This window comes from Xiphophorus couchianus, chromosome 5, assembly GCF_001444195.1.
Source record: "Xiphophorus couchianus chromosome 5, X_couchianus-1.0, whole genome shotgun sequence".
NCBI lineage: Eukaryota > Metazoa > Chordata > Actinopteri > Cyprinodontiformes > Poeciliidae > Xiphophorus > Xiphophorus couchianus.
The window spans coordinates 15,903,747-15,975,536 of NC_040232.1; the positions used below are offsets into that span (position 1 = coordinate 15,903,747).

A 71,790-nucleotide genomic window follows, 5' to 3' on the forward strand; every position below is an offset into this window, starting at 1 on the left:
GACTGTGTCTCCAGCCTCTGTCTCGTCTTTTAATCCCACAAAGATTTAACAGTTTGGAAATGACGGATGTGTGTGGGCCGTACCATCTGCTCCTCTTGTTTCTCTTGTGGTGGAAGAGTCATTAGGAATCTGGCTGCATGTTTAGAATAATTTACTTGAATAAGCTGGGAACCAAGCAGATGCCTCACTGATGCCCTTCTTTAGGTTATAATCTTAATGGAGAAAGTGAATTATAACATTAAGGAGAATTATACGTTACCACAGGCCTCAGTGTGTTTAACTGGGATTTTATCTAATAGTCCAACATAAGGTAGTACATAATTATAATGTGAAAGCAAAATGAAACATGCTTATTATGTTTTATGAATGATTATTCATGATGGTTGGGGACCACAGCCGCACACGAGTTGGTAAAATCAGCAAATACCTTTGATAAATGCCTATTTCAATAATTCAACAACAAATACCTAATATGCATTAATACACACAGTTCAAATTGTCTTTGTACTACTGCAGAAGCTTATTGTTTACAGTATTCCTTATTTCCACTCTTGTGAAAACAGCCAATCAGCACCAGTGAAAACAAATGGCCTGGATTGGCTGCTTTGCAAGCGGTACATAATAAAGGTCCAAGTACCATAGCATCCACTTATTGCAGCTTCCCAAGCTGCATTTTCTTTAAAATATTTGCGCAACAAAAAAATCCATAAACAGGTGAATTTTCTGGAATAATTTGGAGTTACGTTCCACAGAAAATTCCATGAATAGATGAATCTGTTAATACTAAATCACAAGTTGGTGAGGGTACACTGTAATGTGGTTTGAGTATGAAAGCTGAGGAAGGGGCAAAAGTCAGTGTGAGCTGAAGGTGAGTGGATCTGGAAAGCAAAGAAACCCAGAGTAGCAAGGAAATATTTAAAGCATAACAAAGATGGTAAGTTTGTTTGCTGCTCCATAAAACCATGAGAACCGGTACTAATGAGACACTGTTGGTGTCCTTTGAAAGGAGAGTGGCTGATGAGCTCAGTGGCAGCAGCTGGGAATGAAGCGCACATCCAGAGCAGCCACACCCTCAGTCAATTAGCTGCACAGGAGAGGAGGAAAAACAGACAACACACACAGAAAAGCCCAACATGATTAGTTATATGGGCTGGTCACAGCATTCCAATTTCAAAAGATGAGGCTTGTGGTTGCATAGTGATAAGATGTGCAAAAGTAAGTAACTTTCCAAGGCATAGAAGGATTCCTATAATTTTTTGCTTTTATCTTTTTGATTTCTATCTTTTAGATAATGTTGTATTTATTTACACTTATCCCTAAAATGATCAAATAAAAATGCAGACTTTCCTAAATTGTGCAGGAACCCTAAAGTAAGTTTAAAAACCAAAGTGTTTTACAATATCCTGAAAAATATTTATGTATGAGTTATGTTATAAAAGTATCATAAGTTATATTTCCCTAGAATGCATGTTTGTTTTTTACATATCACTAAATATAGACAAAAACCTCCCATTCATTCACCATTAAAGGTTAACCTCTAAGCTAATAAAGTGCTACCTTTTCTTTGCCTGCTGTATTTTCTCCAGACTGACACAAAGAACAGGTAATCTGTTAAACTAGCTGTTACGGCCCCTGGCCTCTTGAGGCTGTGCAGGCTCCTTTTTTTTTGTTATGCAGGTTCAGCTGTGAGGGCACACCTTCCTGATTGGCTGCCTGGAGACTGCAGGAGAGCAGCCACCCCATTGGACTAGCAGAGAATTGCAAGCCAATCAGATGTTGATGAGCCTAACCTGCTCCCTATAAAAGGCTCTTGAAATCATTCCTCCAGTGGGGCAGCTAGTAGGAAGAGGTTTTGTTAAGCTGTCCCCACAATTGGTGTTTAGAAGTGCTTTGGGCAGTTTGAACTATTTTGTTCGGCTAAGTAGTTTGAATCTGCTTTAGATTGACTTTATACAAGTTAGAAGCTCATGTTTGGGAGGTTTGGTGCTCCCTTTTTGTCCTTTCTTTTGGGTTGTTTTGAGTTTACTTTAGACTGACTTGTTTGAACATTTTGTAATTTAATTTGCACTTAACCATTCTTGAATTTGTTAGCCCTTTTGTTTTAATTGGGTTAAGTTGTATTGGGTTTTGGTTTTGTGAAACCATCTTTTGTAATAAAAACCTTTACATTATACTTATTTTGTCTGGACACATTTTTATGTTGCCACCCCAGAACCCTTAGAGCTTGGGGGCGTAACACTAGCTTACCTAATGAGCCCCACAAACACAACTAAACTTTAAAGAGGAACATACGATGGAGCAAAAATGCTCCACTTGTAAGAAAGCTCAATAATTCACGGCTAACCTAAATGAGTAAACTGCAATCTTGCCAAGAGGTTGTCATTATTTAATGCGAACAAGACAAGATGTCTTCAAAACACCCAGCACTTCCCTTTCAGGATTCAGCGAGCCACATTTCTCTCTTGGCTAAGTTGTTATGCAAGTGTGCAGCTCATGAGCTCGCTCATTCACAATTCATGCTCACTGCTTGTAACCCCACAAACCAAAAATCCCTCCATGAGCTGAGCTGCCTCCTGTTTTTTTGCCTCCCCTGATCCCCCTAAAAGTGTCATTTCTAGTCCCACAACACAAAATATGTCTTTATTGTTCCATGTTGCACTCTGCCTGCTGGTATGTGTGAAGTTCCTTGTCACTTTCAGAGCAGGAAGTGATTTATAAAACAGAAGACATTTGCATTGCTCCTCAAACACATTTTCCTTGTTAATATCACCTGAACACTGTTCGTGAAACAGATTGCGTAAAGCATAACCCGATTGTTGCAGGGCTGATATGTAGTGGCAGCAGTTATCTAATTAAAATACTGCTCTCTTGTCACTTTTAGATTGTGCTCATATTGTCTGAGGCTCCTGCAGGGAGTTATGAAGAACACAGCAGGTACAATTTGAATGCCATTATCTAGATGTGGGCACCAAGCATGGCAGCAGAGGTATTGTTAATAATGTTCCCATCCAATGTCAGCATTTCAGTCACCAGCAGTAAACACACTGCGCAGGAAAAATATGACAAACTCCTCACGCAGCAAGAAGCAAATTAAAGCACAATGTGCGTGGTAGCCAGTCCTCCTAATTAGCCCATTTTGTACAACACGCCAGAAAACAACGCTCGCACTTTATTTTTGTTGTGTAAATGCAACATTTCAGAAGTGGAAAATCTAAATTAATTCAACACCTGGCTGGACACACTGGGTCAAACCTGTTGTTACTTCAGACGGGATGAAATAAAAAGAAAAAGTGAAAACAAAACCCAGGACAAAAAAGGAAACTCAGAGACCCAGAAATACCCCTCTGGGAATAGGAGTCATCTTTTGATGTCAGTGTTAAAATGTGTGGAGATAATCATCCACTTTGGGACTCGGGCGCAGCTATGCATTTTCTCTGGCATCATTATGTTAATATAGGTGCCAGGTGATGGGCAGAGCGGGAGGGGAAAAAACATGTTGTTTATGTTGTGTGGTTTGCAGCTCACTGAAAAAGATAATAAAAGCAGTGATTTATTCCGCCGTGAATGCGGAATGATTTGTCTCTAACAAGACAGGAAGAAACATTTAGGAATGATGAATATAGAAAGTTATGCTGAGTATTTCTGAGTTCAAATCACGTGACAATAAATCACAACTACTCATTTGCAAAGGAATCTCTTTCCGGTTTTGCACTGTGGAAACTACTGGGCAACCAAAGCATCTGATGTATGCAATCTGCAGTTTTTTTGCAAGGCATCACAAGTAGTTTGGAGGCGTAAAATAAACCAGCTAACTGTAAACTACAGTTAAAAAAAAAACTAAATGGAATCCTAAAAGGAGGTAGTTAAAGACAATGCTCACAGACAGAACTTAGAACTCCTGGTACCAGGGTGAAAGTGATTTATCAGAACACTAGTTTATCTAAGAGCTGCCTTTCGCAGAAAGATATTAAAAATAAAAATCTTACAGTCACACAAGAAGAAAGAAAACGGATCTAAAAATGTTTATGGCACAAAGACCCTTCATTGTACAACTAATACATCTACATTCACCAACTTCCGCTGTATTAAGACTAAAATCCATTCCTAGTGGCCTTCTCAATCCATTCACACATGGCTGGATGACGTCAAATTTCATTCTAAAAATAACAATAACTCTCCATTAGTCATGATGCTGCTAGTAGGAGTCATAGCACTCTACTTGCCATGTACGTTCTTGCAGCTTTTCAGGAGATGCAGTCGTTTTGTCTTCACCAAGCTGTAAATGTGGCCAACATGTTTCTGTGATGGTCTTATCCAATATGACAGCAATCATACAGCATTCCAGCCACAGCTTGGCAGAATTTGATTTATTTGTGTCAATAGGTGCTAGATGATTCTTTAATATTAACACAGGGCTGCTGCCTTGCACAACCTGCTCTTCATGTTTCCCTGGGATGTCACAATCCTTATCATTTCCCCAAATACGTGATATTATCATAAGCATTCATTCACCCATCAAAATCATTAAATTCAGTTATTACAATCACTATGCAATAAGTCCAGCCATTCAGTTTTCTTGGACTAAATACAGTATTTCACAGTGAACAGTTTATTGTAACAGAAAGTTACACAGATGAGATCAGCAAATGTTGAAGTGCAATTTGTGTCAAGGTCGCCAACTTTCTGTAGACTTAAAAGTAATCTATTTTGATGCTGGGAAAAAGATAATTATTTCCATCACAGCAACATACACTACCTGGCAAAAAGTCACCACCTGGATTTAACTAATCAAATAGGTTTGAGCCTCTTATTGGATTGTTACTGCATGAACAACTGTCGTCCAGATAAGATGTTTAACCCCAGCTGGTGCAATGAGTAGCTTCATATTTCTTAAACAACCATGTGAAAATATGTGGTCAGGGAAAAGACCTTAGTCTGTTTAAGAAGGGTCAAATGGTTGGAAACAGGCAGAGAAAGGACATTACCGAAACTGCACTTTATTATAAAGGGGCAGGAAAGTGGGGAACCATCATGTCTGAGGAAGAAATGTAGACAGAGAAATTTCCTGAATGACCAAGACAGGTGATCACTTAAACGTTTGGTGACATTGAATCAAAGAAAAAGCAACAGTAGAACTCAGAGTTATGTTTAAAAATTAAAATAAGAGCATTTCCACACACACAACCCGAAGGGAAGTCAAGGTATTGAAACTAAGCAGCTGTGTAGTCTTAAAAAATATACTAATCAGTGAGACAAACTGGGGAAATAGGCTACAATTTGCAAGGAAGCATAAAGATTGGACTCTGAATCAATGGAAGAAGATCATGTGATCTGAAGAGTCCAGATTTACCCTCTTCCAGAGAGATGGGTGCATCAGGATAGGAAAAGAAGCAGATGAACTGATCATGCCCTGTACAAGACTATTGGGGCAGCGCTATGATCTGGGGTTGTTACAGTTGGTCAGGTCAAAGTTCAACAGCATTATGAATACCTGAATACACTGAATGACCAGGTTATTCCATCAATGGATTGTTTCTTCCATGATGACGAGGGATAATTCAGAAAGACAATGCCAGGATCTAACATTGTAGGTCAGAGAGCAGGACATATCATTTTCACACATGGACCGGCTACCACAAAGTCCAGAACTCAACCCCATCAAGAACCTTTGTGCTGAAGAAGGCTTTGCACACTGGCCGGGCGCTCCCATTTCAATACAAGACTGTGGTGGTGAAAAATTAATGCAACACTGAAGGGAAATATTTGTGACATTGCAGAAGCTTATCGAAACAATGAAAGAGCGAATGTGTGCCGCATTTAAAGCTAAAAAGTGTGACTTTTTTTTCCTTTGGTTTCAACTTTGTTTTGCTAATGAGAGTTATTTTATTGAAAAAAGGATTATACAGGTAAAAGCCAGTAAATTAGAATATTTTGAAAAACTTGATTTATTTCAGTAATTGCATTCAAAAGGTGTAACTTGTACATTATATTTAGTCATTGCACACAGACTGATGCATTCAAATGTTTATTTCATTTAATTTTGATGATTTGAAGTGGCAACAAATGAAAATCCAAAATTCCGTGTGTCACAAAATTAGAATATTGTGTAAGGGTTAAATTTTGAAGACACCTGGTGCCACAAACTAATCAACTGATTAACTCAAAACACCTGCAAAGGGCTTTAAATGGTCTCTCAGTCCAGTACTGAAGCCTACACAAACATGGGGAAGACTTCAGATTTGACAGCTGTCCAAAAGGCGACCATCGACACATTGCACAAGGAGGGAAAGACACAAAAGGTTATTGCTGAAGAGGCTGGCTGTTCTCAGAGCTCTGTGTCCAAACACATTAATAGAGAGGCAAAGGGAAGGAAAAACTGTGGTCAGAAAAAGTGTACAAGCGATTGGGATCACCGCGCCCTAGTCAAGATTGTGAAAAAAAAAAACATTCAAAAATGTGGGGGAGATTCACAAGGAGTGGACAGCTGCTGGAGGCAGTGCTTCAAGATCCACCACCAAGAGACGCTTGAAAGACATGGGTTTCAACTGCCGCATACCTCGTGTCAAGCCACTGTTGACCAAGAAACAGCGCGAAAAGCGTCTCACCTGGGCTAAGGAAAAAAAGAGCTGGACTGCTGCTGAGTGGTCCAAAGTCATGTTTTCTGACGAAAGCAAATTTTGCATTTCCTTTGGAAATCGAGGTCCCAGAGTCTGGAGGAAGACAGGAGAGGCACAGGATCCACGTTGCCTGAAGTCTAGTGTAAAGTTTCCACCATCAGTGATGGTTTGGGGTGCCATGTCATCTGCTGGTGTCGGTCCACTCTGTTTCCTGAGATCCAGGGTCAACGCAGCCGTCTACCAGCAAGTTTTAGAGCACTTCATGCTTCCTGCTGCTGACCTGCTCTATGGAGATGGAGATTTCAGGTTCCAACAGGACTTGGCGCCTGCACACAGCGCAAAATCTACCCGTGCCTGGTTTACGGACCATGGTATTTCTGTTCTAAATTGGCCAGCCAACTCCCCTGACCTTAGCCCCATAGAAAATCTGTGGGGTATTGTGAAAAGGAAGATGCAGAATGCCAGACCCAAAAACGCAGAAGAGTTGAAGGCCACTATCAGAGCAACCTGGGCTCTCATAACACCTGAGCAGTGCCAGAAACTCATCGACTCCATGCCACGCCGCATTAATGCAGTAATTGAGGCAAAAGGAGCTCCAACCAAGTATTGAGTATTGTACATGCTCATATTTTTCATTTTCATACTTTTCAGTTGGCCAACATTTCTAAAAAATCCCTTTTTTGTATTAGCCTTAAGTAATATTCTAATTTTGTGACACACGGAATTTTGGATTTTCATTTGTTGCCACTTCAAATCATCAAAATTAAATGAAATAAACATTTGAATGCATCAGTCTGTGTGCAATGAATGAATATAATGTACAAGTTACACCTTTTGAATGCAATTACTGTAATAAATCAAGTTTTTCAAAATATTCTAATTTACTGGCTTTTACCTGTATCTGCTGTTTTGGTAACTTACTGTAGTTTCTTGAGGACTGTCAAATTTGAAATTCCCTCCAAAGTTATTTTCTGCTTCAATAAACAACAATCATCACTACATATATTACAGGCAAAAATAGACTGAATGCATGGTACTTAATGTGTTTTTGTGATGTTGGAAAACTTTTCTATAGTTGTGGCTACAAAAAAATGTGGATTCTAAATTTTCACTAACATAGTAACATATCGTTGGATGTTTTGTTACACTTCTAAATGATGTCTGTACTATATATTTGGAAATGTGCTAATAAACATTCTCCACCTGGTGTTCAATACCACTTATGTTAAAACATATCCACACAGACATCTGCTTACATGGAAAAAGCTTCGATGCGTCTCGCTCTTTTGTTCAACCCTCACATATGCATTCAACAGTTCCAGCAGAGTCTCAGAGTAGCAAAGGCCCTATTGACTGATCCCCAGGCTACGACCTTTAAGTCATTCCTTTAGCACTAATTAATGCAATACATTCAGAAGCTGAACCAACCATGAGGCAGCCCTCAGCGTCGTCTTTGATGAATACATTTCCCAAAGACAGAGTGTGCTTAAGCCCTGCGCACATATTCCAACAGCAAAAGGATGAATGCAATACTCCCTAAGCTGGGAGCTTTAAGGAGAAGTTGTGAACTGATAATAAAGATTTGAATAAATGTTGAGGAGAACCTGAGCTATATCTCGGGGACATAATATCTCCGGGAACACTTGGCACAGAAATTCATGAGACAAATATTTGCACCAAAAGATAAAAGTAAAGTGCCGGGGATTTGAGTCCCACACCTCACTGAGCACTGCTGGTTTGGTATTCATTTCCCAGCAGGATGGAGACAGAATTTAGTAGATACATGGATAATTCATCTGCAGATCGAGCACAAGCACTTACAGCCTCATATCTCAACAACAGAGCCGAATGTGAAACTGACAAGCTTGGTGATTGATGAAGAGTGAGAGATGTTTATGAGGCAAATGCGCTGTCCTAAAATATGACAACATATCCACTGCGAAAGAGAGCGTGTATCCCCCCTCCTAACTGCAATCGATAAACACGGGCTGGTTGAAGAGACGAGCTGCTCTGTCTCCTCTTTCAGACATGAAGAGGTCAGGAAGGCTCGCGGAATTAATACATTTTGAAAGCTCAACTTGACTTCTTTTCACCCTTTTATACTTGTAGAGGAAAACTGGCGGGTGCAAAACACCACCACTCCATTCCATTTTTGATGTAATCTGGGAATTCTTAAGTGAGTCTGAGTGATAGACTTGAAACATAGATGAGTGACCGATGGCTGGAAAAAAGCTGAAAATGAAACGAAAAGCCCGGAGCCTGCATCACTGCCCCACTCCCACTTGTTGTCATCTCTGCTTTGAAATGCAGTGAAACCATTCCCCGCGAGTTACCATAGAGATGATTATTGCAGAAGGAGAGTGAAAATTTAGGCCCACCACCTTGGGGACTGTACAGCATGGAAGATATGCATAGCACAGGAAAACAATGAATAAACAGGCATGCTTCAGAAAGACTATGTGGAGGTCAAGAACTTCAAGAACAAGAAGTTTACCCTCAACAAGAATTTAAAATTATACTAATGTTAATTATTCCTTCTACTCTTTGCCAAGCAGAATATATATTCTCCTTCCCTCCAGTATTTATGTTTATCCGTTTCATAAAAAATCTGCATCAACAAAAGTAAACAGATAAAGGTCAAGCCTTGAAGGACTTGCCACCAATTTTAACTCGGTGCCCTTAGCGAAGACACTTACCCTGGACTGCTCCTCTGGTGCTAAGTGGTCAACGGCTGAAGAAAATTTTTGCGAATGTATCATGAATGTTAAGTAGGGCAAAGCTGCAAAGAACAATTCCTCAACCCTCCCTTCAACGCAAATAAAAAAGAAAAGAAAAGAAAAATCTCAGAGATATGTCACATTTGGCACCGAGAGCCAAAGGTTAGGGCCAACATGTGCAATCAAAATATCGAGGCAAAGACAGAGACTTCAGACTAGGTAAAATGAAAAGGTCTTTGCAAAGCCAGCCTGTTTGTTTTAAACTAAAGAATGAAAATGTGTGTTACTGTGAAAGTTAGATCAAACATGAATGACAAAAAAAGAAGTAGGCTATGTGAAAATATGACAGTATTTTCTACTAATTTTAATATATTATTGCAATTGCAAGTGTAAATATTGTGTTGCATACCACTACCTGCTTTGATTTTCAGAGACTGACAATTTTTGCCATAAGCTAAAACTCAGACAGATTAAATTAATAGCATCTGTAAACATCTGGGCATAGAGTCTGTTTTGGATTTAGGTCCTTACTTTGACATTACCTAAAACATGAATATGCCTTGATTTGAACCATGTAATTATAGTTCTGTTTGTATGTTAACCATCTTCGAATGATTTTGGGCTATCTTTCCTTACAGCACCCATACTGTGTAATGCTACCATGTTTCACAATGTAAATTGTATGTTACTTTCAGTAATGGCTTTCTTCTTCACCTATGAAGGTCAAATGTGTCGAGTGCATGAATAATAGTTGTTTTGTCCAAAAAATAAATGATCACACACACAAGATGCCTCTGACTTCTGAAGGAAATTGGTTGCAATTGATTTAATTTAGGGATACCAGAGAATAAATACAAAAGCACCATATTTTTCAGCTTTTTATCAGTAAGTAATGTAAAAACCATGAACTCTTTTCCCCTCAAGACAATTAAGTGCTACTTTGTGTCTCCGTTTCTTAAAAAAATCAATAGCATACATTCAAATTTGTGGTTAAAACCTGTTTTTCACATGACAAATTGGGAAAAAGATCTGGTATCTGCATACCAAGCACTGGAAGTGATTTAAAGAGTAGGTCGTGGCAAAGCTCATTGCACTTTTGGATAAATTCACAAGTTGTTTATTTTTTGTTGTTGTTGTTGTTGTTTTTTTACACTGCTGCTCTCTCCTTATCCTCAGGACTCAAACTAAATCTCAGAGTAAGGCCCCAGTTACATTAAACTTGTATTCATGTTGTTAAGTTTGGTTTTTCTTCATGGTAGATTTGATACTAGTGCCTCTCAGGAAGACTTGCTGAGAGACCAGAGTTTAAACAAGTGATGAGAGTAGCTCCTTCACGCAATCAATATTGACTCAGTTGATATCATATTGATGACTGAACTTTGTGGATCTTCTCATTGGGGAACCTGTTTATGACTTTAACCCCTAAAAAGTATTATTTTAATATTTAGTTATTTTTGTCTGGTTTGCAGAGAAGGTTCAACCCTGTTTCTGGCTTTATCTATTTATGTATAATTGGTCTAGTTATGGTTCACTAGAGTTCCAAAACCTAAGTGGCTGCCTAAGCCTTAAGCACACTGTTAGATATTATTGACTTGGTTTATCATCTATTCTCGAGTTTCATTACATTGGAGAATGATGTGTTGCTTTTTGGAATTTTCTAACATGCTTCATGTTGTCTGACAGGTTCTATTTTTTGATTCTACGAGTTTGTTAGTAATTAGATCCAGTGACTAGAAAAGTTTAACTCAGATGAGTGCGAACCAACCAAATGTGATTAATTGCACTGAATTCATTTTTTAGCCTAAGCTGATTTGTAATGCATTTTGGATAGCTTTTTTTCTCCCATTTCCCTAAATTAACCAACATTTGAAAACTGCCTTTGTAATTGAACTAATGTTGTCTTTATGTAATATTATCTTTTAGATTAACTGAAATTACCATACAAAAGTTATGAGACTACCGTCTTTTTCGGACTTTAAGACGCTACTTTTTTCCCACACTTTGAACCATGCAGCTTATAACCCGGTGCAGATTTTTTGTGGATTTTTTTTTAGCAGGAAGTGAATCATTGGAAATCAAAATTGGAAATCAAAGAAGAAAGTGCTGATTTTCATTTAGAACAAGCACAGGCTAGCAGCAGTCACGACGGAGAAATGTTTTAAAACTCATACCCCCTCATCATGGAAACCACACGAAGAAGTTCATATGATGCCGCTTTTAATTTGAAGGCTATCGATCTGGCAGTACAGATCAATAGCCATTGCACGTAAGATTGGCTAAACGAATCCATGGTTCGGCGTTGGAGACGCAGGGCTGCGTCCTTATTAATTGTGGACGCAGCCCTCAGCCCTCTGCTGCGTCCTTGTGGAAAACCGAGAGCGGCGGAGATACCGGCGGCTTATATATGTATGTTTCCAGTGTTTTTTTTAAAAACTTTGCGGGTGCGGTTATAGTGAGGTGCGAGCTATAGTCCGGAAAATATGGTAAATGCATTTTCCCCATCACTGCAATAGTACTATGCTTCTTCAACTCTTGTTGCCTTGCAATAAAAACTTGAAAACTGTAAGAAATGTTATTTCCTAAATGTGTTACATTCCTTTAAAACTGACTCAGTCGAAGGTAGAAATACATCATACATGCAAAAGTCAGTTGTTTTTGCTCTAAAGGAGGAAGTATTCCCACACTCTCCAACACATTTACAGTTATTCAAATGACCACAAACCAATTCTCTTATAGTACATGCAAAGCTCCCAGAGACTCATGGCACTTTGAGGTGGTAATCTTACCTTGGTTATGAAAAAACCTAGAGAAAAGGTTTCAGAGGGGCTTGATCTAATTTCTTAAATTTTTCAAGGAACTATCTGCAGTAGACTTTTATGCTACACACCCTAAAATACACGTGCAAACACTATAAAGAAAGCTACCTACTCCCCGCATTTTTTCCTCAGCTTTACTTTAACAGCTACGTTTTATGAGACTCCCACAGGGTTTAAGGTCGACGAAAATGCTCTCCTTTTCTTCATTTTGCGAGCATCAAATGCGTAACCTTTAAATCACAGGAGATTCTCCCCTTGCCTTTTTTTCTTTTTTTCAAAGTAGTGATATACAGGCGCTTTTTTCTCATCGGACTTTTCTCTTGCCATCAGCTTGTCCTCAGAGACTTCCCACCATACCTGCACTGGCACTAAATTTAATAAAGCCACAACACGGAGAAAAGCTTAAACTGCGTTAAGTCTAACATTGCGGCATCTGTTGTGTTCACCCAGGGTATGATGGATAGGCAGTGGGGGGAGGTTTCTCCACAGCACTCTGCAGTAAGGGACTGAATGAGCTGCCTGAGGAGATCTCTGCCTTTCTGATGAGACTCCAGGCTGTTAGTGAGCCATTATGCAGCAAAATGCTGCATTCCTCAATCTTCTTCTTATCAGAGGCACAGGTAAATTTACCTGAGTGCAGAGAGGAGCTGTGTGGTTGCAACAATTTATCATTCAGGGGAAATTTTAAATTGAGAGAACTCTTAACAGTTAACTTTCCTCTAATCATCCTTACAGTTGGAAAAACATTAGGTGTCTGTATCACTAGCGTAGTTGGCAAGGTTTGTCAGAAGTCTGCATTCACTTATTATCGGCATGAACGTCTCCTTACTTTGGGTCTTTTAATGATTTCTTTGAACCATTGTGGACTGATCCTACGACGTGCACGTCAATGGTTTTTAAAAGCAAGAAAATAAAAAGATGAAAATAACATTTTTATTTAAAAAATTATTTGTCTGATGCAACACTGTGATCGTCTGAGAAACTATATTTTGGGTTTTCATTAGCTGTGAGCCATAATAGTCAAAATTAATATGGATAAAGATTTGAATCATCGTCACTCTCTCTGCATAATGAATCCATATAATGAACTTGCTTTTACTTTCTGGAATAAATCACTGAATTAAATTAAATTTGCTGCTTACTGAGATGAACCAGTGAAGTTCTCGCTGGAGCTGTTTGTTTATGAAGGGCAGGTTCAAAGACGACGGCAGGTGAAAGGTACAGTTCGGCTTGATTGGAAGTTATAGACAACAAAAGGGCAATCGATAAACCCCAGACACTGTTACAGACCATCTCAAAAGAACGTTCTTGGATGCCTTTTAGACTCACATTTAGCAGCATAACATGTTCAGTTGCGTTTCATGGAGATGCACATGGGGAGAAAGCAAACTTTTTGCTTAAATATTTAAGGGTCATATGAATATTCATATGCCAACTTCTTTAGCTAAACTCCACAGAGTTCAAACAACAAAGCTCAATGTAAAGTCTACATCCTGGTCTGTTGGAGAAAAATGAGCAAATGCTGCCATTAAAAATAACAAGAAAGGTTTGTTTTGGGGACATATTGCTTACAGAGAAATCCCGCTGCATGCGTGATAGGCTTTCATGACCTAATTCTGTTTTTTATAACTCTTATTTCTTCTCACTATTTTCTGCCCAAGCTCATATCATGAAACACACCTCATTGTCAAATATTTCTCTCTGAAGGAGACATAATTTACTGTATAATAAAACAACAAACTGATCTGGGCCTGAGAAGCTTACACGTGAGCTTGCATTACTGCAAACTCCAAAGAGCACATCTTGTTTTTACACGTAGCGTAAAGCCATCAACTATCTAATAGGACGCTTTTCTAACAAGATTAAGAAGTTGTGTCTAATGCCTTTATCTCAATGACTAAAGCTTAAAAGTGAGGTATAAACCATTTAATAAGCCATTAGAAGTGTAGCATTTTAAATAAGGCAATGCTGTGTGCTTTATCTTGAAAATAAAAGGGAATTACGAGAATCAAACCTAGGAACACAGATGCATATAAAATGATGAATGTGATACTAAAGAACAAAGAAAAATCTGAGCAACAGTAAGTGTTCAGCTTATTCTAGTGTAATTATTCGTATATTGCTTGTCGACCCCTCTTCTGCATCCTGCCGTAAGCGCAGCGAGCGCACTGCAAGGGGCAGAGGGGCAGTTTAAATGTTAATCTAGTCTGCCTGACTCATTAATTCCTCTAAGTGTTGAAGATTTGCGCCAGTTGGTGTCTATATCCAAACAGAGGCCCAAAACATCAGCGGCTTAACTGTGCTGCGAATTCATGCATTTTCAGTTACAATAAAGTCTAAGGCCCTATATATGTGTTTAGAGCAGCAGCACTTTCAAGGTAAACAGACTAATTGGAAAATATGTGGATTAAAGTAACATTATGTTTTAGTATCCCATAATATTTGTGCTGTGTATTATATTAATTGGTGTGAAAACAGAGTGGTATAGCTGAATGCAAGCTCCAAACTAATGTTCACTTGATTGGAAACATTTAGGAAAGAGGACTTGGTGGAGGGGGAGACTCTCCTTACAAATTCATTTTTTGGGACATTATTTACTTTGTTCTTTCTATAAATAGTTGTGTTCTTATCCTGAACCTATTGAAGTGTTTATTAAACAGATCAACAAAGTAGAACACACCCCAATTGACGACAAACATGCCATGTCCTCTGTGAAACATGGTGACGGCAGCAGCATCTTGTGAGGATACTTTTCTTCAGCAGAGAAAGGGCATATTACATCTGAAATCTGAATAAAGTGCATTGAATTTTATGGCTGAGAGATGACGACAGGTGAGTATAGGTATGAATTTGGACAATAGCAGTATTACTGTTAAATAGTGAGATGATAATGATATTGCTTGCAAAAAAAAAAGAAAATCACATTTACCACACCCTGTTTGTGTTTTGACTGTTTTCTGTGACGTTTGGGCTCTTCAACACTTTCTTCCGTGTCAGGTGTGAACCTCTCCTGCAGTAAGACATCATCCACCAGGCTGAATATCTTATTGGCAACATGTGCATTCATGACACTTGGAATATATTACCCTGCAAGTGCTGTATTTCAAACAGTCCCTTGTTATATTGATATTCTGCATACTGATATTGCAAAGACAGTATATGTGCAATATATTATTCATCTATGTATGAACATTGCTAGTCACTTTATGCTTGAAGGCCAAACCATATAATGAGTTAGTCGCCTAGACAAAATCATATTTTAGTTCTCCGGTTGCATAACCTCTATTGGATGACCCCAGCTAAGAATTAAACCTAAGCATGAGGAAAACAACCCTCCAAGAACCAAATGGCTCAGATTAGCAGTACTTCAGCCGCTGTTTGAAGCATTGTTCTCTGGCTTGCTTTCATCATGAGCCGAACAAATAACAATGTCCTCCATCAGAAGAAGAAACCAATCTACACCTGATTAAAATGAAAGGAGAAAAGAATGGGGCTCTGTTCCAGGATCCCCGTACATCTGCTTCTCTGTCCTCGTTTCTGCCCTCAATTCCCAAAGCAATCTCAAGCCAGTAGTTCTATTAAAACAATATCGCCTCATGCAAATTGATACTGTCAAGCCCCTTGGTTTCATTTCTTGTCCTTACCACTGCTCTCCACTGTTTTAATGGAGACTATGCCAGCCGGGCCAAGCAGCATCAGGTAGGATCAATAGTATCTATAAAACTCCTTGGCAACAATCGGTAGCGCTCTCAGGTTAAAAAAAAAAAAGACATTTACGGCTTTGAATGGATGAGCAGGTGAATCGTGGCTGCAGATGGCACGCAGAAACAAGGCAACTTATCTGACTTCAACCTCCTCATCCTCCAAATAGATTTTTGGCCCAGAAAGAGAATGTTGCCAAGTTGACAGGTGGCAGTCCGACCTACTGTAACATTCCAATGATAATTGCCCACAGAACACAGCATGTTGGTCGATACACATCCTTGAGCACAGTATGAAAGTTTTAGAGGCGCAAAACAAAAGCTCTTGCCTCTTAACACAAGATTTATTTTTATCGGTTTCATTAGCAACTGTTCAATTAAATAGATCATTTACATGCTGGTCACCTTGGCAGTGTTCAACACCTCTCTACTCATGCATTACTCATAAGGTGTTAGAGCGCGTGCAAGGCCGCTTGCAGAGTACCCTGTTGAGTTCATTAAGACTCCTGTCTGCTCTGAGGAATATTCTTATGTCTTCCACTCTGACAATTGATTTGACTGCACTCTCTAGGTGATAAGGACTTTGCGTTGGACATTTTTTGTGAATTCTCAACTTTCTTTCAAAGCCTTTTGAGTAAATCTAACTGCCTATTGGAAAAAATATATATAAACACTCAGTTCAAACTAAATTGCCTGAATCAAAAATGTAGGCCCTTACTGACTTCCTTTCTGTCTGAGTCCATATTGTGGAGAGTGCCTTACAAAAGTTTTCATATACTTAAAATTTTTAACCATGTCGCAACCTTTGCAACATGGTCACTTAATTATACCAAGCGCCATGACAGATCTTAATTATATCAAGCGTCATGACAGACCTTGGAAGTGAGGGATGGGAGGATTGAACAGAGAGACAATTGTTTTCTCAAGTTGTTAAAAAGGATGAAGTCCCGGTTTGATGCTTGTGTCGTCTTGCTGAAAACCTGACTGACAACAAAAACGATGCCTCATTTCACATTGGACATGTCACAGATTCATTTTGCGCATTTTCAAAATAAAAGCGCGATGAGCCGTGGTGCTACGTGGGTTGTTGTAGGTAGTTTGGTCGCGCATCAGCCGCAGATAGTGAGATCTGAGGACAGCATTTTTCATCAGCAGTAGCTAAAATGGAGCCAACAAATAAAGAGAAAAACCTCTCCCATCTGGGAAGACTTTGAGGTGACCGCTCACAATAAGGTTCTATTTAAATAAAAATAATTAATTCACACCCTCCAGAAATTTTAAAGAAATTTCCAACAATTGTTGTTTGATAAACAAAGACATATCAGTCTCACAAAGCAGAAACAGACTGAAAGTTAATGGAAGATAAAAATTCTGTAACGATAAGGAATCATAAACAGTAGTCCCAGGAAAGTAAAGTTAGAAGAATTTTTGGATTTTCAGGAAATCACAAACATAAAATACTAGGTCTGCTCCAACTATCAACATAATAAAACAAATATTTCTATTGTCAAATAAAATAAAAGAAAAGAAAACACAATTTTAGCTGACAGTCAACAGCAGGACTACTTTGGGTGCAAATCACGACGAAGTCAAATTGGGTTCAATAGGCCCTACATGGGTGTGATGACAATATTTATGTGAAATATTTATTGCATACACACACAACCATGTTCTATTTTTTTTTTAAGTATGATTTATTTGAGTGACAAGGCCATCACAGTTTAAGTGTAAAATTAGATGTCACTAGTCAGCAATAAATGAAGCACTGAGTAATGAACCTTTGGGCAAAGCAATGGGCTTTGCTTCATGAGGCTTCATTTGGCCATTACTAGCTAGCTTAGAAACTGACCCCTACCGTCTCCCTTCACAGGTTTGTTGATTTGATCGAATCGATTTTTGCCTGAATCCACGCACAACGATTTATAGGACTGTGTCATAAACGGCATTTCCCCTTACACCGGAGCAGGCTTAAAAGTGTATAAAAGTCTAGACGCTTACCAGTTTTATTCGGACATAATAGGCTACATGATAGTGGGACATTTTCTCCATGGTTACTAATACGACACTTACCTCCTCCTTAATGCAATATTAAATTGCATCTCACTAATCTTACCTACTTATAAATATACTAACGTTAATTTTCTTACCTTTTATCGTGTCATGTTTCCTCATCAAATGTTTTAAGATAAAGGTTTGTGCCGCTGACCGCGCAGCACCCTAGTAAGATTCTTCTTCTTCTTCTTCTTCTTTTCCTTTTTTATGGCGGTTGGCAAACAACTTTTAGATGTGCATTACCGCCATCTACTGGAATGGAGTGTGGATCGGGACGCTAACTATATACACCCCCCTCAAAACAAAACAAAACAATAAAATAAAAAAATAAAAAATAAATAAATAAATAAATAAAATAAAAATAAAAATAATAATAATGATAATAAATAATAATGATTCTTCTTCTTCTTCTTCTTTTCCTTTTTTATGGCAGTTGGCAAACAACTTTTAGATGTGCTGGAATTCCATCTACTGGAATGGAGTGTGGATCGGGACGCTAACTATATACACCCCCCTCAAAACAAAACAAAACAAACAAAACAATAAAATAAAAATAAATAAAAAAATAATAATAAAAATAATAATAATAATAATAATAATAATAATAATAATAATAATAATAATAAAATAACAACACTTAAATCTTTTCTATCAATTTTGTTTTCTTAAGATAATTAATTCTAGTAAGATTCTAGTAAGATTCTTATAGTTCAATCAGCTAAATAAATAAAAAGGTTACTTTATGCTACCAAATGTCTGTTTGTTGACAGACTTTTACAGGAATGCAGTTTTGGCGTCTGTCATGGCGGAGTAGGCCGTCTTCTGAAGAGAGTGACGTCACGTGCAAAGGGTCGCTGTAATGCGTCTGTTACAGGCACAAGCATCAAAATATTTTTATATATGTACTTGAGAAAAGAACAGTTCAAATGAATCATTCAAAAAAATAAAATAACAAAAATGATATTGATGCCTGTCATGAGAGAATATGATCTTCATAAATGTAATTCTTCCTAGTTAAAATGAACAGTTATGCAGAAAAAAGTTTTACTTTTATCCACAAGCAACATTTTGTCATTTCTTTATCAGTCTGTTTATTTGGACTTTTTAATATTTAATGTTTTTTAGCCTTTCAGTGTTCATGATTTTTCTTCACATATCTGATTTATGTTTCGCAGGTGTGTGGGAAATAACCTTGATGTAAGAAATTAGTGCCATTTATCCATTTGCCAGCTGCAACACTGGCATTTTGCCACTTAATGTCACTTTACACGCATTTAAACAACTTCTATCAGAGTGGAGATTTTTAATGTGTGCATATTTGGAGCAGATTTGGAGTACAAATTGCATTTTAATTCCACTGCATATTATAATTTAAGGGTGGTGCGGAAGCCTGCATTAGCAGAGGGAGCTGCGGCTGCTTCCGACAGTGTTTAAAATGTCTGACCTTTTTTAACAAGCCATGTCAAGTGTCCTATTGCAATCACAGAAACATGCCTGGTAGGACTGGGACATATGCAGCACAGTACAGTGAGATCAGCACAGACTGTCATAAATTATGAGTTAAGCTGTGGAAAATCATCTTGTTCCTCTACTGAAATGAATGTGGATGTGATTCACAAAATAAAACCTTTGGAGAATTTTTGACAGTTATCATTCAGTATTACATTTCGAGACGTAATTTTACTGTGTTAATGATGAATGATGACATTTTAAAAAGCAAAACACAGCTGCTAGAGACGAGCAGAAACCAAACTCTGGCTCCCTTTTCCCGTTGCAGTCCAAATCCAACCCAGGCAGAGCCCACTCCGACAGCTTCAGTGCAAGCACGAACATCTGAGCCCATAAACAAATAAGCTTTCTGTACCAGTCAGTCAGTATGTTAATTTGCTAATGCAGATTAAAAAGTAATTGTTAACTGTGTGTACACAGAGGAGATGATAAAGAAAAGAAAACGCTGCAGAGATGTCCAGTACAGGGCATTACCCGCTCCATTACACACTTTAGTTTCTACTGAGTTAATTTAAACAGGTTGTGATGTGAGGGAGCAGATCAAACTGTAACCTTATCTGCTGCTTTCATTTTCCCTCCACTCAGTTTAATTTCACCCTGTGTACAGTAATAAGGCAAGGATTTAGCTTCTGTTGAACTTGGGCCTGCTCAATCAGAGGTTAACTTGAAGCTCCACTGTGGTTCTTCACGTAGTCTCCACATTTATAGCACAAAATGTGGAAGACCGCATTAAAGATAAAGGTGTGATGTAGAGGCGTGATCAATTAAAATACCAAAAAGAACTGAGGAAGGAAGCCAGGGGTGTTTAGGTTTTAAGGACGAGGGGAGCTTAGCCTCCAGGAGATGCACAGGATGTGAGCAAACAGTTAGTCACCATAATAAAATGGTTTCCTAAAATTGTTAGGTACCCTATGGAGAACATGTGCAGAAAGTGACAGGCTTGGATCACCTTTTGAGCAATTCTATGTATATTTTACACCAAAGTAAAAGAAAACTGACATATTTATGATCATATCTGAATAAAAACTAATAATTTATATGATTCTTTACTTACCTGTGGCCACATTATATTGAATTTGTTGGTAAACTTTTGTAAAAAATTTAAAATAAAAACAAACAAAACAACAAAAAAAACCCCACCTAATTATTGAGGATATTTTAGGGAGGTTTCAGCCCCCCTAAAATTATGCCACTGGAAGAAGCACAACAAACTTTACAACAGTTGTAGGATGTGTTTAAATAAGCAATTCACTTCCTTCTTTCACTGTTTGGAAATGGTGAGCAAAAAATGGTTTCCTCTGGTTTTGTTTCATGGATGAAAAAATAAAAACATCAAGAGACTTCGATGGAGGCGACCTTGTTGAAGCTGAGTCAGAAACATGTTCAGTGACATCTGATGGGCAGTTCTTCCACAGGAGAGTAAAAATGACGTAAAACATACAAATGCCCCAATTTGAGCACCAGGGTTAAGTTGATTTATGTCAAGTATTCAATTAGATATGAATGTGTTGAAGTTTATATTAAATTAATTTTGGTGACTGTGGTTTACAGCCGTTGAAAACCCAACACCTGGTTTACCAGGAAATTTAAACTTGATGAAAAACCTTCAGTTTGTCTGCATTGTCGGCTCTGGTGTTCCTCACCTTCCTCTTGATATTGCTCTAAAGACTCTGTATACGAGGTTTAGGTCATGCCAGTTTGCTGGCCAATTAGTCACAATTACACCTGGGTCATTAAACCAAGTATTGGCACTTCTGGCAGTGTGGGCAGATGCCAAGTCCAACTGGAGAATGAAATCAGCATTTATATAAACCTTGAGAGCAGAGGGAATGCTTCTGATATCTGTGGTCGAAGGAGGTCAATGGCCTACAAGAGTCGTAGGTCATAGCTGCATTTGGTGACTATCAAAGATCTGACTCCAGCCACAGTCCACGCCTTGGGAGTTACCACCAAATTCTGAATCTGCTTTGTTTCACACCTTAAAGGCTGGACTTATCTGTGGTTAGTGCATTTCTTCTTCTACTCAATTTTTTCAACAATATGCTTAGTTATTGTACTGCCAGTTATTAGGCAAAGGCTTCTAGTAGCCTCCACTCCTTATAGAGATTGCTGATGACAGCTGGACAACCAATCAGAAGGTGCAGAAATAAATTACTGTGTTCATAAAACTAATTTCATGTTTCCTTTAAATTTCTAAGTAAATTAACATTTCCTTGTTACTCTAATTTATTGATTTGCACCTGTATATTGGTGACTCAACAATTTCATATGGAGGAATACTAAGGATTGGAGGACAAAGCTTTCATTACAGTTGAAGACTTGAAAGTGTACAGACAAAATCAAAAAAGCGTGTATAGTAACATTCTATGCTGTCCAAATTTTTTTATGAGATTTTTATATGAAAACTAAGTGAAATATTATCCAGAAGCTTATATATCACCACAGTAAGTTACACAGCAAATTAGTCAGAAAAACTTTCATTCTAGCTTTATTCAAACATCAGTATTCAGAAGATATTTTGTCACCACACTGTGTGTATGCAGGTGTGAAATTATTTAAATGACTAATAACTGAAGCCTTACATAACATTTTAATTATTATAAAAACTGAAGGATATATCCTTTTAAGGATGGAGACATGCTATAATTTTTAATTTTCTGTTCCTGCTTTAATGCATTTCTTGTTTTTAATTTAATCTTCACATTCGTTCCTTTATTTCACCGCAGAACACTTTGATTTATATTGTATAATGCTAAATTAACTCACCCTCACATAACTGGCCTCTCAAAGATAAAAACTACACACAGTAATGAAATATGTGAAAAGTGAGAGAATTTCTCACCTGAGTCAAGCTAAGAGTTAGAAAAAGTGGCGCTCTCGCCACAGAGCTTGCATCTTTTTCCAAACATTTAGGAGTTGTAAGAAACAGCTTTAAAAAAACAACATTTTAATCCACCATAATTTTGTATTTGATAGCTATTAACATTATCTATAAAATATAAGTTCCCTTGGATGTCTTACCTTTTTTCATTTCTTTTTCAAATCAATCATGAGCAAAAAAACGTAAGTTTCCAGACTAAAAACCCCTCTTTAATGTCAAAGTGAAAACAAATTCCCATAAAAAGATAATTATATAAATATTTAATGTTAAATACATTATCCTGTGCTGCCATCACACCACAGAGTCTGTGTGGACAGACAGGTCTTAAGTGGACAGGATTTAAGGTTTCTTCAACAGTGGCTTCCTCAGCTTTAACTGATGAAGAACTCTGGCATTTGTTCCATCTCCATTTCAACTGCTGAAGCTTGTAACTCTTTGCCTTCAGTGGATCATTGGTGTCCAATAGGCACTGTACATCAGACCCTAGGTTTGTTTGGTCTGCTGTAACTAACTTTCAATGCATTTGTAGCATCCGTCACTCTCTACAAGCACCATGATGCTGCTATCCTCGAGAGCTGAAGGCTGCAACACAGCCCTGCTCAAAAACACCTGAATCAAATAGCTGAATTTAATCCTCAGCATGTTGTCACGTTCTGGAGAAGTCGGTAATGAGCTGATTATTTGGTTCAGGTGTGCAAGATAAGAGATGAATCTACAAACATGCAGGACAGAATTGGCGATTCCTCCTTTAGAGATTTTATATATTGCCCTTACCGCTCTTCTTACTCTGCGTGGTGCAAACAGGCATAGACCTCCATCCAGCCTCGTTTGCCATGGTTCAGGTTTTCAGAATTTTCTGACTGTAATAAAAAAAATTATCAAATCCCTTTATCTTTTTGGTCTTCTGTGACTAATGAAAGAAATATACTGTACATCTGCCTTATTTGAATGGCTTGCTTTCATAACCAACAAATTTTGAAAAGTTGCTCAGAAAAATGGCCGTCTGTATCAATGCATGTTTGCTTGTCTTTCTTATTTTGAAAACTCCATAACAGAAACAGGTTTTGGTCTCAAATTGGCAGAGACGTTGCTAAATGTGCCACAAGTGATTTAGCTAAACCCTACACAAACTAAGGGTTGGATATCTCTTGATTTTTCAGATTACAAATATGCTTATGCAGGAAAGTCATTCTATTCCAATGTGTAGCTTGTTGTAGCTGGTCAGAACCGAGTCTGAGCCTCCCAGAGGTAAGATACTGATTGCAGACAACTTCAACAAAAAAGATGATCCCATTAACTCTTAAACCAAGTCGTTCTGTCCATGGAGGTTGTTACTGAATCTTTCATACTGGGAAGCAGGAACAGACAGAGTCGTTGTGCATGGTGTTTTGAAATTATACACACACACAACACAGGGGGAAAATAATATGAGAACTTTTTTTTCTTTTTCAAGTGGACAGCCAGTAAAATTGATGATGAAATACATCTTACAATGTTACAAAATGAAACTGTGGCATCTCCCTTTTAGCTGGTAGCACTGTGTGGAAGAAATCATTGATTAAAAAACTCCTGCACAGCTTATAACAGAGATGTTTAGAACACCACTAAGACACTAATGTTTTATTTCTTTCATTATGTGCAAGGTACAAGTTCATGGCAGAAATTACAACAGAAACACCGCATGTGCGTATCAATGATGAGATAGTCGGGGTTCACAGATACTGCAGGGCATGTCCAGCTCCAGAATCGTCTCGTTTGTGAGGTGGATGGGTTAAAAGTCGGGTGTCTTAGAGCGCAATTTACAACAGTTTTCTCTTCTCAAACTCCTGCAAAGACAGACAACAAAGGGAAAGAAGACACAGAGCGTCAAACGAAGTGAGACAGAAAGACATGAATGATTTATTCATGTGGAATTCATACAGACTTGTTTTGATCCTGTGCATCAGATATGCTGTTGGGGGGGAGAGTGTTGAGTAGCTCTGGAGTCTCTTTTTTTCATTCCTTGAGAGTCTACATTGCTCAGCACATACATGTGGGAAAACTCGAGCACTTTAACAGCTCACTTGTTGGTTGTCAACATTAAAAAACAGATTGCTTCCTGTGATCGATGGGAGTGGTACATCTGTGAAAATCTGATTTATGTGAGGTTATGCTAGCTGTGTTTATCTGTGCAGTCCAACCATGTGACTATAAATGAGAAGGCATTATGTTAGCCATTAAAAAGGATGTTGCTATTTACATATTCAATTTGCAGAGTATCACACAAATCGCAGGATGATAGAATACGTCGTTCCCAGAGAATTTTCCATTCCGAGGGGGAGAGTAACTTAATGCAAATGTCATTTATCAGGTCTAGAGAACACACAAGCACTCGAGCACAAACCATTCCTCTGTGGCTTGTGAATGCATGAAGTTATACTGCCACCCTGAGGCAGGAATATAAAAACATGAAAAATCCAAAATGGTTAAGATGCCGCCTCGCAATCTAAATCTGACTGCAAAGATGGGCAAATTAAATTTGGATACATTTCTTAGAAACTGGAGTGTTTTTTGCCATCTGCTGTATTTTTCCTTAAAATGAAGACTATAAAAGAACTGAAGAAGGTTTAGAGGCAAATATGTAAATTAAGGCAAACAAAGAAAAGTAATGGAAGGTAAAAACTGACAAAAGTGAATTCCAAAAATTGTGCCTCTGACAAGCAGAAGACACTAACTCCAAGGTCACAAAACAAATAGATGCTCCAGGGAAAGATTGCATAGCTCTTCCCTAAGAACAGGGGAAGAAAACACTTTTGCTTGAGCCTGCCGTTTGACAAGTCAAGAGCAAGGGGAGGAGTAAAATGAGAAAAGTAGAGGTTGTCAGTCAAAGGCGACAAGTGAAAATACCCCTGGTCCGAAAGTAGGGAAAAGCGAACGGAAATGTGACATGAAAGAAAAGTAAGACATTTACAAGCGAGCAACGACAACAGCTTTGACGCCTTGGCCCCAGATATATGAGGCCGACAGGCACAGTAAACAACGTCAGTAAACTCTGCTTCAACTGTTGAATTTATAAGAGCAACAAAATCTAAAGGCTACGGTTTGTCTGCACCTATTAGGTTTGAATTATAAAGGGTTTTGTGCAAAAGCAACACAAAGTAGCGGATAACTGTGAAAAGAATAAATGGCTTAGAAAAAAACTATTTGCACCAATAAAAATCTTACGGGTTATATATATTTGTATTCAGTTTCTTTTTTCTGATGTTATTAAATAAAGTCCAGTGCAACCAAATGCATTCAGAAATCACCTAGCAGTAAATAGAGTCCACAAGTATTAGTAATAATTCAATTGCTCTGTGAATGTCTCAGAGGTTTGTTAAGAGATTCAAATATATATTCTACGGAAAACTAACACTGAAAGTCAACATCAACATTCCATCCCAGTTAGAACATAGATGTGAAAGTATCATGCCGCGTGAAGCTTTCTGCAGGTGGGTGGATCCAAACAAAACAGATTTAAGATGACAAAAACCAAACGCCTCATATCAAGTGTTTAGCACATAGAGGCCTGATAATTTGGGCTCATTTTAACAACCATGTGGCTACATTCTGAACTATACTGTACGATATTATAATATGCTATGCTAAACTAAACTTTGTTGTATGCTATACTATTCTATGCTGTGTTGTGCTATACTATGTTGTACTATACTACGCTATGCCACCCTATGCTATGCTATATTAAGCTATGCTATATTAAGCAGTACCATGCTGTGCTGCCCTATGGTATACTATGCTATGTTATACTATTCTATGCTATATTATACTATGCAATATTACGCAATACTATGCTAAACAATCTTATGTTATGCTATGCTATACAATTTTATGCTGTGCTACACCATATTATACTATACACATAAGCTTGAGGCCATCTGGCAGTCAAAAACCCATATTACAGAAATCAAGTTAATTTAATAGATAATTCTTTTAAACAAAGTTTTATGTGTTTCCATGCTTCAAACAGAATTTTGTGAACGCAAAGGATTTTGGCGTAAATTATAGACACATTACTGATCAAATGCTTTTGTTTTTATTTAGCAGAACTGCTAAAATGTTATTTTCATCAATCTCGCACATGTATGTTCTCTCCAATGTATTTAAAGCTAGTTATCAATGCAACGAGATAAAAGAAAAATCAGTGGTATTAATATAGCTATAAATATATAAAAGCTACAAATATTTAAATTTAAAGATGAATATTTTATAAAATGAGTCTCTTTGATCTATACAGACCAAAAGAAAAGAGATTGAGGGAGAGAAGTCATCATATTCAGTGAAACTGAAAATTCAGCAAATCGTAATGAAAAGAACAAGAAAGAAATATGTTCATAATGTGACCATGTTGTACTGCAATCACAGGTAGCTACAACCAATCCAAGCACCAACACTGGAGACAATTATAACACTAATGACTGAAAAAAAAAGAGCGCTGTGTAAAAAAAAAAAAAAAGACTCAAAGTGTTTACTAGAATAACAAAATCTCAATTACCATAACACATTAAGACTTAAGTGGCCTGTGAAGGTATTATAAAATTGAACTGTTAGAACAAGCTTAATTAAAAATGATTGTCCAGGTGAAAACAACATCACATTGAGTATGCCTACTTTGCTTCAGCCTTGAGGGAAGAAAAAAAGCTCGCAAAGATCCCTCTTAGTTTGAAGGGTAAACAGCTGCTTATACAGCATCTAAATTGGATAAAACTTTCTTAGACCATGAAGGTTTTTCCAGATAAGATGAACCAATTCCCTTCTGATCATCTAGTTCATATCTTCCAATTTCCACTTTTATGTTCAAAACAAGCATTTGCTTTGCATGTCCCAGTGGCCACAGCGCTGTGGTCCAAGGCTGAAAAGCATCTTTAATAAACTTAGCACCGCCAGTTCACAGCAATTTACTCGATTTCTGTTTACAGTTACATATTCTCCCATCTAAAGCTCAGTTTTGTCAGTCTTCTGACAATACTGAGTCTTTTTCAACATTTAAGGATGCATTTATGCAAACCTGACAACAAACTGTGTTGAGCAGTGGTTTTATTTGATGCAAGGAGCCCCATTAGTGCTTGACACCTTTTCAAGACAAATTAAGAAGACGGTCAAGACAGAGACAAGGAGGCCCCGTTAATTATTTTTCCAGCTGATTAAATGTGATGACACATTATTCTTGTTTTGCATAATGATTTTTTTTTTTAATCACTCCCAGCAAAGTCCATCAGGGTCAGTGGATGCAGATGTTTACTCCGGCAGCTGAGCAGCTGTTATTGGGGTCACTACAGTTTCAGGCCACACTCGAAGCATTGTGTGAGCTTGCTTCTTTTTATGCGTTATTACTTCGATTACAGCGGTCAATGAGATAAAGAGAGATGTATGAATACAACGTGTGGGAAAAATGAGCATCCACGCCGCACGTTTTTCATCATTACACGCAATGATTATGAATTAAACTGTGGCAAAAAATGTCATGTAAATCTATATCTGTGTGCAGTAGTGCCAGCAGTGGTAATGAAAGGATAGGATGATAAATGGGTGTAATACATGCTTTCACTTTTTATACATCTTGTTAACTGTGCCTCCCTTGGGATAAACCTAAATAAAGAGGTGGTAGCGTCAGTTCAGTTCCACACATGTTTATTAATTTTTGCCCCTCTTTTCAGCAGTTCTTTGTTTTTAGGACATTAAAAACTAAACCTCAACACTCCTAGAAAAACCGATTAAATTATGGAAAAAAAAATCTCCTCACATGTGTAACAGTGCTTAATTTAAAGCTAACACTAAGTGACCAACACTCCAGCATACTTAAATGTAAAACTGGAACGGCAGATGTAATAGTGTGGCTATCAACTTGGTTCCAACTCAATCATTCTTTAGAAAATGGTTCATGCATCATTCTAACCCATGAACATGGCTTAATCCAAACCAATTCATTGAGGCTCTGACTGTGAGTTTTGGGTTGCTCTGAAAGGGGAACCTTTGCCCCAGTCTCAAGTTTTCTGCAGCCTCTAACAGGCTTTCTTCCATGAAGGTCTGTATTTAGCTCCATCCATCTTTCCTTCAACTTTGTCAGGCTTCCCTGACCCTGCTCAACAAAATCCTCCTTCCAGGATAATGCTGGCAGCTTCTAGTGTCACCATAGGGGCAGAGGGTTCTGGAGAGTACAATGTTAGTTTTCTGTCAGGCAGTGTTTAGTATGTGGACCCAAAAGTTCAATTTTAGTTTTCTCTGACCAAACCATCTTCTACATTTTTGTTGGGTCAGATTTGATAGTTTCCCAGTTGTACATCAGCAAAATTCACAGAACAGCTGCATATGTATGTAAGCTTACCTTGAGATAAGCTTACATACAGTGTACTAATTCCTAACTGGGTTACTTCTAGAAGCTGCTGGTTACACTGGATTTCTCCATATCACAATTAGTTGCAGCAGTGTTTATTCAAAAAACAGAAATATGTCTGCAAGACACTGTTACTGGCTCACTTGTTCAACTGAAAAGTGATCTGTGCATTTATTTAGTTTCTTTGTATTGTAAATGTCTGAAAAAGTTTAATTAACACAGCACAGATGTGGCTGTTTGGTTATATGCTGACCCCATCTATTTGAATATTTATTATTATTAATGGATTTATTATCAATTTATTAGGGAAGCATTTTCCACCATTTGAATGTGATACACCTACCTCAACAAAAAAAACAATAATACAGGAAAAGCAGCAAAAACAAGGGAAGCATTTCAGTTCAACAGATCTCAAATTATGTTATCATTTTGGGCATTTGCAAAATGCCACTCCGAGACTGAGCATTTTAAAATTGCTTTTACGTAATAATGAAAAGTCAGACCATTGGCATGATGACAATATACAGGTTTGCAGTAAATTACATGTACACTTCCCAAAATAAAAATAAGCTTGCCTCCAACTGTCTGTCTTAGCTTTTTTATGCACTGTATAAGCAGTAGGTGATGTTTCAATTTCAAAAAATCCCTGAGGCTAAATCTGTGCTTTGATGCAATAGTTAATTAATTTTTTTTTTCTAAAGGTTTTTCTGGCACTAGTGGCCTTTATCTGCAATAGATTAGACAGGAAATGGGCAGAGAGAGAGAAGGGCGGTGGACAGGCAGCAAATGTCCCAGGGTTGGGAATCGAACCTTGGATGGCTGCGTTGAGAATTAATAGCCTCCCTATAAGGAGCATCCACTCCACCTCTACACCACACACCACCCCAGCACTCTTTAATTTATAGTAGTGGTGTGTACTATGATCACTGTGTCTTACCAGGACACCAATAGCTGTCACACAACATGCTTATACCTACGTTACATGCTATGATTCAAGAATCAAGAAAACAAAGAACATCTAGTAAACAGACCAAAAATGCAGAAAGTCTGGGGAAATATTAAATTAATAAAAAGCAAATATGCAAAAGCGAAAGAACCACAACAGCGACAAGTCAACATCAAACAAACTGTAGATGGATCCTTCTCTGACTGGAGCTGCACTTTCCACAGACAATATGAGATCGAAAAGCAGATCCGTCTTCCTGAATCATCATGCACAAACCGGGATAGAAAAATGCAAAATGAAGCGGAGCAAACAACAAGCACACAACAGATGGAACAGTCTAGGCTGTTAAGTCTATGCCTGGATTTGCAACATGCTTCGAGGGAAGTTTAAAGTCCGCTTGATAAATACGGATGCGTTGTTGTAAAAGAAATCATGAACCAGTGAATCAAGTTAGAGGAAGTAGCTTTGATAAGGAGCTCTTCATTTTTCAAAGTGTTTTAGTGTAAATGTTGGATGTCATCAAAGAATGTTGCACAGAATTAGGCCAACTGTGGGGATTTAGCTTAATAACCAATCGACATTACGTACCTCTCACAGACCTCATCACCTGGTAACAATATAAAACAGCTGTTTAATTACATATGCAAATGCATGAGGGCCTTACACAAGACTGCAGCTTTTCTTGCAGGTACAAGCAGGGCAGTCTTCCAGATAAACAGATTTGGGCGTAAAGGTTTATCCAAAGACTTCATTTGCTATTGATTATTTTTAAAAGTACTATATTATTAAATTTGCAGATTATTTTTTAAATTAACCAATTAGTAAAATGAATAATTGGATTGCAAAAGATGCTAAAGAGGAGATTTTTCTTTTCACAGAATTAGTACCAGTTGAAGCTAAAACTGGCATTTTTGTTAACCTTAAATGCAAAATGAATATGATTATTTGTACAGTTTAGGCTTAATTACTGCTCTGAGCATGTGGTTCATTCTAACGATTTATTAATTACTAAATTAGTTGATGATCATTTCAATAATTGATTCATCACAATTAATAAATTTACACAGTAAGGTTATGTAAACTGAGAGAGTATGTCAACCTAAACACTACTTCAGTTTCCACCATTATTGGCGTGGTGGTTTAGTGAAGTCTCACCTTGAACATTGTGCTCCCCAGCTGAGCAGGGGACATGCTGACCACAACTCCAGCAGACTGGAGAGCTGCGATCTTCTCTTTGGCTCCGCCCTTCCCGCCAGCAATGATGGCACCAGCGTGTCCCATCCTGCGGCCTGGGGGAGCCGTCAGCCCAGCGATGAACGACACCACAGGCTTGGCGTTATCTCCCTGGACGATGGAGAGTGCAAAGAGAAAAACAAAGCAAAATGAATTGAGCTTAAAATTTAAAAAATGAACCAAAAATTTAAAAAAATAAAGATAGAAACACCTGAGGAAAAATTGATATTTGTTTTGCAAAACAGCAGTAGCGGCACCGTCTGTACAAAAATGGAAGGAATTAGTTTTCTGCACTTGCATTTCATTCATTCATTAGACACAATGCACCTCATGGCCTCCCATTAGAGAGCTCCATGATAACACGCAAGTCTAACCAGTCATCTCTGTCTGAGACAGCATTATTAAAACAAAGGGTCAATCAAGCCATTTAATTGCATGGGCGGCAGTGTGACCAGATAGGGGCTCAGGCTCCTGCCATTTCATATCATCTCATTTCTGAATTGGTAATTAGTCATGCAGCCAGTGATTAGCTCAGCGCTTGTCTATGCTACTTGTTCATTGATGGATGCTACATTCAACAGTTAAGATCATTTCCAAGGTGAAGAGAGCTAATATTTCATCTTCGGCCATAACATCATAACCAGAAAGAGGGACAGAGGCTGTGCGTGTGTGAAGCAGCTAATATTTCATACTTAGGGATAACAACATAATTGCTGGGGACGGCTGTGTGCGTGTGTTCAGGCTGACGCTCATCTGGCAGACAGCATCCAGAGAGCGAATGTGGCATGTTTAACAGCCAAAGCAACACAGCGAGGTCCTTCAAAGACACGCACTCCTGCAAGCATTTCAGCACCAGATTTAAAGATGACACTGGCAGGAACGAGATGGCACCTCTTAATACGCATACGCTCAAGACGACGTTTGATAATTGAGACTAGCAGGGCATATATCACCCAAGGGAACGTCAAGGGCCCTGGATGAAAAAGCATCACTAACTAGATGCGTTAAGTCTTTGCAGAGTTACCCAGGAAACGCAGAGAGGGAGGGAATATCACTATAAAGAGCTCTGAATATGTTACAAGCATCTCTTCTAACCAATGAAAGATCATAAGCAAAAAAAAAACCAAATTAGCAGAAAACAGTCTACTCAGAATTCAAAGCACGTTCTGAATACACAAACCGCCCTCATGTGAATCCAGCCTTAAATCTACCTCAAGCAAAACAGGTTTAATTACTCTATTAATTCCTGCCTCTCTTGGCACTAAGTAACAATTCAAAGAGGGAGGGAGGCTGTGCTATTCGCTCCAGCCGTCTTCTGTCGTTCACTGTTAGCAACACAGATTTATTACATTCATTAAGGGACCAATAGGGGAGTTTCACAGTTTCTGTTTGCCAACATGACAGGGGAAGTGCTTTGCACCATAAACACAAACTAAAGTCGAACTCAGACTATTTTAGGCTGCTATAAACATGACAGGCTGGTAGGAGTAGCTGGAATGTGCTTACATATAACACAGCTTTAAAAACTCATGCACCAAAAGACAAGCTCATTTTATTATCAGTCATTTCCGTACAAACTTGAATGATGTATTGAACATTAATAGATATATTATGTTAGCTTGAATGCCAAATTTTCAAATCTACTTACAAAGATGGAAAATTGTACAATAATGAAAGTATACAGTTATAAAAAAAAGAAGACATCCTATTAAACACTCAGTGCTTTCAAAATCAACATTTACATGTCGATATATAAGCTTTGATGTATTTATCTCTGAAAAAGAACATATTTTTTAAATTTAGGTACAGACAAAAAATAAACCTAGTTTTATTTATTAAACCAATTCCAGTCTATGCGCCATCTTTCCAGCACCACTTCCATTTTTAGAATCCTAGTTTTCTATGGTGCAGCTCTATCAGTTAGATTTTGCGATTTTAAAAAGTGCAGGTAGATCATTTATCTGCTAACACAGAGCTTCTGTGATGGGCCTGGATTACAGCAGCTACTCTGCCTGAAACTCTAATTCAAATAGCCTCAAATGAAGAAAAACTCAGTTTAATTCAAAGTGAAAACACTGTGTCCTGACATCTTTGTACAACTCCCCCTGACTATTAAAAACAGGTCTAAGAGCACCATTTTATGAACAATTTTCTACACAAATGACTTTCAAAGGGGAATCTGCAGCTTACTCCCACACTCTGCTGGGCTTTTCATGCTTGTGTTTCATTTGAACTGCCCCTCACTATCAACACTCAGTGTGATTGGGTGGGGGGATTGTTTGTACTTTATTTGTTCAGTCAGAGTAGTTATTCTCCTGAGACACCAGCGGCAGATTTGCATGCATTAGAGCAGCAGAGGGCAAATCAAATCCATTCCTCAGCTCAAGAGCACCGAGCACCCATATACAGAAACAAACAGAGCAAAATTAACACAGTAAAAGTAATCCACGGGACAAGAGTTCAGACCTGGAGAAGTTGTAAATGTCAGCAGCTTCGTCACATCACCCAATCATCACCTCCCTCACAAGTGAACATCAGAAAAGCTTCACAATTCATCACTGCGGCCGATTTCTAAAACATGACCTGTGAGTCACACCTTCATCTCATCTGTCACTTTCTACCTTCATCACATAAATAACAGAAATATATGGGAGAAGGCCTGAGGCTGTGATCAAAGATGCAAAGGTAATACTTCAACATATTCTTAGTGTGTGATGGTTGCCTTTCTTCACAAGAACTGGAAGATTTGGGGAATGTTTTTTATTTTTTTTTTAGTAAATCATTTTGCTGATTTTCAAAAAATCATGAGCAAAGTTTAAAAAGCACGCACACACACGAGCATGTGTAAATAAGGAGTGTTAGTATGTTATTTGCTTACAGTATTGTGCTGCTTCAGATACTCGGCAGCATTCTCCTCAGCATTTCCTCCGATCTCTCCGATGAGGATAATCCCCTCTGTTTTGGGATCTTCCAGGAACACTTCCAGACAATCTATGAAGTTTGTGCCATTAAATGGATCACCACCAATACCTTTCAGGAGAAGAAAACAAACACTTATGCATCCAAGAATATCAAAAGATAAATTAGGTAAGTGCAATCATAAATAAGCACATAAAAGCCTGCTCTACCTTAACAAGACCTGAGAAAAGGCACTGAAATAAAACAGGGAAGGGCAAAACTGTGGATTTTTAATATTAGCTGTTAACAACAGTCAATTTATCTTTGTTTCAGATTGGGGGAGGATTACTTGGAATATTACTTCCAGCAAAAAATATATATTTTAATTTCATTCTTCAAAAGCTCTTAAAAAGAAACATGAGCTTCAAAGATGGAAGCCTGGCTTCATACTTAGTGCCCCGAGTAGGAAACTCACAGCTGATTTATCAGAACTTTCCATGGTGAATACAGCTCTAAGTCAGCAATGACGACAAGAGAACTGCACTAACTTAGAGCAGCTATAAAAATAGCTTGTGGAGCTGCTGGGTAGAGCAGCCACCTTGTCCTTTCTAAGAATTAGAAATAGAGATCTGGGGAGATGTTTGTTTATTTTTCTGTTTCACTTCAGTTGTTAATAACAACCTTATTTTTCTTAGAACGGCACCTTAAGGATGCTTTTATATTAGCAGCAGAGCTTACAAAGCGTGCGTAAACCACATTTTCTAAGAAATGTGAGAAAACCTACACAAAACAACAATGTAGGGTTAAAGATGCTTTATAATATTTATTATTGAAATGTATTAAAATATAAAATAATATAAATATATTATAAATATAAATATAAATATATATATATATTTATATATATATAAATATAAAATATATAAATATATATTTTATATTGATATAAAATAATATCAATATAAAATTTATTTTATATTGATATTTATTGGTCCTTTTGGCTTCATCAGATCGTGATCTGCAGCTCTCGTTGGAGCGGTTCGCAGCCGAGTGTGAAGCGGCCGGGATGGGGATCAGTGCCTCCAAATCCGAGGCCATGGTCTTGAGCCGGAAAAGGGTAGAGTGCCTTCTCCGGGTCAGGGGGGGTGTCCTGCCCCAAGTGGAGGAGTTTAAGTATCTCGGGATCTTGTTCACGAATGGGGGAAGAAGGGAGCGGGAGATCGACAGGCGGATTGGCGCAGCGTCTGCTGTCAAGCGGGCGCTGTACCGGTCCGTCGTGGTGAAGAGAGAGCTGAGCCAAAAAACGAAGCTCTCGATTTACCGGTCGATCTACGTTCCCACCCTCATCTATGGTCATGAGCTTTGGGTCATGACCGAAAGAACGAGATCGCGGATACAAGCGGCCAAAATGGGTTTTCTCCGTAGGGTGGCTGGGCTCTCCCTTAGAGATAGGGTGAGAAGCTCAGTCATCCGGGAGGGACTCAGAGTAGAGCCGCTGCTCCTTCACATCGAGAGGAGCCAGTTGAGGTGGCTTGGGCATCTGGTCAGGATGCCTCCTGGACGCCTCCCTGGTGAGGTGTTCCGGGCACGTCCCACCGGGAGGAGGCCCCGGGGAAGACCCAGGACATGCTGGAGGGACTATGTCTCTCGGCTGGCCTGGGAACGCCTCGGGATTCCCCCGGAAGAGCTGGAAGAAGTGGCCGGGGAGAGGGAAGTCTGGGCCTCCCTTCTGAAGCTGCTACCCCCGCGACCCGACCTCGGATAAGCGGAGGAAGATGGATGGATGGATGGATGGATTATTGAATAATCTTTTTTTCCAAACTAAAATAATGAATAATGAAAGATTTTAATGTGGACCTGTTCCCATAATGCATTATTAACAAATCAAGATTTCCATGGTGACAAAACAAGGTGTAAAAAGGAGTCAGTCTGTTCCATGTTTGTCTGCCAGCATGAGCAGCTCAGGGCCAGTTTCCTTTCAAATTTCCCTTATTGCTTATTTATTTTCTTCCTGTTTTGTTTTGACAAAATAAAAACCTACAAAGAAAAAAGTCCATTTCTAGTTGCTTTTGTCATTTGTGAACAAATAGAAACTATAAATAAGCAATAAAAATAATAAAAGACATAAGGCAATTTTCCACCAGTCTGCAAAATAAAAAAACAAAAATAAAACAGAAGATAATCATCTAAAGGAATAATCATCAATTTATTCAAAGACATCACTTTTTAAAAAATATTCAGTATCTTACAATATTGGCTGAAGTCAAATAGTCTAATAATTGGGATAAAGTGACATCAGGTCTTCACTAATGAAGGAACTGAACATTTTGCCAGTAAAATTATAAAATGTTTATTTTTAAAGATAACTCAGTATATTTTACTTCACCAAAGTGTACTGTATACTTAACAGTTTAATTAAAAAATTGCAGTAAACAACAAAAACAGAAAATAACATGAGAAATAAATTAAATTTAAAACAATACTACATGTTTTGCTTTTCTTCCCTGTAACAATTAATTAATTAAATTTTACCTATGTTTTTTAAGTGTTTTTGAGACATGAGGATTCTGAAGGGGAGCAACACAACTCTTTGGTGTGAAGTTGCTACTGACTGAAGAAGACTAAAAGTTAGCTATTTTCAGTATCAATGTAGTATTAAAAGTGTAACTATAACCCCTCTGTGACACATGTAGAAAACTTTCACCCAACTTAACAACTTTATCACTTTATTTATTAACATTTTTTAAAGTGACAAGTGACAAATCTAGCGATTCTTTTATGGGAACATTTAATTGCAGTAGTCACCAAGGAGGGCAGCACTAAGATGGTTTTTGGCAAGGCGCTGCAAAGTCAATCAAATTTACAAGAAAATGTCAAAATTTGCACAAAAACATGAAGGTAACACCCTTAAAAGCCAATGTAGACAGTTTATGTGCAAAAAAAGTTGATTTGGGATTTAACTATTCTATAAATGAGGACAGAGGAAACAGATGCAAAGAAACTATTTAAAAGGAAACCATGTTTTTAATGACATGTCCAGACATCTCTGAATCTGTGACATATTTAGATAAAAGGAAGGATGAGCAAAGTTAAGTTTTCATTCTATTCTTCTGAACTTTCATCCTCTATCTAAAGCGGAGCTTGGTCTGCTGGGTCTATGAGCAACTACTGTGAGAAAAAAGTGTTTATATCCAAAATTGTAAAAATGTTGTAATTAAAATTAATTACAAAATTAATTATATGACCAGAAAAGAAGATGAGAGTGATAATAAGTTTTGCACTGACTATAATTTGCAGCCCAAAGGACAGTCAAAAGATTTGAAACAGTCTCAACAGCCCCACAGTCTTAATGAACTTTATAATATCTAACACTGTTGCAGCACTGATTTCATAGAGTCTGACTGGAGGGAAACTCAATAATTAAACTGTTTAAATAATGATGGAAGGCAGATGGATTTTACTAAATATGTCCAAGATGCTCCATAATACAATTTTTCCAGAGGAAAAGATGTTGGATCAATAAAAACTCATTTTTGTTGTTATGATGAAAACAGCTGCATCAAACTTTGCATCCAGATGTAATTTGGGCATGAACATCTGCATGATGCTGCATGGCAGATTATGTGGCATGCCTTCCTGAGCATTGTGCAAATATTACATGCTTGTTTACATCTAAACTCACAAAATCTAAAGGGATTATTGTGAACTACAGAAAAAAAAACAGAAAAAAAAAACAACAAAAAAAAGAATCATATTTACAACATCCTGAGTGACTGACAGCACATGCCTCTGGTTTTCAAAAGTATGTTACCATTAACGAGTCTGTGAATATTGTTTGTGCCCTAATTGCTTGATTTGTGATTACGCTTTTCGATGTGACGTTGGCTAAGAAATAGGGTTCTACTGCAGACTGCAGCATTGAAAATTCCCTCTGATAACAACACGAGCAAGCAGTCTGTTAGTTGATGTTTTCAAATATCTGTATACAGAAAAGTCAACTGATTTGACACCTGAGCAGATGTTTATTAGCCTGGTCATGGTTCAGTTTCTGTCAGAATTGAAAATCTTTTGATATTATAGGATTTAACTAAAATCTTTACAATAAAAAACAAAGGAACGAGAACTTTCAAATGGGATTGTGTTTAATATGGAACATTAGCTCCATATTAAACAAGAACTACTGTGACCTATAAAAAGCGCTATTTAAAGTCAATTTAAGTACTTTATTCTAATAATTAAAAACACAAAACAGTGATCACGCATGGTTTGTTTGTTACATAATTGCAATTTTGTAAAAACATTTGTGAAATTATGTATCTTTGGGTCACAAAAAATTAGTTCACAGGTTTTAATATAAATTAGTGAAGAATTTCAGCCTTTAGATTATTTAATTATTAACCTTTAGTCATTACAAGCAAAACTGTGTTCCTTGAACATTAAAAGGGATTTAAGTGTTCAATTTGGGGCTAAAAGAAGTTGGCAAGAGCATTTTAAATGAACAAAAAAAATCAATGCCTTTGGTACAATGATATGAAAGATATGAACATGTGCTCCTCATATCCCTTTTAGTTTAAAAGAAAATCATTAATGCCCCACTTCAAAAACCAGTCAAATTTGTTGGTTCTCTATCCATTTTTTCTTGAGTAATTTTTTAGGATTTTAGATATTTTAGAAGTTATTTCATAACTCTAGAGAAATACAGGGAGCTCTAATAAAAATGTTTATAGAGTTCCACTTTCACCTCACCTTGATGCCATACAGAAAACGTAAGTCCAAGCTACAGATCTGAATGCTAACTGGTAATAAAATTAGGAGATGTGAGTTTAATCCATTCACATTTTATGCATGATGTCAGCAGTAACTTACCCACACAGAGGGACTGGCCCAGGCCCACTTGTGTAGTCTGATGCACAGCTTCATATGTCAAGGTACCTGATCTGGAAACGATGCCTAGAATGAGCACAAAGTTTTAGACAGAGTTTTAAAAACATTTCTCAGAATGCAATGTGTATGTTTTATTTCTATTTTAGTCTAATTTTGACTGAATTGTTTTAAGCAACAAAGTCAAAATAAACCAAATGCTTTTATTACCAGAGCTTGGTAACAGCTGCTGTTTGGTTTTTGGAGAGAAGCCAGTTGATTTTTAATAAAACCAACATGCTGTAAAGGTTCACCGGGTAGCAGCTGCACATGGCGCTTATCAAGCTGTCAACAGCAGGAGATCTTTCAGGGATTTTACACAGGGGTGTATAAAGAAAAATATTAGCATTGAGTGTTTTTCTTTTTTTTTCCTTCACATGCCAGCCATTTAAAGGTTGTTGCAGGAGGAGGACATGTCTGGGTCATGACCTTTTAAACTGTCCACTTCACTGACTTCCCCGTCTCGGCTCGCATTTTAACAAGACAAAAAGGTTTCACACAGGAAAGAAAAGTTTCTCTACTAAGGAAAAGGATCTGTGAGAAATGGGGGCATTAAAAAGTGCCCTAAAGGTGCTGTTAAGTGCTTCTTTTAGCTACTAGGCTTGTTGAGTACCCATATTTATCTTGCGACCCATTCAAAGCGATCTGAATGGTACGGGAGGTAAAAAAAAAAAAAAAAAACATCTCCAAACTTCAGTGTTGGAAAACTGAAGCAAAGAGTGGCATCTTGCGGTCACCACATCTCCATAGTATCCACCAGATTCTGTCAAAAGTCTTTTTTGTCCCACCAAAATATTTAAACATTTGGATTTTGCTAAACTCTGGTGGGACTTCAACTGGAACCAACAAACATTCCAGGATGAATATATGAAAAGGCAACTCATGCCCATCATTAGGAATAGGGTCCATCATTGGGTCTTTTAACATGAAAGGATTCAAAATCCACGTGTAAATAAACGCAGAAATGATTCACCAGACATAAAATCAACCTTCTTCCATTCTCTGTCTCCAGATCTAAATTGTACAGAAAACCTAGAGGAGAGCTGAAAAGAAGAGGGCATAAGAGAAGACCCAAGGGTCTGAATAATCTAGAAAGATTGTGCATAGAGGACTGACAATGGTCCGTCTCTCAGGGAATGCTCTAATCTTTTCAAATGCAATACAAACTGAGCTGTCGTATTGGCACGAGGGGGTTGTAAGATGTATTGACAGCAGGAGTACAGATTATTGTACCTCTGCTTATTTAGTTTAAAACAAGTATTTCTTAATGAGGAAATATTTCCCACACTGCAAAAATTGTTGGATTTTTTTGTTCTCAGTGTGAGATTATGCAACAAGAGTAAATAAATATTTAGTTTAGTGCTTTTCACACATTTTTAGCAGGGGTGCTATTAACTGAGCCCAGTACCCTGTTAGAATAATAAAAAAAAGATTATTTTTATGTTTAAACCAAAAGTCAAAGATCCTATCAAGAACATTTTCACACCAATTAAAAAAAGGAACAAAATACATGTATGTTGCTCTCACCAATTCTTCCTTTTTTGTGAATATGTCCCGGCATAATTCCAATCTTGCACTCTCCAGGCTGTAAAAAAAGCAGAAGAAATTACCTTTTTTTTTTTTTTTTTACAATAAATTCAAAATGCCAACTTGATGTCAAGCTCTCAAGTGCAAGTTTAATTTTTTTTCACTAAAAATATTTCTCTATATAGCTGGCAGTATTTTTTCTGTCTTAAAAATTACATGAAGCAAATTTTATCTCCTTAGTCAGATCTTTGCAATAAATTAAATGAATAAGTCACCAGATTTCAACTTTAGATTAAAGCCCATCTATCCACTGAATATAAAGCACCTGCCAATCCATGTGATGCAGTTTGTACTTGTATCTCTATTCTACACAACGTATACATAAAAAGGCATTGGCATCATCGAGCGTCTGTGTGTGCGCTTACATTGATGACTCCTGGGCAGTTGGGGCCTACGAGGCGGGTGGCGCTCTGACGCAGGAGCTTATGTTTGACTTTCACCATGTCCTGCTGGGGGATTCCCTCAGTGATGCACACCACCAGGGGTATCTCTGCGTCTATTGCCTCGATGATGGCGGCGGCCGCAAACGGAGGAGGTACATAAATCACAGTCGCTTCGGCTCCTGTACCCTCTTTTGCCTGAAACAATGAATGAAAGATGTTGGGAAATTCTGAGGTTATCAAACAGTGCCACCTAATGTTACATACTTGTATAAATAAGTCATCATGGGCTGGAGGCTTACTGCCCATATTAACCATGCTTTTTCATTAAAAATATAATTAAAATATATTTTTTTGTTTGTTTTTCTTTTTTTTTATTTAAAAAACGACTTGCCTCCTTGACTGAGTTGAAGACTGGCAGGCCGAGGTGCGTCTTCCCGCCTTTCCCAGGAGAAACTCCTCCTACAAGCTGTGAGCCATAGTCGACAGCCTGCTGACTGTGAAATGTTCCCTACCAGACAGGAAGAAGCAGGAATTAGTGTGCAGGTGTGAGTGATGAACTGGGATGCAGCCACTTCTAGAGCGTCCCCATTGAGATATCATGGCAGACATGTTTAGGAGAAAATATGCTTCCACCCAGGATTAATCACCTGAGGAGCTGGGTACAACCAGGAGAAGATGAAGCTAGCAGAAAATTTATTTAGTGAGGAGGAATCGAAATGTCCTTCACAAATAAATAATGGTGCGATATTAGTTTAATCTCCTGGCAGAACATTTGAAAAACAAATTAAAAAAGCAGCCTGGATATTCCCCATCGGCACTGGGTGTAAAATATTTCACACCAAAGAGACTTTGTGAGAATATTTCACATGCTGTCACTATCGTAGACGCCGGAGAGGAAGAGTCACAGCAGTACTGCAACATTTTGGGAATTTTAATTCCTGACACTTTAAAAGTTTATGTACAGCTCAAGGACTTCTCCTTGCGTAAAAATAAACAGATAGTAGCAATGTGAGATCATCTCCCTCAGTCTGGAAAGAAACTCAAAAAAAAGCCCATTTGTCTTTATATCTGTCACACAGACTCAGCTGAGCTTCAGGTTTTGTCGTCTTTCAATAGAATTCAATACACCCTGCTCGTGTCATCCTGACTGATGTGGAATTCCAGTAAACTTTGAGCTCTGACCTGTCAATTCTGAGTTTGACAGATTTTCTTTGTGAGGGACACAAAACAAATAACAAATAATAACTACTACAGGTAGTAGTTTTGAATCCGGCTGACATATCCCTATTTATGTTTTTAAGGCATGTTCTTCACCAAAGCTCAACCTGCAGTATGTGTCAAAGCACATGCTGCAGGTTGATTTATTAGACTGAAAACAGTTTGTACTCTTAGTTCAACTGCACTTAATAAATAAAGGGGAATATAGGTTTTTCAGAATATCACCTATTTATTTATTTATTAGAACACATCAGGGGGAAATTTTCTGACTCTTACCTACTGAATATAAAAAGTTAGCAATTACCTCAAATACACCTTCTCAGTCTCTTCCTCCTGATTCATCAGGAACTTGAATGTTAAAGTGCAGTGAAACCAAACGTAAGAAAATACTTTTTATGAAAAGGGTTGCCTTGTATCAGAATGAGAAGTTGTCACACTGACTCAGTTCATCATCTGTTGTACTTTACTAGAAAAAACAAAAGAGAGACAAGTATCAAGCTTTTCCAAGCTTTTTTCTTTTTCTTTCTTACTTCTGTTGTATAACTTGCTGATTCCCTATTTTCTCCTAAGGACTGTGATGCAAAAAAAATTTTTTTTAAATAAAACATTAATGGCAGGTTCTTTGATAGCAGCCCCAGTTTCAACAGAAAATAGAATAGAACAAGTAGCCTCCAACAAGAGATGCATCAATCCCTCTGCCAGAGATTAGTGCATGTCTGGTTAAAACCTCAGATAGCTTTTAGAAATGCTTACTGAAGAGAAAAAAACACAACATATTGTAAGAAAGTCAGTCACTTTTTCTGCTGAGGAAAATATCTTTCACACCTTAAGGCTGCCGAAAAAAGTTAGATGTGATGTATGCATGAGGTGAAGGCTGTTATTGCAAACTTGGGGAATCATTACTACTTCCTGCTCAAATAATTAGCACTTTGAAAGATCATTTGAACTAAAAGTCAATTTAAAAAAATGATAAAGAGAAGCACCCAATTAGATATATAACAGAAAAAATGTTTGGTCCATAAATTATGTGCATAGATAACTGGTGCATGCACTTGATCGAAGCTGATTTTCTGCCACACTAATCCTCAGAGGATGAAGTCAGTTAAATAGAAGCAAAGATGAAACAATGTAGGCAAAGCAGGACGAGCAGAAACTACAAGTGGAAATAAATGACCTTAATGCAAAAATGATAACCGGCCTATTATGTAGAATTGGAAGCCATGCATCAGCATTTTCACCTCCATGTGTAATAGATTCCTTCACCCTGCTAACGCTGCTGTTTTTGGCACTCATTACTATCCAAAATGTTGGGATAATAATTTTTGAAAAATTGCTTGCTTATCAAGGCAGAAGGACATGGTCATGTGCACCCAATAGCACTTGCTTCATTTGGTCTCTTCCTTTAATTACCAGGAGTGTTCACTGGAACTATATTTAACAACCCCAGATGAGAAGCTGGAGAAACAAATGTGCTAAAGGACAGAGGGCGGATATGAATCTATGGAAACCAGGTTTCTGGCTTATTGAGCACACTTTGTCAAGACTTTTATCATCCCCGCCTTGTTTAATGAGATTCTCCTCAGCTTTTCCTCTCTTACAGATTCACTTCAGGAATAAACAATCTGTCGTTTCAGATTTATTACCATCGACTTATGAATTGAAAGCGTGCTCAAGGCTTGTTGCTGGGAAGAAAAAAAGGCAGAGTAAAAAATGATTTTTTTTTTAAACATGACCTCATATCAATGCACAAAAACCCTGCTCATGATTAAGGAAACGCGATAAAGCCCAGATTCAATGCCCACATGATTCTAACTCTCGTTGACAGCTAACTCACAGAGTCTGTTAAAAAATTAAACAAAAACTCTACTTCAATTTTATCTGATTTTATGCACAACAATGGTGTTTGAGACTAAATTAAACCTTTGATAGTGTGTAACATTAGACATCTTGTTTTAAAGGCAGAGCTGCTAAATAGACAACCAGCTGGTGAGTGGAAACACAAAGGAGTGAGGGAAAAATAATCATCTCCATCCACTAATTATAAAATGCAAATATTAAAGGTTCGTGCTCCCTTGAAAAGCTGAATCTTTACTACAGAGTTGCATGTAACTAAAGTGATGTGAAACGAGAATCCAGACGAATTGTGGTTACAAACCTGCTTTCCTGTGAAACCTTGGCAGATGACCTTCGTGTTCTTGTTGATGTAGAGGTTCTTTCTGCTCCCTGTATAACAGTGTCTGACTCCACTCTGCTGCACTGTTGGATCAATACAGAAGAAAAGCAACACAGGGAGCAATCAGGTGAAAGACATCAATACACAAGCTGACATTATTCAACAAAGCTTTTCACAGCTCTGGTTGGAAAACATTCAGTTCAATAAAATAGAGTTTATCCAACATTCAGACAGTCCACGTTTTGTTTAACAATAAAATATTAAAGTTTTACTTCATTTCAAGGAGAATAATCAAACCCGAATACTCTGCAGTGTTTCAACAAATATCACTCTTGCTTTTCTCTGAGCAACACTACCAGCTTTCTGCAGACTTAATGGCTCCCATTTTCAGAAGCTATAATCAAAACCATCTTTAGTATTTAGAATTGAACATATTTACTGGGTTGCTTTTGCAGTGGAGCTGCTAACAAGTCAATAATCTGTAGAGCACGAGATACTGATCTTACAAAGTATGTGTGTGCATGTGTGTTTATGTAACAGGAGCTCAGTTTCACAACTGCTCCAAATCTTAAATCCGACCATTTAATTCTGAAGCAATGAGATGTTTTCACAACCGATGTGGGGTAGACCTAACCTCATCACTCTGCAGTCCACCAGTTCAACTGATTTAACCATTTCAATGCATATAATGTGATGCTTTAATGAATGGAGGAAGCACATGACTTGATAACATGTGTTGACTCATGAAATGAAATCAGCAAAATAAAGTTAAATCAGTTAATCATGTTAGCTACTTATAGAGCAAACCCATTTGTCGGCATGAGCTTCTGAAATGTCATTGCAACCTCTGGGAATGAGCGCTGGCCTTTGTTCCCCCCCTGCTTCCTGACATTTCATAAACTACTTTATTAAACAATATTGGAAAAAAACAAATATTTTTTTTGCAGCCTAAAAGTTTTCACTCTGACCAAACCACTCTATAAACTCAATGAGCCAAAACAGAAGCTAATGGTCAGCCCCAGTGTTTACAACAGCTGGGTGGAACTAAATAGAGCAGAAAAAATATAGACTTTTAAAAATGTTTTAAATGTTATATAGTTAAGTATTTGTGATTGCAGTTGTGTGCAATACCAGCTTTTCTTAGAGATTAGGCATTAAGCAAAATATATCAATCAATCACCAAAATAGGAAGGACTCAGGTTGCTGCAAGCATAAAGTTAGATATCAATCTTTCTGTATTAATGAAGACGTTTTCAAATGTCTCAAGTTATTTTCATTATATGGTCACTGTCATTTCCCCCACAATCAATATTTTTTCTTCTTTGCACTTTATATTTGTCCCTTTAAAAAGTGTTCTAACTCCTTGAACATTTTCATGTGATATATCATTACCGCATTAAACTTTGATGCAAATCATTAGGTTTTTATGTGACAAACCACATCATGACTCTGATGTGGAATAAAATTTATACTTGTTTTTTCAATTTATTATTTTCAACTTTTCAACCTGAAAAGTGTGACATGCCTTTGCATTTAGTCCTGCTTACTCTCTTACCCCTAAATACAAAGTATAATAAATCGTCTTAAGAAGTCATAGCACACAGATCAGAGAGAACACTGCGGAGAAGTTTAAAACAAAGTTAGTTTATAATAAAGAACTAAGCTTTGAACGTCTTAATAAACACTGTTTAATCTGTTATCTTGAAAGGTAAGAAGCGTTGCACAACTAGAAACCCACTAAGACACATTCATCATCCATCTAAACTGACAGGTAGAGCAACAGGAGTATTAAACAGAGAATAAGCCGCGAAGCCCATGCTGACACTGGAGGAGCTACAAAGATCCATGACTCAGGTGGGAGAATCTGTTGACAGGATAACTATCAGTAACACACAGCACAAATACGTATTTTTAATCAAAGATAAGCAAGAAGAAAGCCACAGTTAAAAGAAAGCTAAAAAAAGTCCCACTACAAAAAGTCCCACTTAATCTTCGCCACAATCCATGTAGGGGACATGGAAAATATGAGGAAGATGCTGCTCTGGTCTGATTAAAATCAAACTTTCTGACCTACTTACAAAATGCTTTGGAAAGGCCGAAAGCTCACCCTGCACATCACCCTGAACACATTAAACACAAGGCGTGAAACATGGTGAAGTTAGCATCATGCTGTGGGGATGATTGTCTTTCACAGTAACAGGAAACCTGGTCACAGTTGATGGGCATCAGGATAAAAGCCTTAAACAATGAAATGGTTTAGATAACAGCATATTCATGTGCATGGAAGACCCAGTCAGTGTCCAAGGTTAAACCCATTCAATGCCTACACCTAAATATTACAACTTTAAAAAAAATTCAGATTCCATCCAATTTCATTCAACTAGGTGAAGAATGTGTGAAAGTTTGCCTAAGTGAATGTGAAGTGCTTGTAGAGATGAGGACCAAACAATGTGCACCTATACTTGTTGGCTGCCACAAATATTGACTCAGCATTGACAGAATAAAAATATACAACGCTTTCGATTTATGCTTAAAAAGGCTTGAAAAATGTATCATGCATAATTTTTTCTTGTACTTCACTATTAAATCCTAATTTTGTGCGACGTTAGATAAGTGCTCTATGGATTAATTTGAGGCGACAAACTGTGGAAAAACATGTAGGGTTATAAACAGTATTTGACAAAACGTATTTCTGAAGTCTGCGTGTGTAGCCGCGTTAATTGCCTGCAGCAGAGAGCAGCAGCAGCTGCTGCAGCTCAGTGGTTGAACTTTGCTCTGCTTCCAGAGTTTCATGCAGAGCTGAACAATGTCACTGTGCAAAGTTCAAAGAGACAATACGAGTTTGATAATATAACTATGACTTTGACAAACACAGTGTTATATGTTGGTAATGCTATCAAACTATATGCATCTGTTGAGCAAACCTTATGGCTAACATAAAGAGTTGCTACAATACTGCTGTAAACAGCTAAGTATCTGGCTAAATTTGACATTTCTACAAGAGTTGCTGGAACAAAGCAGTTACACCCCGCTGACTTTTCAGAACATGTCAGGTCAAGTAGAAACAACATTGTTATAGAAGTGAATCTGGGTTTCTTAACTACAAATTGACCACTAAGCAAGTTGGCTAACTGTCAAGAGAGATTCCCCATATTACTTCAGCGGCTGATGTGTCTGACTTTGAGCGCTCAGTGAAAGCTAACCCAGGTGTCAGTGTAGAGTTGTCCGTAAACCTCAGAAAAACACCAGCGCACACATTCTGCGGTACTATAACTAAACTCCTAAATCTCCCAAGCGAGCAAACCCGCACTTAAATAAAATACTTACAAAGCAGCCTGGCAAACAACCTGCTATGAGACATCTTCGGTCATTCAGCAATGACACCACAGGCTAAGGACTTCGTACGTAGAATTTAGCTGACTTCAAAAGATCCAGTGAAACTTAATAGTACCAACAAGCTTGAAAATAGATTTGTCTTAATCACAATAAACACAAAATTATTATTAATGAATAACCAACATTTTATTTCTTTAAAAAGTTGTTTATTGGATATCGAAATGAACACAAGCATAAATTTGGTCATTTTTCCTACAGGCAAGACAGTTCGAGTCTTTCACTCAGGGTGCACTCTGGGTATTGAAGTCCGTGACAGATTATTAGCGAGAGAGAATTCGACTTCAGCTCTAGAGGGCGCCTCGACCTCATAGACGACTTTTAGTAAAAGTCACATGAATAACAGTGAAACAGATAACTAAGCCGTGGCATTTCTTTTGTGTGTGAACAACAAACGGATATTCAGGTGATTATCTCTCCTTTTACTTAATTGTCTTTGAAGCAGGCAAAATACATTTAAAATATATTCATAAACGCAGAAACAAAATCTATTAATACACCTATGAAATGCCACTTCTAAGTAGTAAATAATATATTCTAAAGGTTAAATTTTTGACAAGTACCTATACCGATAATGTTTATCTTAATATATATTTTCTAAATCTTTTTTTAGTCTCAATTGTTCTCAGAATCTCTTGGTTGTTCTTGTGCATCAGCTCATCATTTGCATTAATTTGCTATTTTCTCATTGCATGACCTACGTAGTTCACTGGCTGTCCCTAGGGGGTCAAAGATTATCTCCAAATAACTCATATATAAAGTCTTGTCATCTCTTTTATACTGACTAAACACATTGCAGTGAAATCGCTTTTGTTTGTTTGTTTTTTAGAACACTTCTCTGTTCATATACAGTATTCACATATGCTACTATAGGTAGTCTTTAGGCACTGAGCAACAGTTTTCATTCTAGTGTGTGACATTTACTACAGTCCTAAGCTGAGTTTAATTGGGAACAACTCATGTCAATTTGAAGACTATGCACTATAACTGACAATATATCATATAGCAAGCATATTTATTTCTGCATACAAATAAAAAACAAAACATAGCAGAAATAAAGAAATTACCACCTGTAACATTTAGGAGTAGATTTGCATGTGCTGATTTGCTTTCCACAAGAAACTACATGGCATAATTTGGTCAACAGAGTTTGACTAAATTGCATGATAATTACCATCAGTTTAGATTATGTCACTGAAACTAATAAACCTTCAAAATTCTATTTAATAGAAAATGTGAATACATTATATTATATATAGCATAAAACTAATAAATAGGATTAAAAATAAATAAAATAAATGATGTGTTACGAACATAATATTGCATAAACAATCTTTGGGTAGACTGATGACTTAACAGTTTCTAGTGCACAGTCATTGACATCCTTCACAAGGACACTGAGACCAAGTTTATTTCTGAAGACGCAAGCAGTTCCCAGAGAGCTCTCCCCGCATAATGAAAAGATAAGTGGAAAGGAAAAGTCATTTTTAGCCCTGCTGTATCTTTCAACTTCGGATTAAGTGCTAAGATGTAATATAACTGTCAGTTGTGACAGGGTGGGAAATAACATGATCACAACACATTTCTGTATCCGTTTTTATTATTGTTCCGATGTAAAATCTAACCTTGTGAGAAACCAAATTTTGGGCTTTTCACAAAGTCATAATCATCCATGTTCAAAAAAATAAACACGACCTCATACGCAATATAAATAAACCAATTATTGATCATATCCTAATTTATTGGGATATTATATTTAACACATTTAAATATTTTGACATTCTATAATTTTCTGTTATGTTCTACATTCATGTAAAAATTATTTTCAACCTACCCTTCCTCTTTTTGCTCAATTCAATTTACCCAATCACGAGCCACCAACTCCTCTGACGCTGATTGGCCGTCAACTAAGATCACGTGTCACCTCTACGCAAATTTCTAAACCCATTTACGGCCAGTTTTGTTCGTTCTCTTGTTGTTGGTGACCTAAGTTTACGTACCGGCGTCGCGCTGCGCTCAGAAAACAGCGCAGTGACACAAACGATCCCCAGGAACTGCCCAAGTCAAACTCAAAACCCGGCCCTGCCGAGCAACTCAAGATGGTTTTAGAAACAATTTCAAAGATAATAAAAGTGCAGCTTCCGGCCTACTTGAAGAAGCTGCCGCTGCCGGAGACTATTGGAGGTTTCGCGAGGTTAACAGGTAATTTACGGCAGCCGCGGTGGTTGTAACGTGAGGATGAACTCGTGAATTGTTCGGGGGCAGTTCACACTTAGCACTCAGCTCTGATCAGTAGCCTGCAAGGGCATCACAACTTTACCAGCACATTGCTTACGCTGTGTCCAATAATGTCAAACCCTAGACAGCGCTTAGAGAAATACAGGAAGAGTAGTGCATAATGTAGTTTATCTCACGAGTTACATAACTTCATCTCAGGGCTGAGGAACTTAAAGCAGCTTCTGTTGGTAACGATGAAAAAATTAACATGATCTGCAACGTAGAGACTTTGCTGCCCCGTTTTGGGTCTTTGGTTTAAATTTCACTTTTGGCTAGCAGTAGTTGTTTTTGGGCTCGTTAAAAAGAATAGATTTGATATCCTGTAAGAACATGATGGCAGGGTGTGTTGTTATGCATTATAAAATGAGGGAAAGACTTGACTAAAAGTTTAGGAATTGATCTTGTAAATTTATATCTCATTTCCATTTGACTGACTGCCAACCCATTAAATTACACCAATGTGTGTTTCAATAAGTCCTTGTTTAAGATATTTTGCATAACTTTTTTTTTTACCTCAATTCTTTTTAAAAGTAGGGCTGAAAAGAGGACATAACAGTGTGATATCACTGATAATTTGTGAGACATTTTTTTTGTCATCACCACACCACATGCTTTTTTCCTTATCACCACAATCTCTCCACCACTGCGTCTAATCTATTTAGACAGTTTATTTTGACAGAGGACAGTAAAATCCTATTCAACTGACAAAATATATTATAGATCATTAAATATTTTATCCTATCTATTGCAGCAAATTGGTCCTTTTTGACTGCAATATTAAATTTGCAATAGCAATTGCTATTTTCTGTAGTGTGTTCTTTAAAATGTGTATACTAAAAATGAACTGGAACTTTATGTGATAGGTAAACCTAGAGTTTAATGTAAAAGAAAAACGCATTATGATTTCAATGTGTCATAATAATGCTTAGAACTACCTGTGACCTTCAGCATCTTGGACACAATCATTTCAGTCAGGACTCTGTGGACTCTATCCAACAGGCTGAATATATTATTGGCATGCAAATCATGAGTTATTATAGACAGTAATACCCTGGCCTGGACAATTCATGGTGTTGAAAAATGCAAAAGGGAGGACATCAAACATAATGGTTTGCTGATGGAGTTACTAGTTATTCAACAAAAAAAGGATCTTTAAAACCAGGACAGCATGCAGCTTTTAGTCAGATCTACAAGTACTAATCTTCCAAGCATCTATTTAAATAAGTAGAAATGGTAACGCAAGCAAAAATAAAACAAGAAAAAAGAAATATTAAAAGCTAAAAAAAAAGGCATTCAGTTCTAATATTATTCTTGTGTCAGTGTCAGCTGTTGTTCAGTGTAGGAAAGGGAAAAGTAGGTTTCGTCAAACTAACCCCACAGTTTATCTGCTTAGCTGGTTATTTGACCTACAGGTATTACATTTCAAATCTAAGAAAAAATTAATTCACATTTTTTCCTGTTCCACAAGTACTTAGCTGTTTTTACTTATTACCTAAGATCCATAGAAGCTGAAACTTTAATACTTTAATGCATCACATAGATGAATTGGTTAAAAAAAAATCTTGAAGTAGCCTCTGTTTGCATGCCAACACATCATACCCCCCTCTCTCTGCCCCAAACCTCAGTTCTGTAATAGAACATGTAGAAGCATCTTTTTTGCAGATGTATCTATGCCCAGATCTGCAGATGTATCTATGCCCAGATCTGCAGATGTAGCTATGCCCAGATGTAGTTTTGCCCACTAGTACATAACTAGTGGGCATGTATCCACTAGTTATGCACAGCTACAGACTCAAATGTTTCAGATCGAGCAAGTTCTAATGTCAGACAGACATTACCTGTGTAAATACAAAAATCAGATTTTAAATGCTGATTTAATCATTAAGGGGAAAAAGTTTAGCTAAGCAAAGTGTTAGGTAAAAAAGTAATGGCTTATTCTTCTTCTTTGAAAATGTGTCATTTCTTCTTAAATATAATTTATTTATTTAAATAAATTCCAGAACAGATGAGAAACAAAGTCATTGATATGTTTCACTTAGGAGAGGGTTATAAAACCACTCAGTGAGCCACAGTAAGAGTCATTATTCTGATGTAACTATGGTGAACCTTCCCAGAAGTAGCTGGCCAACAAAACTCCTTCAAGTGCTTTTTGACGACTCATCCAAGAGATTACAATAAATCCCAGAATGACGTCTGAAACACTGCAGACCTCATTTGCTTCAGTCAAGGTCAGTGTTCAGGATTCAGCAAAAAGACAGAGACGAGGAGAGCTTCAGGGTCTAAATTGCTGTCAGACTGCCACTGGGCAGCTGTGGCTGCAATAAAGCCATCAATGTGTGAATGTGTGCATAAAAGGGTGAATGACTACATCTCAAAAAATTAGGATACTGCAATAAGTGCAATATTTCTTGCCAGCTATCTCAGAAAGTGAAACCGATATTTTATAGAGATTAATTACACATAATGTGAAATATTTCAAGCCTTTATTTTTTTTATTTTTTTGCCGTTTTAATGATTATGACTTGTAGGTGCCCTGCGACAGACTGGCGACCTGTCCTGGGTGTACCCCGCCTCTCGCCCGGAACGTTAGTTGGAGATAGGCACCAGCACCACTACTGACCCCCTAGGGACAAGGGTGTTAGAAAATGGATGGATGGATGGATGACTTATAGGTAAAGAAAACCCAAATTTTTGTGAATTAGAATATCCTATTAGACTAATAAAATGATGTTTTAGAAACAAATGTCAGACTTCTGAAAAGTACTTTAAGCCTCGCCTTGCCTGAATTACTGCATCAGTGCATCGTGGTATGGAGGCAATTAGCTTGTGGAACTTTGTAAGTGTAATGGAAGCCTAGATTGCTTTGATAGTTGTCTTCAGGTCATCTGCCTTGCTGGGTCTGGTGCCTCTCATTTTCCTCCTGATAACAGCCCTTAGATTTTCTATGGGGTTCAGGTCAGGTGACTTTGATGGTCATTGAACCGGCTTTTGGTACCTTTGGGAGTGTGGGCAGGTTCCATATCCTGCATGAAGCAAACATTTCCATGCAGCTTGTCAGCAGAGGGAAGCATCAAATGATCTAATGCCGTATGCAGACGGCTGGATTGACTGAACACACAGTGGACCAGAACCAGCAGGTGACACGGCACCCAAGCCATCACTGACTGTGGAAACTTCACACTGGACTTGAAGCAGTGCGAATAGATTCTAGGCCTCTTCCTTCATACTCTAGGATCTTGATTTCCAAATTAAATGCAGAATTTACATAGTTTACCTGAAAACAGGACTCTGGACTAGGCCTGGGTAATAAATCGATAATGTATATCACGTTAGACAAAAGATCAACGTCAAAAGAAAATACTTGGACATCCCAAGGTTTGTGCCTCATAACTGCTTCAAAATAGGTCATGTCACCAGTTTGGCAGTGTTTCAGATATTTATAACAAACAACTAATCCATAATTATTGAATTTGACCTGTACGAAATGCTTATATCGTGATAAGTTTTCAGCCATATTGCTTAACTGTACTTCTGGAACCTTTGTGCAGCAGTCCAGTTTTTTTTCTCCTTAACCCATGGAAGATGTCTCTAACATTGTCTCTGGTTAAGGAGTGTCTTGGCACAGGGAATGTAGCATCTCTAACCCATGTTTAGTATTTGTGTGGTGGCTCTTCTGGAATTGATTTTGCTTAACAATCCTCTCAAGGCTGGGGTTTTCCCTTTTGCTAGTGCGCCATTTCCTACTACACTTCTTCCTTACACTCAACTTTCTGTTAATATGCTTGGATACAGAACTCTGAACAACCAGCTTCTTCACCATGGACCTTTTGTGGCCTCTCTTGGTTGTGAAGAATGTTTTCTGGACATCTATCGAGTTAGCAGTCTTCTCTGTGATTGTGTAGGTTACTGACCTGGAGAGAGAAATAGACTGTTCAAATGCTTAGGAAACCTTTGCAGGTGTTTTGAGTTAATTAGCTGATTAGGGTGTGACACCACCACTTAACAATATTGACCTTTTTCAAAGTAATGTAATTTTTTTTAAAGATTTGGAATATATCACTATGTGTGAAGATTCGAGATAATATATAATTTCACTTTCAAAGATAACTGGCAAGAAATACTGCACATTTATGCAATATTCTATTTTTTTAGATGTATTAGTCTAGTAGCTCAGCAGCATGTGAATGGGTGTGTGACTGAATGCAGTGTAAATGCTTTGGGGTCTTATAGACTTGATAAAGTGTGATACAAGTACAAGCCATTTTAAATCACTGCCGGCCAAAAAGAACAAAAGAACACCAAAGCTCATATTTGGCAAAAAAAAAAATCTTGATGATACTCAATGGGCAAAAACTAGTGAAGAAATATTAGAAAGTTTTTGAACAGAGCTTTTCATACTGGCCCTGTGACAGACTGGCGACCTGTCCAGGGTGTACCCCGCCTCTCGCCCGAAACGTTCGCTGGAGATAGGCACCAGCACCTCTCCCGACCCCATTAGGGACAAGGGTGTGCAGAAAATGGATGGATGGATGGACTGATTTTTTAAAGCTCTCCAGGAGATTATCCAGCCATCAGTTCATCATGACTCAAGCACTTAGCAGGACAGTGATCTAATTCGCACAAGTATGCGATGAAATGGGTCAGTGGTTATAAAAAAAAAATACAGAAGGGAAGTTTTGCTCAGTCTGACTAGGCCACTTTAACTTGATTGAGTGCCTTTGCATTATCTAAAACAATCTGTGCGTACTCAAATGTGGTTAAGTTAAAACTAATTCTGCATAGAGACTGAACCAATATCCTACACAGAAATGTAAAGACTCACAAACGATTGTAGTTGTTGCCCCTAAAAGTGGCACAACCAGTTGTTATTTGGGTGCAACTGAATTGTTTATTGGGTAAGGCTGGTTTATATGTGTCTCCATTAATATTTGCAAGACGATCTGAGCCATTTGATTAAGAAAAAAACCAATCTCAAGGGGTAGATACTTTTTTACAGCCCTGTATAAGGTACAGAGAGGCATAAAAACTGGCTTTAGCATACATTCCAGTTGTGCTCCAGCCTGAATGCTGAAGTCAGTTACTTATGTATGTCCACAGTGTCTGAGTGGCTCCGGTTGCTGCCTCTCCTTGGCATTTTGGCCCTGCTGGGCTACCTGACCATTCGTCCGTTCCTGCCTAAGAAAAAAAAGCAAAGAGACAGCTTGATCAACCTGAAGATCCAGAAAGAGAACCCCAGAGTGGTCAACGAGATAGACATTGAGGACTTGAACAGCGCAAATGTGTGTTACTGTCGATGCTGGCGCTCCAAAACTGTGAGTTGATTTCTTGGCTTTGACCGTAGAATCCTATACAAGCTAACCTGCAGTGACAAGTGAGCCTGTGTTTTGTCGTGCATTCTGAAGTGATGAAAGTTAAAAAGCTGTTATATTGCCATATTAAGACAGATACAGTATCATTAGGAGTTTATGCAACTTTCTGATTCACTAAAATAAAGTTGTTTCCTGTTTTTAGTTTCCTGTTTGTGACAGGTCACACTTAAAGCACAACGAATTAACCGGGGACAACGTGGGACCTCTTATCCTCAAAAAGAAGATACTATAATTGACCATTTACATCTGACTAGTCTGTACTTCATCTTTTCCTGGTATTTTGTTTTCCTTATAAAATGCAGTCCATTGAATTTTTCTAGTTGGGGTAGTTTTGTGGATTTTTTTGTGTTTTGTTTTTTTAGTCAAGCTCTCATTGATTTTCTCATTTAGATACACAATTGTTTATATATGACTTTAAAAGTGTTTGACTCTATACGTTGGGATTAAATTCAATTTCACTGGGACCACTTTAATGGAACAACCCAAAGCGTTAACTTTATGATACCTTCTTATAATGTGACCTGGAGCGTGACGGCTGGTGTTTGTTCCACTCGGTATAATGGTTGTTTAAATGAAATACCCAATTTATTAGTCCAACTTGCATGTAACATTTTGCCTTGTATGCCTTCATTTAGTTGTTTCTAGACCATTTGCCAGCTTGAGTGCCAAATTGCTTTTACCACAACACTTTAGAGGTGTAGTATATTTTCTGATAGATCATGTATGTAATGATGAATGTATGTATTCATACTGTATGGGATACTTACTGTAGATTCTTGATTTGTTCATAGACATTTATTGCTATGAGTTTTGTTGTGTTGAAACATTTCAAGCCACTGTGCTGTTGAGGTTTCAGAACTGCAACAAGACTTTTCTGTTCGAGTTGCTGTATTCACTGCATTTGGCTTTTTGGCAGAATACTTCCTGTAGTATGATGCAAAAAATATTTTCACACCTAATGTTGGTTTTTACAGTTAGTTCTCTATTTATAAATAACTTCATGTTTGTTAATGTTTGCGAGACTAAGTTGTTCATACTAAATGTTAATAGAACCGATCATGAGTAATTCAGTTGCTTAAGTTGGCAGAACCTCACCTTCTTTTTCAATACTTTGAAAATCTTCATGTACCTTAAGCTGAAAATTTAAGTTAATGTCCCTTTTAACTCATGTCCTTGTTGCCTTTTATTTAATTTCATTCTAAAATTGCATTAAGCGTCTGTGCTGCAACAGTAAATATAATCAGCTTAGGCTGCTCTGGACGTTTTAATAAAATACAAAGAGTATGAGCTTCATGGGTTTGATGTTCACCACCAGTCAAAAGTTCAGATTTACATGGTATTTTCCATATTTCATGAGCATTAAAGCATTATGTGTTATGGTAATGGAATAAATAGAAAGGAATCATCTTGTCGTTAACTTGTCAAGTTGCAGAACTTTGTATAATTGGCAACAGAGACTCAGCCTTTTGTTATAACGAGTTTGCATCAACATTCTGGCTCTTGCTCCATTGCATTGGGGAGCAATGTGTTGGTTGCATTTCCAATTTAGAAGTCAGGATAATTTATTTTGGTTTTATTCCCAACCTGTTCTGCCTCTCCAAAAACAGTTGGTAGGGTAATGCATAAAGTAATTCTTCCCTAAACCCTTAGGGTGGGGCTTTAACGAGAAGCTGTTGGACATTTCAACACAGTTGAAAATTCTCAGCAATAATTGGGAATGTTTTAAGAGTGTTTTTATTACAACGTTAAAACAAAGCAATGCTCCAGGAGTTTTTCTAATGTGAATAGATTTTAATTTTGAAAGAAAAGACACCTGTGTGCATGCCTTTTGGGACATAATGGATGAGCTGAAGTTATAAAGCAGCTGTTTAGCTTCTCAGTTTGGATGGATTTTAATTTGGCTTCAGAGATAAATTGATGTGAAAAAAATCTGAAAAATCAAAACAAATCTGCAGCTGCACAGGATGTCAAATTAATAAAATATTTAGCTATATTGTTTGGTTATATGTATAAATAAAAAAGACAATTTTGTGAAAATGTGATTATTTATTTGGTAAAAATCTAATACTACAAATTCATCATAAATAGTGTCTTTGTAATCTTTTCATTTACATAATAAAAATGTAAACAAATTAAAAACAGCACACTGCATATTTCTGTAGTAAAAAAAACAAACTAACACTTAACCGTCATATAAAATTTGTTCATAATCTCTAAAAAAAAATACAATCACATTAAAGTTCAAGATAAACTTCAAAAGTTGATGTGGGATTTTATACCACAGTGCATGAGGTTGAGTCTGTCAGAATGTAAGCAGCATTCTGTATAGATTTAAATAAAGTGGGACATCAAGATCTCCTGAGTTGTAAGCTAAATCAAAAATTATCCACACCCACACTAATGACAAACATAAAAAAAACCCATCAGAAACATACAGCATTAAAATAAAAAGATTTAAAAATGGATTCTGGATGGCTTCCTCTAAAAATCCATTCAATCACACACCATCTCACCAGTTTGTAAAACACATCCTTATGTTAAGCACTACCATTTCAGTTTAAGTACTGTTTGCTGAAAATAGGGACTAGAACCACTGGATACTTGGAATATGACAAAAACATTACCAATTTACAAAAAATGTAAATTGCTGTTTAATTGCCTCATGCTAATTACAGAATATCTAAATAAATGTTCAGTTTAAGCTCGACACTAAAGCAGCTCTGGTGTAAAGTTCATAGAGCATGAATGCACACAGCAGGGCAAGGGAAATGTGTTTGGTGTTCAGTGCCTGGAAACCACCTGCTGCTATAAATACAGGCTGATTTGAGCAACAAGAGAGCCACTCAGTGGCTAAAGAGCAGCTGAAACAACTGACAATCAAGGTCTCTATTAGATCAAGATGTCAGAGTGTACTCTCGAAGGTGACAGGAGTTTCGGTGTCATCTTCACTTCCTGCCGCGGTGCCTAGGGGATGAAAAAGGAGGGGGAGATGGTGGAGATTTTATAAGTAGTGCCTGGATGATGCTTACATTTTTCATCAAAAAAAAGTAGAAAAGGTAAAGACAAGCGTAACTAAAAGAAGAATTTTTAAGCTACTTACTTTTCAATATTACACTTGTGTTATACTAAACATTGAAAACTACATAGGATCTAATGATATGCAAATTCCTGCAAAGATATCGCAACGGTGAAATATGGAAAGCAGAGGACTTGTATTCACCACTGGAAGGTAGCTACGGGGAAACTGGGTCACACAGGGTTGTCGAGTTGAGATGAATTTTCAGATAACAGATTTTACCCACCTAAGAAAAATGCTGATAAACTGGGTTTGACTCGCTCACCACAGGTGGGGGTCTTCGGTCCCTGCAGCAGGCGGGGCCCCAAGATCCCAATAATCAAAGACACTACCGGGGCCGTAAGTAGGATGGCGAGCACGGCCACAGTCAGCACGTCTATGCCGTACTTCATCTGCTCCTCGTTAGCCTTTGCTCTGGCCATGTCTAAAGCCGTGGAGCCTATTGCTGCCTGAGGAAGACCCAAAGACAAGCTGTGATTCGTCCCTTTACTCGCCGATAGCTTTTACTGTCATTAAGTAATGATTGAAATATAAACATGTCAGTGCATGTACTTTTAATTTGTTTTTCTATGACGCCTGCAGAAGCACACAACAAGAAAAACGGTTTCTAAAGAAAAGTTTACTGACATTTCCCAGCACTGACTCACCTGCACTGTTGCTTTGGGCATCCATGCAAGAGCTATGAACACTTTTTCTTTTAAGTTGAAGCCCGCGTGTAACACACACACAAAAGTGAACAGTACTCTAACCATAACAGCAATGAGTATGGTGGATATACCCAGACCTGTGAGGACATAAATAAGAGTTACAAAGGCACGGCACAGCACTGACACTTCTACTGAAGAATGCATACTTTAGGCTTGGTTAGGGCTGACGTTTTCCTTTCTGCTTTAATCTTTTTCATACTTTGGCATATTGTTACTGTAGACTTTAGTGTATTTCAATGGGATTCAAGGTGTCAGTGAAATGATTCATACCTTTCCTATTTTTTTTTCTTTTCACAACTAAAAATCCAAAAAGCCACTTGAGTCGACAATCAGTTTCAAGTCTTCAGGAGTATGTCGAAACCACCTGGACAATTTGATTTAGGTCTGTACTTTGACTGGGCCACTCTAACACAATACTTTGAGGTACATTCTTACATTGTAGCTCTGGATGTATGTTTAGGATTGTCCTGCTTCCTCCCTGGTCTCAGGTGCTTTGCAGTTTCATGGACGTTTTTTTCAAGAATTGACCTTTATTTTGCTCCAGTCATTTTCCCATCAACTCCGATCAGCTTCCTGATCCCCCAAGGAATGTCTTTGCAACAAATATATTTTACTGTTGTTCAGTATGATCTGCAGTGTACCTCTCTGCCACAGCATTTTGTAGGTAGGCTAAAATTCTGAATTTCTAATTTGACCAGAGCACCTAATCCCTTAGATTGTCTCCTGTGTCCTACATGGCTTCTGGAAAACCTCCAACATTATTTCAACATTGGCTTCTTTTACCATTTCACAAGCAAGGTGAGGTTTGTGGAGGTCTCCGTTAAACAGATTCTCTGATGATTTCTCGCAACTCCTCCAGAAAAGGCTTATCGGTTGCTTCTGTAACTAAAGCTTTGTATGTCTTGTTGGTTTAGTTGGACAATGTCCTACTTGATTTGCAGTCATTCTGTATTCTCTCCATAAACAACCTTTAAATCATTTTCTAGGAAGATGCATAAACTGAGATACAAATGGGCATAAAATAGATGAAATGGGTACAAATTGAGGTATGAACAAAGCTGGAGTCATTCTTTTCTCTTTGTAATACTGTTTGCTCACTAATGCATTTTAACAAACCTCTCAGGTGTTCATAGGGCAGCTAATTTGATACAGATATTTAAATTTAACAAAGGCAGTAATTTAATGCAATTGATTTTTTAAGGCTATCAGAATAAAAGCTCCTTAAAAGTCATATTTATATATTCCTTCTTCCACTTTATCATTATCTAATACTTTGTGTACATCATTATATAAAATTCAACAAAACACACTGAAGTTTGTGGTTGTAATTTCACAAAATGTGAAAAAGTTCAGATAATATACATATTTTCTAAAGACACTGTTCAATGTTTTCTATTTAGTTTGCAAGAACCAGACATATTTTACGGAAGCTCTAGTGAGACTAGCTGGAGGTAAATGACAGCAAGATAAACACATGAAATGATTTTAGTACTTGCAGGACAGGTGAGAATGCTCACATCTGTCATGTCTTGTTTGGATATGCAAATATATTTACATACATTCATACAGTCACATTTGAATTTTTCACAATGATGACACTGTTATTTTGAAGACTTTGGGCATCCATCTCACCAACTGTAAGTCCCTCCAGCTCATTGACTCGAATCTCAGCTCCTATCAGTCCAAACAGCAGAGGCTGAAACACGTCCCAAGCCCAACTAATCACTTCCCCCACACGGGCCTTTTTGACAAACAGAAGACAGAAAATAGTATGTTTAGCACAGAGCAAAAAGAAATATGTAATAACTTGTACACTGTATTGATAATTAACATGCAAACTACACATTTCTGCTGTGGTAACATGCTCTTCAAAATCTGGATGGTATCAAACTAAGAGTGGAAAAGAAGGATTGGTGCATGACTATGGCTTCCACGTTCTATTACCTTTTCTTCCCCCCAGCCAAGTCCAGCCAGGAAAGATAACACCAGGGTGCAGAGGCCCCCCGAGCCTGGAAACCCTGCCATGTTGCTGCCGAACACAGCAAAGACAGACAGACCCAGCACCAAGAAGGAGCGCTTCATCACCAGGTGTTTCTACAAGAGAACGTAACTGATTAAGAAACAGACTAAAGAAATCGAATCAAGCAAAATGAAAAGCTTCATTCATCACATGAGAGGTCAGAGTAGTACGTAAGATTTACTCATTCTTAATTAGTTGAATGAAATCACATGGACCAGGTTTTTTAAAATTCGGAAGCATTAAGCAATATGAATATTAGAGCATAACCATTGTAACATTATACGTTAAGAGCCACTAAGGCGATTATAGAGTGCAGAAGGTTTAGTTTACTGAGCTTTTGTTGACTCTTCACACTTTGTCTTCCACAGAATGTTATGCAAGGATGATTTGAAAAAATTAAATTGATGGTTCAAGATTTTTAAGTGACATTCTATTACTTTATGTTTTGGAAAAATTTAATTAGGTCTTTGTTCAGTATGAATCTTTATTTGTTTAAAAAAAACACCATAATTTTCTCAACATTAAATCGAAGCACCATATTGATGGGAACCTGCACAGCTAATAAGTTAAACTCTAGGTACATTTTAAAATGTATTTTAATTTGTCCATCATGTCTGTCCACTAACTGGCTGATCTTAAGGCAAGGTCAAGCTCCTAAACATAGCCCACCTAAAACTTACATTTTATCTGATGTCAAAGCCTGGATCTGCCACAGTCCTACACAGTAGTTGTGGCTAGCATGGCCAACTAAGAAGAAATACACTATAGCAAAATATATTAAAAACAACCTTTACTTAAACAGCTATAATAATTTTTACTTTGATAGCAAAATATATTAAAAACAACCTTTACTTAAGCACGTATAATAATTTTTACTTTGATATTGTTTTTATTTTTTTAATAGGTCATTAGTAACGCTTTGCATGTCCTGTGTCGACTGTAGGAAGGTTAACCTTTTAACGGATGCTAACTTTAGAAATCCTAAGCTATCCCTTTAAGAAAGACAAAGCAGCATAAGGTTGCATACCTGGTCGACACTTGGAAAGTACTGAATAAGGAAGCCAAGGAGGATCCCAACAACCATCCCTCCTCCAACCTCCAGAACGCCTCGCAGGAGATTATACAGAGTGGATCCTGACAAAAACAAAATTACAAGCAAATTAAGCAGTAAATTATTATGATTAATTAAATAAATGTTTGTTTTTTAATATGTATATATACTTCATTGAAGTATAAATAATTTAAACAATATCAAGCCCTTCATAGAGAATTATACATTGCGACTGTTTTAAATAATATAAAAAAAGTTATTTTTAATTAATAACATAGAAATACATAAAAATACAGTCAATCCTGGGGTATCTGATTGGCATTTACCTCATAAATTTAAAAGTTTCTAATTACTAATCAGAATAATTTGCACATTTACACCCTCTACTGTGCTGCTGATAAATTGCAAGCCAATATTAATGCTCTTTTCTCCCTCAGAGTGATTGTCATTATTGACCTTCCAGCTGCGTCTCCTCTGGAGACAATGCAGGTGTTTTGTTTCAAAAAGCACAAGACTGAATTATTATACTCTGGAAACAGACAGTACCTTCTGCGAAGGCCATGCCCAAGCATGTGGTGAACCCTGTGATGGAGAGAATGTCATCAAAACTTCCAGCTGCCATCAGCAGGGTGGGGATGCCCTTTTCCACGCCGTATCCGTCCTTCTGCAGCCGAAGCATCGAGGGCACCACCACGGCCGGGGACACAGCGCTCAGAACAAAGCTGCAGGAAACATGGATTTATTTTATTATTGCAAAAATGAAAGAAATTAATAATTTGTCTTTTCCTGCAGATGAAGGTAATGAAAACAACTTAATTGGATACAAAAGAATGATGTTTGCCGTAACTGAAGGAGACAGGCCACGCAGTATGTTTTTAGATCTTTAACATGACTGCAAACAAACCTCTAAAAACTAGAATAGCAGAATCTTTCACATGGTCTAACGATAGCAGAGAATACTATTTATTCACAAGCAGGGGAACATTTTATTAGTGATTCTAAAATGCAGTGCCTTGAAAAAGTATCTATACTTGTCTTTTTCTACTAAATAAACTCTCAGTAAAGTGTGAGGAAGTTTGTGGTTGAAAATCAATTCAAAATGTAAATAATTTCATTGGTTGAACTGGATTTATTTAATGGTATCAGACAAAATGGGGCTGAATACAAATCCACGGCACACTTTTGAAGCCAGGATTTCTAGTCAGATGACACAATAACTCAATCAAGTGCGAAAACACAGCGTATTGCAGAAAACTAACACTGTACATCACCCTGAACTCACCATCACCTAGTTTTAAAACTGGTGGTGACAGGATCATGGTGAGTGAATGATGTTCTTCAATGGCAGCTAGTCAGAGTTGATAAAAAATGGAGGTAAATATAAGGCACTCGCTACTTTTGCAAGGCACTGTATTTCAGATTTACTTACAACTTTTGACAAGTAAATCTGTCAAAAGTTCCTCTTGTCTATATATATATATATATATATATATATATATATATGTAAATGACAAAATTGTAAATTACCATAAATCTAGATATATCAACACAGAGTGCAAAGTGTTGCATTTACCCAAGAACAAAGCCCCACTTCCAGGGCAAGCCCATGACGAAGTGAGAGATGAGAGCAGCAGTGCTGGCTTCGATCAGGCAGGGCCCAGCTGCTACACGTATACACACAGTTTTGAGCTTCCTCAGAGCCTGAGGGTAGAAATGTACATGTTGTAATGATGCATGACTTCTATTTTGCAGAAAACATCGAAAAGCCCACGTTTTTCAGCATCAAATAACTTTAACTGTTTCAACTGAAATAAGAAGCTTTTATTAACTATCATTGAGAACCAAACTTGCTGTTTGTTATTTCAGAGAATTTTTAAAACTTAGAATAACTGCAATAATTTGCGGATTTGGTCTGATGTAAATAGAATCTGCCTCTATTTCGTAAAGTCTGTGTTCTCAATTAAAGCCATTGTATAAAGATTTGAGGTTAAACTATTAATAGTTATTTAGTTTTTTAAATACCGTACTCATATTCCATTAACCACTAAACTTTTCTATAAGAATGAGTCATACCTTGGGATCCAACCCCAGGCCAGCTCTGGCCAGGATGACAGCCAGAGCAATGTTTCTCAGAGAAGCAGACCATCTGAAGTTAATGTACACCGAATCTGTTACAACTGGGATGTTTCTCAGCAGGAAGCCCATCAGCAGCATACCTGCAGTGCAGCAGAAAGGGTGGGAAAGAGGAAAGAAGATCTGTTTTAACCCTAAATGCCGTTTATTTTATTTGGGGTTATCACACAATACAGATTTTAAGTGAATGTGACTAAATGGGAAAAAAACTGAAGACTAAGCAGAAGAAAAATAAAGTTTTTTGAAAAGGTTAGACTCAATCAAAGCTGCTAACCAAAAACTCTTCTTGATCAAAAGTGAAAAAACTGAACATAGAAGCAATAAACTGGCTCCCAACCCTGGGCCTCAGGGACCACTGTCCTGCATGTTTTATATGTCCAGCACACCAAAGTGGGGGAATCTTGTTTAACAGAACGAAGTGAAACAAACTCCTCTCAGACAGAATCTATTGTTGCCTCTGCTCTTAATATGGATCAATGACAATCGTTCATAACAGGAAAGCTCCTTGAGGCTCTTGTGCAGCTACATTAAAGGATGCAAGCACGCATGAATGAAGTAATAGCTAAAACTACAGAGCTTTTTCCATCACAAACACAGTATTACAACTACAAGTTATTTTGAAGGGATATTATAGAAAAAAAATATCATGTTATATGACACACATTTAGGTTTTGAGGTGCAAAAAATGCAATGTGTATAGTTGGAAGTTAGAAATTAGAAATTGATGCCTAAATGACATTAATTTATCTTACCAAGGAGTGGTGGAAATGGTGGAAGTGTAGGCAGCTGGATGAGGGCAACTGCTTTGCCACCGACGATCGCACAGAGAAAGACTACGGTGATGCCAAACAGATTCCCTCCAGGAAGACATTCTTCCTCTGTGATGGACACAATCACCCCAAAGAGTACAGCTGCCAAAAGAACTGAAGAGGGAAGAGAAGACAGACATTCACTGAAAGACAAATGATCCGTTTTGTCACTTTTGTCAGTATGACTCTAAAGTTTTTTGAAAAACAGAAAGGTATAATAAAAAAAAAAAACACTGCCAAATATTTTAACCCACTGAAAACCTGCAACGCTTTAAATTTTGTATTTTGAATACAAATCTAAATATGTATGCAACTAAATAATTTGCAAATCAGTACTGTTTACTGTATAAAAGTGCAATATATGAATTTTAAATAATTCCAAAAAGAAAAAAACAATAAAAACACTTAGCCTACAAATGAATCCTTGTGGTTACCTTTGGTAATGAGAGAGGCTAGAAGGCCTCGTGGCGGACATGGGCAAAACTTGCGAAGCAGCGGGCAACAGACCACTGGTGGGTCTGTGTTGGTGCCAGCATCCACCACAGGGTGGCGAGGGATAAAATAGGTCGTCTCCTCTGTTACATTTGGAGTCGAGCAACGCCGCACCACCACCTGGAACTGGTTCACGTTGAGATGCTTTAAGGGAAGAATCAAGACACAAAGAAAAGAGTGTCAATAACATAGCAGATAGACTTTAGAAACTAGATTATGGTGTAAACATGCTGAGATATGATGTTTTTAACAGTTACCTTTGGGTAAAAATGATTCATCGCAATATTTACAACAGAGCATAGCTTATTATGACCGTGTATTGTGTTCTTAATCAATGAGAGCATGCTAATAGATTAGAAAACAGATGTTTTTCTAAAATGAAATACTCAGTTGGCTGTGTGGGTTCCAGTTTTTCCCTTTTCTTTTAGCTTTTACCTCAACATGATTTGCAGTAGGAAGAGTGATTCTCTCCAGCAGTGGGCTGGGTGCTGGGCTGGGTGCTGGACTGTGTGTAGGACTCGGTTCAGTTTTTGCAGGTTTCTCAGAGTTTTCCTCCATTGTTGTACTCCACCGTTTTTCTGATCCGTTTGCTTCTTTATCACAGCAGGTTGAACTCACGATTGAGTTCAGCCATTTGAATTTCCTTCACTTCTTAGTGTCCAGCCTCTCACCTGGTGCTCCTGTTCAAACCTCTCATGTTCTAATAACAGTGAGAGAAGAAAAAAAGAATTGAATACATAAACATTAAAGTAAATAGCAAACTATTACTATAAAAGCAAACCATTTACATTCAGAACAAAATGTCATGGTCAGTGTTTGTAGCTTTAAGCCAGTATTTAATCAAATAAATGTTTGCTCTTTCAAAAATTATGCAATAAGGCATAATGCAGCTGATAAGTATTCTTTATGTCAATTTTTCTACCCCCACTTTCTTTATTTTTTGAATCAAAATATTCCTTTAAAAAGTTATGTAGCCTACTTATGGTTTATATCCTTGAGGCAAAATCTTTTTGGCCCTATCTAATACAACTACAATAAAACAAACTAAAACAGTTTGTGAAGCGGGTCCAAGCAGACAGGAATGACCAGATTTCATTTAAAAAAAAACTTAAACGATTTATTTATGCCAAGTTGTTGTTTCTGGCTGACAACTTTCATGAAAAACTACCACCAGGCAGAAAGGGCTTTAATGCTCCAAATCCTGCCAGTCAGCACAATCATGCCTCCATCATTAACCTCGTCCAGTCAACAGAAGGAAGAAGCAGGTAAAAATTCCCATTACTCAGCAGTCAGAGAGAAGTTGTCTAGGTAAGTAAGCTAAGGTCTCAGTTCAGACTGCATTACAAAGCGGCAGCAAGATACACGAGACTGTGTTTTGCAAGTATGAATAGGCAAGCCGTAATAGCAACAAAAATTAGTCTACGAGTATTGCCTCAGTGTCTAAATACAAATGCATGCCACACTTTCCAGATTCATATTTGTTTAAGATCTAAACTGATTCCAAGTTTCTTCATACTAATGTACTACCTTGTATTGGTCAATCCACGTATTTTATGTTTTGGTATTACATTTGAAACAGTATAGGAAAAAGTCTTTAAAGAGTCTTTACTAGCTGACCAGCTCCAATATTAAGCCTATTGTGATGTACATCAAATTACACATGAAGGACAATTTTCTTCTTTAAAAAACGACTTATTTTAAAAACGCACACTGTAAAATCCAGCAACGGAGATATATACCTAATTAATCAGCTGTGTACAATTGTCGGAGTAAAAGAAACATCCAACACTAGATAGTATGCTAAAGTAAAGTGTATCTTGCTCTGCCAATGCTAATACAGTAAGACAAAAATCTTGTGCTCAATATATATCCTTAGGCCTATATGATACACTTAAAACAAAATTATAGTAGCTTATCCCAAACAAAACAAAATTTAATAAACTACACAGCTGAATAGTGAAATAAAATTACCAATATTAATAAATTGTAAGTAGCTAATTGTTGCTGTGACATTGCAGTCTGCTATAATTACAAATGAAGATACAGACACTACAAATAAAGGCTGTATACCAACTACTCCAATGTTTTGATAGCTGCTTAGGGCAACAGACGTTTGATAATCCAATTGTGAAAAAGCACACTAATCAATGCTTACAGCTCGACCATATGGCACACCTAGCTAGCGTTAGCTCAAGGAGGTAAAGTGATAACTAACGACTACCAGTAACAATACAGATAGCACACTAGAACATTACGGATGTGTCTGTTGCTACGCAGGGGTCACTGATGGTTTTGTTCGTGTAGTATTGTAGCGTCAGCCTACACTGGTCTGGTCACACAGCAACTATAAACTGTTGAAGCTTTCAGGTATCGACTAACAATACAACATTCATACATTATCGGACACGTTCATCTAAACTGTGATTGCTAAAAGGTTATTTTTGTTAATTAGTTGAAGTGTCTTATTTCATTGGTCAGTTTGCAAAGTGACCGTGTCAGTGACAGCGCTTTGACGTCCTACAACGTGCTTCACACGTTGAAAAAAGCATTCCGGAATAAATAATAGACATAATTTCAGAGAACAAAACTAATCTAACGTATAAACACAAAAACAAGGAAGCTCTTGTCCGATATCGTGCGCCTCCTCGGCTGCTATAATCGACCATGCTCCCGTCCAGACTCTTGAAACCCCGTGTCCCAATCTAGACTCACGGTTGCCCCCCTTTTAAAGTGTCTGTCAAAACTCTAAATAAGCATATTGCAGGAGAAAAACCGCTCACCTCATGCCGTAAACACAGCCATGGTTTGCAGAGTGTCACAGACGGCGACTGCGGTAGTGCTGAGGAACAAACACCAGCTGGGAACTGGGAATGAGGCGGATTAGTGATAGACAGGCAAATACTGTTTATATATAGTGCGAACGCAAGTTGGAGGTGGAGGAGTGGGAGGCGGAAACATTCATTTTTCTGTGTTTACATTTTGCATTGTTTGTTTCTGCAAAAAAAAAATTTTCACAAAACGAAAGGGAAATATGGATTTTTATGCTGTTTACTTTTTAATGCACTTTTCACTTATTAGAATATTTTGTATAATGTGCATGTTGTACTGAGAACCAAAACAACAACAAAAAAAAACATCTTTATGAATTTTAAAGTTTATTTACACGACGACAACATGACTTTACTACCACAATATTAAATTTTTTGAAACATTTAGTCACTCAGCAAAATTTTGACTGACAACAAATTACAAATAAGTCTTAATAGTATGCCGTGTGTGTGTGTTCCTTTACTTTGATACACCTAAATAAAACGTGATGGTACCAGTACACAAATAATCTAGGTATAAATCTTTTCTGTTGAAGTGATCATTACAAAGACCACGAAGCACAGCAGAAAGGTCAGTCCAAGTTGGGGACAAGTAGGCTAAAAAGCAGGCTTAGTTTACAGAACAATATACCAAACTTAGAAAATTTTAAGTTTTGACATCATCACCCAAAACTGGAAACAATGTTTGCAGTTATTATTAAATTTAACTGTTTATAACAGAAGATCTACAAAGACATGGCAGTTCACCTAAACTGATGCTGGGCAAGAAAATAATTAATTATGGAAGCAGCTAAAAAGCCCATGGTAACTCTGGAGATGCCGCAGAGATCCACAGCTCATTAGTTGTGCCCTTCACAAATCTAGCCTTTCTGAAACACTCTAGAGATAAAGCCCCATTTAAAGCAAAGTCTGAAGGTTCCTTTTTCACTTGAGACACAATTTTAACATTTTATCCTACATGCAAAATACTGCAAGGAGGAAAATTGACACCCACAGTTAACATGTGTTGGATGGAGTTGAACAGCTAGAGCTACAAAAGTATGCTTTAGATCAAAATATGTGCATGTTTTAAAATCACCTAGTCTAGGTTCACGCATAGTCCAACTGGGATACTGGAACAATTTACTTTTAGAGATGTTCTCCATTAAATTAGAGTGAGCTTAAGCTGGTTTGGTAAAAAAAAAAAAACATGGGCAAAATTGCAGACTCCAGATGTGCAAAGCCGATACAGACAAATTCCAAAAAGTTCTTAGCAAAAGGTGGCTTCATCTTTCAAGTCAAGTACTGGCTGGGGGGAGCAGAGTATAAATTTATGTTGCACATTTTGAGATTTTTATTTGTAAAAAAAAAATAAAAAAAGTCTGAAAACTTTCAACTTTGTGTTGAACTACCACATAAAATAAGGCGGAGGGAGATTGTGATTTTGAAGTGTCCAAAAGGAAAAAGTTCAAGGGGCCTGACTACTTTTGCATGGCACAGTGCACTTGTAATCTTCTGACATGTTTAATTTGAAATGCTAGTTGAGCAGAGATAACAAACATTCAGGGCAAAAATAAACAATTATCTAAGCTTTATTTTGATCTAAAACTTTTCTCAGTTTACTGATACTGAGAATGTCACCGGTTCTTCACAGTCTCCATCCTCCATCAATGATGTGTTCTGTTCCAGTGACATAGGCTGACTGTGAAGGACATGGATACAAATCACAGATGAACTACATTACTTCACAAAACACACAAAATTCATTAGCATAAGACTGTTTCTATACAAGTACAGAGACTACAGCCACATCCTGTTAGCCAGTCTGCCACGTCTGACTTGACTCACCTCATCTGATGCCAGGTATACACAGAGGTGAGCCACCTCTTCAGCTGTGCACATTCTTCCGGTCTTCTGTCGAGCCATAAAGTTCTTGTAAGCCTATACAACAATAAGATTTATGGTATTCATTATCTTTAACAGTCAGCAATCAAAATTTCAACTTGTGAAACTTGAGATAACTTGCAGGATAACAGTTAAATAAACACAAAAATTCTAAGTTCAGGGTATACAATACTTGTTCTGGGTCAGGCTGGGCCTGGATCCTATCCCTCAAGGATGGTGTATCAACAGTTCCTGAGAAAATATATAAAACAGCAGGTCAGACATTCATCTGAAATGTTTTTAGTATGCAGAGTCAGCTCTGTGACTAACTGGAGGATGCTGGTAAGAAAGACAAGGCCAGGTCTGCTCCATAAATATTACTATATATAAGCATGAGATTGCATTCACTTGTGCCTTTGAAGCAACAAGCAACAGGGTTACACAATATATCCCTAAAAGCATGGGGTCAGATTTTACATGATAAGGCTCCTAATTTCCAAGAACTCCACTTCACTTACTCTCAATTAAAGACAAACATCGGTTTCATTTGGTTCAGATTAAACTGAAATAGTGGGGGGAAAAGTTGGTTCTGGATTTAAAGTGTTTTTAAAAGATTTTCCTGGAATAGAAACAGTAGCCTCAACATGAACTGCTGAGGCTGCTGGTTGTATCAACAGTTCCTGAGAAAATATATAAAACAGCAGGTCAGATATTCATCTGAAATGTTTTTAGTATGCAGTGTCAGCTCTGTGGCTAACTGGAGGATGCTGATAAGGAAGACAAGGGCAGGCCTGCTCCATAAATGTTATTATAGATAAGCATGAGATTGCATTCACTTGTGCCTTTGAAGTGACAAACAGGGTTACACAATATATCCCTAAAAGCAAGGGGTGAGATTTTATATGATAAGGCTCCTAATTTCCAAGAACTCCACTTCACTTACTCTCAATTACAACAGAAGGACAATTAAAGATCATCAATAGCAAAAAAACCCCCCAAAAAACAGAGAAAATATTCTTTTTGTCTAACACTGACCAGGACAAACACAATTGCAGCGAATGCCTTGCTCAATAAAATCAGCAGCTATGGATTTGGTGAGGCCAATGACAGCAGCTTTGGAGGTACTGTAGATGCAGCGGTTCACAACACCTACAACCAAGAAGCACATGTCATTTACGCTTAGACAGACGGCAAGCAAATATCTGAGATAAGATTAAAAAAAATTATCATACTTCAGTGACGTTGATTTTTTTTTTTTTACCTTTTATGCTTGAAGCAACAGAAGCCATGTTAATAATGTTTCCAGACTTTTTTTCCAACATCTAGAGTGAAAAAATAAAGCAATCTTTTATTAATCTATTGAGTGAAGTTCCATTTTGGCAAATTTGCTTTGATCTCAGCAAAAAAATAAATAAAAATCATTAAGATGCTATCCTGATTTGTAGCAAGTTCAGCGGTTGGATTAGAGGCTGGATTAGTAACTGGACAGTCACAGTTCGTCATGTCACAGGCTCAGAGTAATACAGCTAATCCCAACAGACAAAGGTTGAGAACAACTTTAGAGGCATATGTCGCTTATTTTTCCACAACATTCTACACTATGTTCTCTCAGCAATGAAGTGAGCTGTGTTAAGAATATAGAAAATGAAGAATCACCTTAGGCAGGAAAGCCTTGCACATGAGATACATGCTTCGCACATTCACATTCATGGTGAAGTCCCAGTCTGCTTCTTCACAGTCCAGGATGGTGC

General features: G+C 37.5%; 4 protein-coding genes across 6 annotated transcripts in view; 1 reads left to right on the top strand and 3 right to left on the bottom strand.

Annotated features, from left to right (window-relative positions):
* Positions 1-23,711: 23,711 nt before the first annotated feature.
* Positions 23,712-47,455, bottom strand: suclg1 (succinate-CoA ligase GDP/ADP-forming subunit alph). 2 transcript variants are annotated; one of them, XM_028018209.1, is made up of 10 exons: positions 47,349-47,455; positions 44,004-44,104; positions 41,022-41,138; positions 40,613-40,825; positions 40,188-40,245; positions 38,607-38,690; positions 33,721-33,872; positions 30,765-30,953; positions 30,198-30,216; positions 23,712-24,119 (listed from the first exon to the last, which is right to left on the bottom strand). In XM_028018209.1, exons 1-10 carry the CDS (start codon positions 47,380-47,382, stop codon positions 24,112-24,114), a joined length of 975 nt encoding a protein of 324 aa, XP_027874010.1. In that variant the 5' UTR covers positions 47,383-47,455; the 3' UTR covers positions 23,712-24,111. The 2 variants fall into 2 exon arrangements, with proteins under 2 accessions (XP_027874010.1, XP_027874009.1); XM_028018208.1 differs by lacking the exon at positions 30,198-30,216.
* A 1,978-nt stretch (positions 47,456-49,433) lies between these two features.
* cisd2 (CDGSH iron sulfur domain 2) lies at positions 49,434-56,472 on the top strand. Its single transcript, XM_028018306.1, has 3 exons — positions 49,434-49,616; positions 54,789-55,003; positions 55,203-56,472. The coding sequence occupies exons 1-3, from the start codon at positions 49,514-49,516 to the stop codon at positions 55,290-55,292; spliced, it is 408 nt and encodes a 135-aa protein (XP_027874107.1). The 5' UTR covers positions 49,434-49,513; the 3' UTR covers positions 55,293-56,472.
* LOC114144996 (sodium/hydrogen exchanger 9B2) lies at positions 55,840-68,379 on the bottom strand. Of its 2 annotated transcripts, none has more exons than XM_028018304.1 (13): positions 68,129-68,379; positions 65,784-66,048; positions 65,291-65,492; positions 64,800-64,970; positions 63,988-64,130; positions 63,488-63,615; positions 62,461-62,636; positions 61,891-61,997; positions 60,788-60,937; positions 60,476-60,584; positions 58,784-58,920; positions 58,402-58,585; positions 55,840-58,024 (listed from the first exon to the last, which is right to left on the bottom strand). In XM_028018304.1, the coding sequence occupies exons 2-13, from the start codon at positions 65,904-65,906 to the stop codon at positions 57,963-57,965; spliced, it is 1,692 nt and encodes a 563-aa protein (XP_027874105.1). In that variant the 5' UTR covers positions 65,907-66,048; positions 68,129-68,379; the 3' UTR covers positions 55,840-57,962. The 2 variants fall into 2 exon arrangements, with proteins under 2 accessions (XP_027874105.1, XP_027874104.1); XM_028018303.1 differs by having other exon boundaries at positions 58,363-58,585.
* A 1,286-nt stretch (positions 68,380-69,665) lies between these two features.
* bdh2 (3-hydroxybutyrate dehydrogenase, type 2) overlaps positions 69,666-71,790 on the bottom strand; it is a 10,329-nt gene continuing 8,204 nt past the window's right edge. The window contains exons 5-10 of the mRNA XM_028018305.1: positions 71,696-71,790; positions 71,301-71,361; positions 71,075-71,188; positions 70,233-70,291; positions 70,004-70,096; positions 69,666-69,857 (exon numbers count right to left, since the gene is read on the bottom strand). The exon at positions 71,696-71,790 is cut by the window's right edge and continues 14 nt beyond it. Coding sequence (XP_027874106.1) covers positions 69,804-69,857; positions 70,004-70,096; positions 70,233-70,291; positions 71,075-71,188; positions 71,301-71,361; positions 71,696-71,790 — 476 coding nt within the window. The 3' untranslated portion in view covers positions 69,666-69,803. The remainder of the gene's footprint in view (positions 69,858-70,003; positions 70,097-70,232; positions 70,292-71,074; positions 71,189-71,300; positions 71,362-71,695) is intronic.

What these genes read in the sequence shown, in the direction of transcription:
- LOC114144996 (XM_028018303.1), bottom strand. Translation starts at nt 65,906, where the DNA reads ATGGAGGAAAACTCTGAGAAACCTGCAAAAACTGAACCGAGTCCTACA. An exon ending in GCCTGGGGTTGGATCCCAAG is followed by an intron (nt 63,616 to 63,987) that starts GTATGACTCATT and finishes TTCTACCCTCAG; the next exon opens with GCTCTGAGGAAGCTCAAAAC. An exon ending in TTTATCAGCATTTTTCTTAG is followed by an intron (nt 58,025 to 58,362) that starts GTGGGTAAAATC and finishes TTCATCCCCTAG; the next exon opens with GCACCGCGGCAGGAAGTGAA.
- suclg1 (XM_028018208.1), bottom strand. Translation starts at nt 47,382, where the DNA reads ATGTCTCATAGCAGGTTGTTTGCCAGGCTGCTTT. An exon ending in AAGGTTTCACAGGAAAGCAG is followed by an intron (nt 41,139 to 44,003) that starts GTTTGTAACCAC and finishes CCTGTCTGGTAG; the next exon opens with GGAACATTTCACAGTCAGCA. An exon ending in TCACAAAAAAGGAAGAATTG is followed by an intron (nt 38,691 to 40,187) that starts GTGAGAGCAACA and finishes TGCTCATTCTAG; the next exon opens with GCATCGTTTCCAGATCAGGT.
- cisd2 (XM_028018306.1), top strand. Translation starts at nt 49,514, where the DNA reads ATGGTTTTAGAAACAATTTCAAAGATAATAAAAGTGCAGCTTCCGGCC. An exon ending in AGGTTTCGCGAGGTTAACAG is followed by an intron (nt 49,617 to 54,788) that starts GTAATTTACGGC and finishes GTATGTCCACAG; the next exon opens with TGTCTGAGTGGCTCCGGTTG. An exon ending in GATGCTGGCGCTCCAAAACT is followed by an intron (nt 55,004 to 55,202) that starts GTGAGTTGATTT and finishes TCCTGTTTTTAG; the next exon opens with TTTCCTGTTTGTGACAGGTC.